General features: G+C 39.2%; 3 protein-coding genes and 1 long non-coding RNA gene across 6 annotated transcripts; 1 reads left to right on the top strand and 3 right to left on the bottom strand.

Moving 5' to 3' along the window:
* The first annotated feature begins 3,358 nt into the window (after positions 1–3,358).
* On the top strand, positions 3,359–4,039 carry LOC131244224 (serine/threonine-protein kinase BLUS1-like). The gene has a single exon (XM_058243867.1). It carries the CDS (start codon positions 3,359–3,361, stop codon positions 4,037–4,039), a length of 681 nt encoding a protein of 226 aa, XP_058099850.1.
* An 8,424-nt stretch (positions 4,040–12,463) lies between these two features.
* Positions 12,464–35,140, bottom strand: LOC131243436 (uncharacterized). 2 transcript variants are annotated; one of them, XM_058242805.1, is made up of 8 exons: positions 34,979–35,140; positions 34,755–34,841; positions 34,538–34,634; positions 22,372–22,496; positions 17,446–17,557; positions 15,286–15,470; positions 13,043–13,113; positions 12,464–13,012 (listed from the first exon to the last, which is right to left on the bottom strand). In XM_058242805.1, exons 1-7 carry the CDS (start codon positions 35,018–35,020, stop codon positions 13,051–13,053), a joined length of 711 nt encoding a protein of 236 aa, XP_058098788.1. In that variant the 5' UTR covers positions 35,021–35,140; the 3' UTR covers positions 12,464–13,012; positions 13,043–13,050. The 2 variants fall into 2 exon arrangements, with proteins under 2 accessions (XP_058098788.1, XP_058098789.1); XM_058242806.1 differs by having other exon boundaries at positions 22,408–22,496; positions 34,979–35,139.
* Positions 18,310–20,693, bottom strand: LOC131243437 (uncharacterized). Its single transcript, XR_009170065.1, has 2 exons — positions 20,454–20,693; positions 18,310–20,360 (listed from the first exon to the last, which is right to left on the bottom strand). It is a non-coding gene; the product is annotated as an uncharacterized LOC131243437 (long non-coding RNA).
* Positions 35,141–42,059: 6,919 nt separating the features above from the next.
* On the bottom strand, positions 42,060–66,827 carry LOC131243435 (protein IQ-DOMAIN 32). Of its 2 annotated transcripts, none has more exons than XM_058242803.1 (6): positions 66,545–66,827; positions 59,838–60,176; positions 59,521–59,748; positions 58,627–58,707; positions 56,772–58,500; positions 42,060–42,472 (listed from the first exon to the last, which is right to left on the bottom strand). In XM_058242803.1, the coding sequence occupies exons 1-6, from the start codon at positions 66,632–66,634 to the stop codon at positions 42,453–42,455; spliced, it is 2,487 nt and encodes an 828-aa protein (XP_058098786.1). In that variant the 5' UTR covers positions 66,635–66,827; the 3' UTR covers positions 42,060–42,452. The 2 variants fall into 2 exon arrangements, with proteins under 2 accessions (XP_058098786.1, XP_058098787.1); XM_058242804.1 differs by lacking the exon at positions 66,545–66,827 and adding an exon at positions 66,298–66,442.
* Positions 66,828–72,089: the final 5,262 nt, after the last annotated feature.

Raw genomic sequence — 72,089 nt, 5'->3', positions numbered from 1 at the left:
AGGTCACAGGCAATGGCAGATAATCAAAAGACGCAATGAATATGACCCTTTTTTTCTTCTTCAAAGTGTCTGTGTATCAACTGGCGATGGCAGCCCTATTTCAGCAAAGAAATGCCTATCATTTTTTATTTTTTTATTATAACCAAAACACCAAAAACTAATTCAACCCATGTTAGAAATAAACACCTGTGAGCAAATCCAACACAAATGCAACCATTTTACCATGTTTATTCCAAACAAAATCTAAGATAACCAACCATTCCAAACTAATTCAACCCCAATTACTCGAATGCAGCCAATGTCTTTCAACCTTCCGACAACTTTGAATGCATTAGCAAAATATACATCCACTTCCACCTCCAGCTGCCAAATAGACCTATATATGGAAGTGAAATTCTACATAAATTCCTCAATATATACTGATCATAGGAGGAACATTTTAAAACAAAAGAAGAAATGGTTCAGGTTTCTGTACATAATAATCTAAACCCTAGTTGTTGGGCCTATACATGCCTTTGTAATATTGATTTATATCACCCAACTGGTTAGACCAAAACTCCTACCTTAATAAGATAATATATTATTAGGCAAAAAATGAAAAGAAAAAAAGAGCTATGGAGCTCAGACATCAAAAATATAAAACTCACGTTCATTTACAACTAGGCATATTGTTTGGATGGTTTGAATTTGAATACATGTATGACACAATAACACGGTTACCATGCTTGATAAATGGAATCCATAGTGGGCCCTACACGTGAAACTGTTTGGATTAAATGGGGACTGTTTAGACTAGATGGGCCCCTACATGTTGCACTGTTGGAATTATTTGGACCAAGTTACACCGTTTAAATCAAGGGGTGGATATCTCTCTTCCAACATTTTTCTTTATTGGGGCCCACCAGAATCACAGGTCAGCCTTTTTATTTTTTATTTTTTTTAATTTTTAATCTAATGGCTGGAGTGAATGTTGCATGAATATCGCAGTGGGCCTCGTCAAAATCAACAGCAGCATCCCCTCCATTTTTTAAAACTACAAAACTATGTACAAGTGGAGAGCCGGAACTTGGCAGGGCCCACGATGATGTGCATGCAAATTTCACTGTGACAATTAGATGTGTAATTCCATTTCACGTGTAACAATTACTGTAGTCACCTGCCAACTTGCATGAGAAAAGTGATAAAAGGAATACACACACACACACACACACACACACACATCTAAACGTACCTAACCCAAAAGATCATCTTACCGTAAAATCACTATCTTCATCATCATCTTGTGATCTTAGTCAATTCGTTCGCTCTTGGTAGGCGGTGACGTCCTGTCATGTTTGTTATCTTGATGAGTGACGTTCTCATCATCACTATCAGTAGCGAAAATAAGTTCCAACAACAATAGATCTTCATTGAAATTCCACTCATTAATTCTCATAGTCTCGACATGCAGTGGTCCCGTCGTCATCTTCGTTTTCATCATCTCCTTCAATTGATGCTCCTGACTACTCGACCATTTTCTCAATATCTAGTACACGACTCAGAAGCATGTGCTGGATGAGAAAATCGGAAGGCTTAGAATTCTTGAAGGGATGAGTTTTTGACGACTCAACCATTTTCTCAATATCTAGCACACGACCTAGAAGCATGTGCTAGATGAGAAAATCGGAAGGCTTAGAATTCTTGAAGGGATGGTCGAGCAAGGCCTCAGTGGTCAGCCTCTTTAACGGATCTTGTGCTAGGCAAGAACCAATTAAATCTTTGAAAGCCTTGGAGATTTTTTTCGGTGCTTCCGTTGTCTTCGTGGTATGCAAGACTCAGATGGTTTGGGATTCTCATCCCTAATGCTTGAGAGGGCGGGCGGTTGGAGAGCGGCGGACAGCTATGTGTCAGCTTCAATGCAGTGATGTCGAAAATCCATATGTCTGACATGACGTCGTAAGACATGAACCTGTCTTCAATCGTTGATTGTATAACTTCTGGTGCCATCCAGTACGACATCCCATTGAGGTCGATGAATGATGAGAGAGACGATAAAGTGTAAGATGATATTTCTTAGTAGTGGGCTGCAGATTTACCAAAATAGGCAAGCTTGACAGAGCCATTGGAATCAAAGAAGATGTTACTTGCCTTGATATCACGGTGGATAACGTCCTTGTTGTGGAGGTAGGAGAAGGCACGTAGGGTTTCTTTTAAGATAATAGAAATGCATGTCTCAGGAAGGCTTTTAGGAAAAGAGGAGGAGATAGAGTGAAGTGAGCCATAGGATATGAATAACATAACCACCCGGATTTTGTTATCGACTCTGAAGGAGCAGTGGGGTTTTAAGAGGTTGGTGTGGGAGAGGTAGCCAATCGTCCAGGAACATAAATCGATATCTTTTTTCTTCTTGTCTGTGATTTCTCCATTGAAGGCCTTGATTGCGACCACTGATTTGAGATTCGAGCAGGTGGCCTTGTAGACGATGGTGCTGACACCAGTGCTGATTTGTTGGAGGATAAGATAACTGTTACGGTTGGAGAGGATAAGCCATGGAGGAGTTCTTGGTTCTTGTGTTGTTAGAGAGAGAGAGAGAGAGAGAGAGAGAGAGAGAGAGATTTAGTATCTTGTGTTCTTAATTCTTGATTTTTGGTTGTTTGATCTAGAAAGAGATTTGGTGAAGAGAAGAAGATACAGGAAGGGAAGACGTTTATATCGTGGTTTTTTTTTTTGGTTACATGGACATGCGGGCTTCTTTTTATATACGTGCGAGAGACAGTTAAACTGGTTAGTTTTGCGCTGTTAAATAGGTTATATCTGTGATAGCTAGTCCTTGCCGGTTATTTTTTGGCGACGGTCTGCCCGAATGTATGGTTTTATGATATTCTCTAAGAATAATTTTTCTTTAAAAAAATAAAAATAAATAAAAGGTTCGTTTTGCCTGTGTTGCGACATTGGATTGCCACCATTTGTTGCTGATTTTGGGCCTCTTGTTGAGATAGTCGAATAATTTTAACCATTGATATTCCATCTGTTTACACCCATTTTTAGCTAACCGACCTGTACCAATAAAAAGCTGCCATATGTCATCACTATGGGTTCAATGCTTTTGAAAATATCTTTTGTCACAATGCCTTTGGCGACTTTTGTTATTAACTTGTGGCACGTAATCATACATATGCATTTAGAGGAATGAGGATCGTAATGCTTATGTTTTTAATACATTTTATGACTAGGATGAGGATCTTAGTGCTTTAGATCCTCCTTTGGGCTTTGTTTCTAAAAGAAAAAAAAATGAAACCTCAGATGACACGTGACCTTAAATCCCTCTCTTTCTAACTCTCTCTCTCTCTCTAACAACACAAGAGCCGACAACTCCTTCATGGCCTATTCTCTCAACTGCAACGGTTATCTTATCTTCCAACAGATCAACACTGGCGTCAGCACCATCGTCTACAAGGCCACCTGCTTGAATCTCAAATCGGTGGTCGTGATCAAGGCCTTCAATGGAAAGATCACAGACAAGAAGGAAGATATCGATTTATGTTCCTGGACGATTGATTACCTCTCTTATACCAATTTCTTAAAACCCAACTGCTTCTTTAGAGTCGATAACAAAATTTGGGTGGTTATGCCATTCATGTCCTATCACTCACTTCGCTCCATCTCCTCTTCTTTTCCTAAGGGCATTTCTGAGACATACATCTCTATTATCTTAAAAGAAACCCTACGTGCGCTTTCCTACCTCCATAGCGAGGGCGTTGTCCACCGTGATATCAAGGCAGATAATATCTTCTTTGATTCCAATGGCTCTGTCAAGCTTGCCTATTTTGGCGAATCTGCAGCCCATTATCAAGAGATATCATCCTACTCCGTATCGTTTCTCTCGTCATTCAACGACCTCAATGGGATGCCGTACTGGATGACACCAGAAGTTATATACTCAACGGTTGAAGACAGGTTCATGTCTAACGACGTCATGTCAGACATATGGATTTTCAGCATCACTGCATTGGAGCTGGCACATGGCTGCCCGCTGCTCTCCCATCGCCCGTCCTCTTAAGCATTGGGGATGAGAATCCCAAACCATCTGAGTTTTGCATATTACGAGGATGACGGAAGCACCAGAAAAGATTTTTTCCAGGCTTTCAAAGATTTAGTTGGTTCTTGCCTAACACAAGATTCGTTGAAGAGGCTGACCACTGAGGCTTTGCTTGACCATCCCTTTAAGAATTCTAAGTCTTCCTATTTTCTTATCTAGCACATGCTTCTGGGTCGTGTGCTAGATATTGAGAAAATGGTCGAGTCATCAAGAACATCAATCGAAGGTGATGATGAAAACAAAGATGACGACGGGACAACGCTGCATGCCAAGACTAGGATGATTAATGTGTGAAATTTCAATGAAGATCTATTGCTGTTGGAACCTATTTTCGCTACTGATAGTGATGATGAGAACGCCACTCATTAAGATGAAGAACATGACAGGACGTCACCGTCTACCAAGAGCAGACGGATTGACTAAGATCACAAGATGATGATGAAGATGGTGATTTTACGGTAAGATGAACTTTTGGGTTGGGTACGTTTGGATGTAGATCGCAATACACACACACACACACACATCTTCTTTTATCACTTCTCTCATGCAAGTTGGCGGGTGACTACAGTACTTTTTCACGTGAAATGAAATTACCCATCTAATTGTCATAGTGAAATTTGCATGCACATCATCGTGGGCTCCGCCAAAAAATCAAGTTCCGGCTCTCCACTCGTACATAGTTCTGTAGTTGAAAAAAAAAGGAGGGGATGCTGCTGTTGATTTTGATGGGGCCCACTGCGATGTTCATGCAACATTCACTCCAGCCATTAGATAAAAAAAAATTAGGCTGACTTGTGATTCTAGTGGGCCACACTAAAGAAAACTGTTGGAAGAGAGATATCCACCCCTTGATTTTTACAGGCCCCTCATGATATTTAAACGCCGTAACTTGGTCCAATTAATTCCAACAGTGCAACATGTAGGGGCCCATCTAGTCTAAACGGTCCCTATTTAATTCAAACAGTTTCACAATGTGTAGGGCCCACTATGAATTCCTTTTATCAAGTATGGTAACCGTGTTATTGTGTCATACATGTATTCAAATTCAAACCGTCCCAACAACAGGCCTAGTTGTAAATGAAGGTGAGTTTTACATTTTTAATGTCTAAGCTCCATAGCTCTTTTTTCTTTTTCTTGTTTTGCCTAATAATATATTATCTTATTATGGTCTAACCAGTTGAGTGATATAAATCAATATTACAAAGGTATGCATAGGCCCAACAACTAGGGTTTAGATTATTATGTATAGGAACCTGAATCATTTCTTCTTTTGTTTTAAAGTGTTCTTCCTATGATTAATATATATTGAGGAATTTATGTAGATTTTCACTTCCATATATAGGTCTATTTGGCAGCTGGAGGTGGAAGTGGATGTATATTCTGCTGATGCATTCAAAGTTGCCGGAAGGTTGAAAGACATTGGCTGCATTCGAGTTGTTGGGGTTGAATTAGTTTGGAATGGTTGGTTATCTTAGGTTTTGTTTGGAATAAACGTGGTAAGATGGTTGCATTTGTGTTGGATTTGGTCACGGGTGTTTATTTCTAACATGGGTTGAATTAGTTTTTGGTGTTTTGGTTATAATAAAAAATAAAAAATGATAGGCATTTCTTTGCTGAAATAAGGCTGCCATCGCCAGTTGATACACAGACACTTGAAGAAGAAAAAAAGGGTCATACAATTTTGCCAATGGGACTATTTGATCAATACATATTTTTATGTAACGGTTACAAATTAAATGCATCACATGGTCATATAGCAACAAACAACTGTACACAAATTTGAGGCTAGGATCGATCAAACAATCTGATTTTATTTTAGGAACCTTACATAGTGACAACTGTTGGAAAAATCTGTTGAAAATACTGAAAAATAAAAAATAAAATAAAGTTAATTATTTTCATTTCATCGGGCTAAATCACGTAAAATTTACGCTGTTCTTAAAGCGTGATTCGCCCCCTTATCAATTACTGATGGATTACAGGCGAATTGCTTTCAGGATAAGACAAGCTTGTCTAGATCTTGTGTGCAACAATCATGAAAGGTCCACTTATGAATAATTCAATGCAGCAGATCTTTTGGCAGACTTAAACAGATGATGTATTTATATAGGCACCAGGGAGTGGATTGTTGCTAGGTGACCATAAATGGTTTAGAACGTTTGAAAAATGTTTCTAACCATTGATCATTAATTTGAGCCATTTCTGGTCATCGGATCGAAAGATCTGATCGTTGGATCATCATAGCCCGTCTGTTTGCAAAGTGCATCAACTAGTGCCACTGTAGCAACACTGCCCACGCCCGTGCCCGAGCGCGCACGTGTGCGTGCGTTTCAGTGCTACACATTGGAATACACAACCTGATCGTCTCAATCTCCAAAGCTCTAAGTAAGAATACTATACACACCTCCACACATAAACCACTATTTTTCTCTTTTCATTTTTGATGTGGGACAAAGGCATACACCACACTTTTCATTTGAAATTTCTAAAAAGCGTTTTGGTGGCAAAATGGAAATCCCAAATTTTTTGAATATTTTGATTTTTCAAAAAGCCACAAATTTCAACAACAACAGGTCCCAAATTTAGTTGATTTAATGTGAGTTTAAATTTTCCGCATGGTGAGATAAAGCCGATGTCTATCTTATCTTATGATCAAGAAGTGAGAAAATCAAAATGAAAAGGAAAGGAAATGTTAGGTTTTATTTTCTACTGCCTTGCCATAAAAAACACAAAAAGATCTTTTTTCTTTTTTTTTTCTTTATCTATGAAAATAGAGGAATCCCTTTATACTCACTGAATTAAGAGGACCTCACTACTCACATGTTGATTCCTCGATGCGCCTATATCAAGCATCGACTTTGCTCAAGTGTGGCATGTGCCTGACAACCGAGCCCAAGGGTTGAGTTTTGGATGCTTCTTCATGCTGGTGGGGCTCATCTAATAAATGGATTGGTTGGGATTATAAACATCCTGAGGACATGGGCGTGAAGATTACCTGTGATGAAAATCAGGACTATCCATTTATTAAATGGGCCATCAACTGAGCAGACCAATTGATGGTTTAACTTGAAGTACAAGTTTGACCGGGAACCAGCCTGATTTCATCGTAGCTGAGCCATTTTGCACGGCTGGGATGTTGGTCGTGCATGACACTGATAGTGAAAGTTAAACTTTTATAGCATAAGAAGTTTGTTTTTTTTTTTTTTATTTTTTTATTTTTTTTTTATTTTTTTTAGTGAGAGTACAATTACCTATATTTCTAATTGTGTGGTACACCTTAGATTCAGATCTACCTCTTTTTGTGCATGCCTTAAATTGAGTTGTAAAATTGGATGGACGGGATGGATAAAACACATATATCATGGTGGGCCACGTATATTTTTCTGAAACAGATTGCGTACTGAGTAAACTCTGTGAGGTTCACCATGATTTACGTATTTTATCCCTTCCCCTTCCGTTCATCCATTTTACCAGATAATTTTAGTATTTGATCTAAAAACAAAAAGCATATCCAAAGCTTAAATGGGCCACACCACAGGAAACAGTGTGAATTGAGCATCTACCGTCGAAAAATTCTTGGGGGCCATAGAAGTTTTGGATCAAGTTTATATTTGTGTTTTCCCTTCATCCATATCTTTATGATCTTATGAACAGTTTGGATGACAAATCAACATCACTTTGGGGCCTAGAATGGTTTCAACTGTGGAAATCATTATTCTCACTGTTTCTATGATCCACTTTAGCTTTGGATATTACTAAATTTTGGGCTCAACTCCGTAAATGATCAGAAAAAACGAATGGACGGAGTGGATAAAACACATACATTGATGGTGGGCCCAGCTGAGTTTACTCAGATAGATAAAAGCATACTGTGTAACTCAGCACACAATCCGATTTCGTTGAAGACAGAAAAATTCAGTGCCGTTGCTTCTCATTGTGCCACGCTAATAGCTGATGACTCTAGCTAACAAGATAAGCAGGAATTCTCTCTCAAATAGATTGTGTGTCACACAACGTTACTTTTTAATTTTAAACTTAAGAAACTTCTTTGGCCCCACAATCATTTATATTATAGATCCACACTGTCCATAAATATTCAAAGATCATTCTAAAGCATAAGACAAAAAATGAGGCACATCCAAAGCTCAAGTGGACTACGCCACAAAAGCAGCGGTGATTGAACAACCACCGATGGAACCTTCTCAGTGTTCACTAAGAGATCATTTATTTGCCATCTAACCTCTTCATAAGGTCACAAGGAACTGGATGGAAGGAAAACACAACTATCATCTTGATCCTTCTATAGTCTCAAAAAGTTTTCAACAACAAGGACATAATTTCTACTGTTTCGGTCGTGTGACCCACTTGAGCCTTGGATTTACTTGATTTTTGTTTCATTCCATAAGATCGTATGGAAACTAAAAATAAAAATGAATGGACATTGTAAGTATGATACATCAGTAATAATGAGTCTTAAGTAATTAGTTCCACAAGTCAACACTTTATGATACATTAGTAACGATGAGTCTCAAGTAAGTTTCATATGTCAACACCTTTGAGTTTCTTTTCCACCCGTGCATCAGTTTTTTCAGATAATTTCACGTTATTATCTGAAAATACCCGTGAAAGTTTTGGATCAAATTGGTATTTGTTTTTTTTACCTTTATTCAGAATTTTGTGAACTTACCAACAGATTGCATTGTAAATAAAAACTACCGAATCCGCTCCCTGCACCACACAGCAAGCAACTTAATTTCTTGAAGTGTGAAATTTCTCCGATGATGTATTTCTTAAATCCACACCGTCCATCTATTTTTCAAATCATTATAAGATACGAATCTAAAAAAATAATAATAATAAGAAGATCAAAAGCTAAAGTGGGCCACACCACCGAAGACAGTAGGAAATGATGTTACCCTTGAACAGGTTCTTAGGGCCACACAAGGCTTTGATCAAACTGATATTTGTATTTTAACTTCATTCAGGTACGTGTGATCTTATGAACAGGTAAGGTGAAAATAATCTTCACGGTGTTATAGTTTGGATATGCTCTAGAATTATATGGAAAAACTGATGGATCCATAAATGTTTCACACGTTAAAAGTTGTGTAGTGTAATTTCACTTTTGGGCTCATGCTCTAGAATTATATGGAAAAACTGATGGATGGCGTAGATCTAGCACAAAAAACATGTTAGGACCCATAAATGTTTAACAAGTTAAAAGTTATGTAGTGTAATCTCATTTTTGGGCTCATGCTCCAGAATTATATGGAAAAACTGATGGACGGTGTAGATCTAGCACAAAAAACATGGTAGGACCCATAAATGTTTCACACGGTAAAAGTTATGTAGTGCAATCTCATTTTTGGGCTCATGCTTTAGAATTATATGGAAAAACTGATGGACGGTGTAGATCTAGCACCAAAAACATGGTAGGACCCATAAATGTTTCACATGTTAAAAGTTGTGTAGTGTAATCTCATTTTTGGGCTCATGCTTTAGAATTATATGGAAAACTAATGGACGGTGTAGATTTAGCGCAAAAATCGTGATAGGACCCATAAATGTGTCACACGTTAAAAGTTGTGTAGTGTAATCTCATTTTTGGGCTCATGCTCTAGACTGATGAAGGGAGTAGATCTGGCACAAAAATCATGTTTGGCCCATAAATGTTTCACACGTTAAAAGTTGTGAAATGTAGTTTGCAATTTATTCAAGAGAGAAATCCGGCGTATCTGGTTAACTGGAAATTTATGGAAGAGAGAAATCCGGCGTATCTGGTTAACTGGAATAATTGGAAATTACGTGGATCAATAAGAAGCGAAGAAATTAGAATTTTCAGTTCCTTCAACACACACTATAGGACGCGGATTTCACCTGGTTGAGGGTTGAGTACCCAAAGGTGGTGAAATCCCACCATGGTGTGAGTGTGTGATGTTTGTGAGAAATCCTCCCCTTCCATCCATTTTTTGAGTTTATTTCATGACATGATGTCAAAAATGAACCGTATCCAAAGCTCAAGTGGGCCATACTGTTAAAATCTACCTGGGTTTGACAGTGATGTTTACAAGCCATCCATTCCGTTATTAACTTCATTCTTACTGGGATGAACTGAAATCACAAATATTAGCAAGATTCAAAACTTCTGTGGCCCACGAATATTTCAACTGTGGACGTTCAATTAACATGTTTTCGGCCCACTTGAGCTCTGGAAACAATTCATTTTTGGCTTCGTGTCCTGAATTGAACTCAAAAAACAGATGGATGGGTAGGATTTCTCACAAACATCACAGTGGGCCCCACCTGGGTTCCCAGCGCAGGAACTTCCTGCCAAAGTCTTTCGCAGGAAATCCGCGTCCCAAACTATGTATACTGATATACATACGTCTCTCTCTCTGAAAAAAAGAAAAAAAGAAAAAAAAAACTCTTCAATTTTCAAGAAAGAAAGTTATCTCATTTTCAATGGAGAAGCTACCAGACACTATCATGGTAAACATTCTCTCTAGACTCTCTCTTAAAGCTCTCTTTCAATGCATAGGTGTATGCACAACATGGCGCAACATAGTCCTCCACGATCCTTACTTTGCTAACTTGCACCTAACTCGAGCAAACCAAGTTGATCTCCCTTGCCTTGTCTTGGACCCAAGCTCCTTCTTAGATAAGCCATCCAAACTATGTCTCATCGATTTCAATTTCAACGACAGTCAAGATCACACTCTTGATATGATATCGACAGATCCAATCGGCATACACTTTAATTTAGGCTTCGACGTCGGTACCATATTATCTTGCAATGGCTTGTTATGTTTATGTGAGATTCGGACCAATAATCCCATATGTGTATGTAATCCGGTCACCGGAGATTATTTTACATTGCCAGAGTCAGCACAAGACATGAATGTTGCTCAATTTATATCTGGATTTAGTTTCGATGCAATAAATAATGAATACAAGGTGATACGAATGATATATAAAAGAGTAAAGAATTGCTTAAATATCCTACCCGAGGTTGAGGTCTACACACTCGGGTCGGATGTATGGAGAAGTATAGAAAGGGTCCCTTATCTATTAATCCCACATCATAAGATTCATTCAAGACCCGTAAATGTTAATGGTATTCTTCATTGGATGACTATGCGTTTATTCAGACAGGATTATCCAGAACTGATTGTAGCATGGGATGTGAGGGATGAGAAGTTTCATGTGGTCCCACAGCCGGTAGAATTCGGCCCAAGTATGGTTTGTTCTTGCATGCGTTTGATAGTTTATAATAAGTGTCTTACTATATTTAATTTTGATCGGTATGATTCCAAATGGAACGATATTTGGATAATGAATGATTATAATGTGAAGGAATCTTGGACTAAAAAAGTTGAGAATCAGTTTCTATTTGTGAATAAAGAAGTCAGAATCAGGAAGTGGTATGGGAGAAGGGATAGTTCAGATGGAGAGATGGTTTTAAAGGTGGTTTACAGTGATCAAGAAAGACGTTTTGTGAAAGTAGAATATGAAGGAAAAGTTGGGGATTCATATATCGTAAGTCTTTTAATGGATACTCATGTGGGGAGCTTCATTTCTGTTAAAAGGAGGAATTGATGGGCAGATGGCATGGGCCCAAAATAGTATGGATATTGATCATATATATTCCACTAGCAAAAAGAGAGAGTAGATGAAAAGTATTAGAGTAGGTACAAATGTATTAAGTAGCTTTTTAATTTTCATAAATAAGAAGAGAAGGGGGGAGATTAAACCCTAACCCCAATTTCTTTGTTAATCATGGTCATCTCGCTCTCTCTCTCTCTCTCTCTCTCTCTCTCTCTCTCTCTCTCTCTCTCTCTCTCTCCCTTATTCACCAATTTCAATCTCTTTAGTTTCTTCTAGAGCAGAACTGTAAATGCACAACTGCTCTGAAATCGGTTTGCAGTACGTACCATAAGGATTGTTCACATACACCTACATCCACCTTCTTCATTAGTTCCAATGTATCATGCATCACAGAATCCAACTGTCCTTTAAGTGGACCCTAGCTTGGAGATTTTCCCAGCTAACACATCAGGCCGATTTGATTATCAGGTGGGCCACACAGTACTGAAAAAAATGAAGGTCTAGATTTTTTTTCTCCAAGTGATCTACTAGCTGGGGCTAACCTTTCGGATGGATGACTTGGATGCATATGGAAGATGGTTTCCTGTCGATTTAGGTGCATTTGAACACTCCTTTGTAACACCATGGATGGGAGGCTGTGATTTTCTGCCAGAACACACATGTTGTTTGTGGGAAGGATCCCAACCATTCATGAAGTGAGATGTAGAGTAAACATATACATTTTCATGATCACTTGGTTTATATTAATTTCTTTAGCATTATTGTTACATGCCAGAATGATGAATGCGATTGAGCCATGAACATAAAATAAATAATGAAATTCATGGCTGTGATTTGTTTAAGTGTCTCTCTAAATACCCACAGAGATGTTAAATCACACTATCAAATCTCATCTTTCATTTGCTTTAATGTTCTTTACTAAATATCATCTTTCTACCCTTCAATTGAACTTTAAAAAAAAACATTTTTTTAAATATATAAGCTCATGTCTTGGTGGGCCCTATAACCGTTAAAGTAGCAGATTCAATACTTTGTGATGACAATGATATACTATTTCAGGATCATGGATGTTGATCAACGATTGAGATTAATCTAATGTTTGGCAACATTGAACATGAGTTGTGGATCATTTTTATGGAGAAATCAATAACAAAATACAATTCAATGCATCCACTAATCATTATACGTAATGACAAACAAGTGGGGCCCACAGGCGTTGCTCATTAATTCCATCCAATGGCTAGATTCAATTGGGTGTTATATGATCATAACATTGAATCTATAATGGCCCACTTAAATGAAATATTGCAAGCTTAGCTCCTCTAATCTCTATGATTGGAATATGAGCCAATAAACCACCTAAATTATCACGTGTGCCAAGCTGGTACACGCATGCGAGATCCCATCCATTCATTAGAAGGGTGGGTCCTACACGGAACCAAGACAAAATCAGTACAGTTTACTAGTCACGTGGGCAGCACATGAGCAAAAGAGTAAGATCGTTGGTAATTAATAACAGACGGTACTCATTCAATTTACACGTGCGGACCTCTGGTTACATTTCATACCCTCATGCAATATTTAGTTTAAATTTTAAATGATATATTTAAATTTTAAGTGTCTATTTCTATTGGTTGAGATTTGTTATGCGTTTGTTCTTATAGAGAAAAAGTAATGAAATTTCACAAAACAGTACCTCATTATTATGGTATTTACATCCCGGAGTTCTCTTTAAGCTCCTTGTAAACAAGGAACCTTCTGTTGGTGGATTGCATACGGTGGACTGTGGGCCAAACTATGATGTAGATGTAGATGTATGTGTTTAATCCACGCCGTCCATCCAATTTTGCCAAATCATCTTAGAGAATAACCCCAAAAATAAGGCAGATCCAAATCTCAGGTGGACCACACCGTAGGCAATGGTGGTGATGAATGCCCACCGTTAAAAACATCTTGTAGGCTTCAAGATCAGTTGGATGGCAAATAAACATCATGGTGGGCATTACGGTGGGCTCTAGGAAGTTTTTAATAATGAGTGTTCAATCAGCACAGTTTCTTCTGGTATGGTCCAATTTTGGTCCCGTGCCAATTCCACTTAATGTTCGGGAAGAATGAAGAACTTAGAATTAGATTAGATGGAATTGCATTGGGTCCCATGCCAATTCAACTCAATGTTAGCAAGTTGTGTAGGTCCCACCATGATGTGTGGGCAATATCCACTGTCCATCCATTTTTCGAGATCATTTTAGAGCATGGGTTAAAAAAATTCAGGTAGATCTAAAGCTCAAGTGGACCCCACCATAGAAAGCAGCGGGGATTGAATACCTACCGTTGAAAACTATTTTGGGGCCACATAAGTTTTGAATTTGCCTCATTTTTAGGCCCATACTATAAAATGAGGTTACAAAACAGATGAACCGTTTGGACATAACACGTGTTATTCTCAATAGTTTCATAAGATGGGGACAATCCCTGCCGTATGTAATAATTACGTTTTTTGAATCTCATCCCACCCAATCCTTCCCAATGCCATGCGCCAAACACCCCCTTAGGGTTCGTGGCCTCAAAGGTGTTGAAAAAATGGATAGACGATACATACATCAGGGTGGACCCTACGGTCAGGGCCGCGCCGGGTTGGGTGAAGCTGTGTGGAACCCACAGATTTCGTAACAAATCCACTCCCTTCATCAGTTTTTCAAGGCAACAAAAGGATAGGAATCTAAAATTCAGATAAATCCAAAACTCATGTTGGCCACATCACACGAAATAGAGGGGATTGGATATAACCCTATGAACGGTTTGGATAGCCTATAAACATCATGGTTCGCTCCAGGTGGGATGCCATACACATCACAGTGTGCCCCACGTGCGAAACTCATACAATGAGAAATATTCTATATGGACTTGGAAGATAGGAACTGGCACGAATGTTCACATCCATCTCGTTGGACCACTTAACTTAGTTAACGCAAAATCCATCGCGGAAGCGGATTGGCTGTTGTACCACACACCACTGACCTCAGTGGTGTGTTGACGTCACCAAGTTCTGTGGGTCCCTTCATGAGGTATGTGTTATATCCAAACCGTCCAGTCGATCAATTTGGCGACCCTCAACCTAAAATCCCAATCTGACCGGCCTAAGTTGTACAAGTGCCCTATGCGGAACCGTTCCATGACTAGAGATAGTATTGTGAATTCATGGTCCATATTTCAGTTAGTGGTCCCTTATAAATTCATATTGACCATCTATTTGTAGGCCACCCATCAACAGATTGAGATCTCTTGGGGCACACCCATCCAAAATGAGACCCATCAAATCAACAGGTGTGGTTAACAATGCAGCCCATTAGATCAACAGGTCTAGTTCACAAGCCATTGGCCCCACATAGACAGAAACAACAAATCTGTTGGGGCTCAAACCCCATCATTCCTTGAGAAAATTTTGGGGATGAAACTGTTTTTGTGCTTAATCACGCTATGTAGAAATAAATAAAATTAAAATGAAAGGATGCAGCTACAATAATATTTCAGCTCAAGCACAAAAATTATCGCAGAGATATTTACTAAAGACCAATCAAACCTTGATTGCATGTAGATTAGCTTCTTAAGATTCTCTGTAAATTTGTCAAGTGGGTGGGTCCCACATCACTGTCTGCAAATGGCTTCACTGATGATCGAAGTGACTCTGGCCCCTCTAATGTGATTCTCTTACATAATGTATCACAGTTGCTGATTACTTCTGTAAGCCTCCCTTTCAACTCCCCAACCTCCACCTCCAATGGGTGCACTGCATTTGTTGTCCCCCACAAAAGAACATGAAACGTTGAAAATAGAGAGAAAAAGAAAAAAAGCAAAAGCGCAAACATTGTTATCATATGAGGCCATCTCACGGAAGAAATACTGAAAAGAAGTGTTAGCCACCATCAACAACTCTTACCAAGTCCTGCAAAGGAGAAAGGTGCAAGTTCAAAACTCAAGGAAGAGTTTTGTCCAACCCAGGGAGTTTGATGTAGCTGGATCAAGCGGCAAGATCGTGTAAAGAGGGACCCACAGATGGACTAGCCGTGCATGAAGATTGGGCCCATTGGTGGGCCATACATGCTATTAGTAGCTACTTTTTAGTTACTATTGTTTATGTTTTGATGAATATTGTTAAGATCAGGGTTTATTATGGTTTGCATGGTAGTTAAGATGGGGTATGTTCAATAGTTAAGTTAGCTTAAGGATCAAGTAAGTTGTATACTTGAATTATGGTTTTTTCAATGTTGAGACTCTTGTCAAAGAAAAGTGGGAATAATCTTTTCATTAAGAAAGGAGACGTGAGATTTTTTTGCCCTTCTCTTTCCCTCACATCAAAATCCTAGATCCATGATCCATCTAGATCAGATAGGAATGAGTAGAGAAACAAGATTTGTAAAGCCAACCCCAAATTGCTGGGACATGGCCATGATGATGATGGACATCAACAAACGTGAATGGAAGCATTGTTTTCAAATCCCATCTTAAACTTCTAACCATAGCTTTAAGTAATACCAGCTGAGGGAAATGACTGTCAACCAAAGGACATGTAGTATGCTGTAGTTTTTAGTTTGCCAAAAAGTGGGATCAATTGTTTTGTGATCCAGACCATTGGTTTCTTGATCGCCCATTATAGACAGACCATGACCCAAAGAAATCACCATGACAATTCCAAACCTTTTAATACTTGTCACATGCAAATAGACAATTAAGAAGTGAACTACAGCATCCATCAAACTGAAAAAGAAAAATGCACAAGATTGGCCGCAATGGTCTTCCAATCTTTGAGAATTTTGGGGCAAGTTCCATCCATAAGGGGGCCCAAGAGATCCATGATCTGGATTAGAAATTTTAAAACCAAGTATTTTTAATACTTGTCACATTCAAATAGACAATTAAGAAGTGAACTACAGTATCCATCAAACTGAGATTTTATTTTATTTTATTTAAACACAAGACTGAGTTATTTATTTATTATTTACTTCTTTTTTTTTTTTTTGGCAAAACAAGATCCATAAAGCCAACCCCCAATCGGTGGGATGAGGCCATGATGATTTTGGTGGGCTATATGCTCAGCTTTGATTGCTCAATCTAGGAAGAAATTATTTGATAGAAGACTAAGAAAATGGACAAGCACAAGATATAGCACAATTGACAATTTGACATAGGTTTTTTTCAGAAAGGAAGACGCTACCTCCAGGTCTTTACTGATTAATAAAAAAAAGTATTGACATGGTAGACAGGATCTTGATTGACTTGAGAATTATAAAGAATTCAGATTGCATGAACAATGGTTTGTATGGTGCACTTGCTTTTTCTATGTATAGAAACTAACGACTAAAGGTGCAACGATCATTGATAATTATCAATAATAACAGATAATTACGCATGAGGACAAATTAGGTGTTTCAAGAGAAATGTACTGTGACCGCTCTCAATACAGAAATACTGAAACAACTTTAGCCGTTATGCATCAGGCAATTAAAACTACATATTTTATGGGTTCAAGTAGGGAAGCATGTGCTTCATGCGAAACAAGGTTGTCAACAGGCTTTGCCAGGATTGATTTGGGTCGATATCTTAAATTGGTCGGGCTAGGCCCACCCATCAACTGGGCCAACAAGATTCTGATTCTACTCAAGCAAAGCCCTGCCAATTGGCAAAGAATATGTGAAACATCTCACATGCCATGCGGTGGGCATTGGAATATTTCTTAGAGAAGATATCTGAGGTGGGTACACTACCGTCTGATAAATGATGTGCAGTCGTCCTCATAGCCGACAAAGAATAATTAAGACGCTGAAGAAGTTTCACAGCCAAAGCATCTGTTGTTTCAATCTTGATTTCTATCTCATCCTGCAACATTCCATGGTAAGGTAAAAGCCTAAAACACAAGCAAAATTATTCTGTCTACCTACTCCAAGTTCTTATAATGGGAAGCAATTCAATATTAAAAAAAACGCCAAAATTTACTCATGACGATGTAGTTCCTTGAAATATCAAACTGGCAAGAGTCAAAAGGTTTGAGAGAAAAAAGACTTCAAAAATTCAAATTTGTGTCCAAAGACTCCAAGGTCCAAACAACTCAAATGCTCTCAAGCATACAGTATCCAAACTTGCCCATGCTATAGACTGAAGGAGAGCAAAATATAACAGTTGCCATAAACCAGTTTCGTTTCTGAAGAACCTGATGTTCTTGATTTCCATGCTACATCAATAAAATATGCCATACCGGATGAAGATAAAATATGCCATACTGGATGAAGGTAAACGACACTCTATCCCCTTTCATTTATGACAATAGTTTTATCCACACAACAGCAATTCTTATGGAAGCCTTTCAATGATAATCAGATAAAGAACTTGACGGATTCATGAAGGGGAGATGGCATGAGTCCGGTAATCTCCGAAAAGGTAACCACTTCCAGTACTGGGAGTAGTTTGTGCCTCGGATGGTTTTTCATAGGAAACCCACTTTTAATTCAGTGTGCCCTATGTACCTCAGAGAATTTTTCTTCTTTCCTGTCTCCAATAAATTACCAGTAGTAATCAAACAGAAATATATATATATATATATATATATATATATATATATATATATATATATATAAAGGTCTAACTGAAGGGCTCTACTGTAAAGCTAGCTAAATACTGTCCCCTACTAACAAACATAGTTGGCAGGTTTGTTGTTTGATGATGTGTTTGTGGGGTTTGGTTTGCAATTCATGAATATTGGGGAACCTAAAGAATCTATCTTATCAAAGCTTGGTTCACCGCCAGTTCAATTCATGGCATCAATTTCCCCAAGGGTGCATAGAAAATAAATTCCTCCATGTATAAGTTTTTGTAGAAGTTGAATTCCAGTAAAAAGAATCTTCTAGATTGGATGTTAACAAAATAAAATAAAAAATAAAATCCAAATCTACTACAAATTCGAAGGAATTTCTTTATGGCTTTTAGGAAACAGCCCTCAAATTCAAAGGAAATTGTGATGTAAGGGCGATTCATCCAAATCTACCACACATATGCGCATGTCAGAGATCCATACAGGCCCTTTTATTCTTCCTTCCTCTTAACTCTTTTAATGGTGGCAGAAATCCACAGTTGCCATAGCTGGCTCTGCCATAGCAGTACAGTCAATGATGGAGGTCATCAGGCTACCCTGTGATGGATGATGTCCACCTCAAACTCCAACATGCCCCATTATCATATACACATAATATCATAATGTATTCATTCACAGATACATAAGGCTGGAGGCCCCACATGGTACATAGGTACCACACTAGATAAATGGATAATACCCAAAAGGGTTAGATTACTCATGGTGGGTCCAAGGTGATGAGGACATCAGACCCTTCAAAGTTTATCAAAGACGAAGGTGGCCGACGAATATCTTTATCGCTCAATAATGGCTCGTGGCACAACCGAGGAGGATTTTGAAGACCTTACACGTGCCCCTTGTCTAATTGAAGGCCCCACATTAGGAGGACACACGTGTAGGATGAGTTAGAAGACTAATCTGTTATGCAAGATTATTTTTTTAGAAAGCTTTGTTTTGTGCGTTTTTTTCTTTTGTTATAGGGGTAGTTTAGTCATTTTCTCTTAAATCTGAATTTTATAAATAGAGTGTTTTCTACCCTAAACCTAATAATTTTTTTTAAAAAAAAAAAAAATGAAAACTTGATGCCTCCTACCCATTTCTCTCTGTGGTAATTGCTTCTCTTCCCCTAATCTCTTCTCTTCTTCTAAATTCTATTTCTAGCCCTCCAACCTTCTTCTTCTCTTTCTCTGCCTAGTATTCTTTGATTGCTATTAACCCTGAAAATCTGAGAATTGATCCTAACCCTCTCTCAGATTTTTCAGCCTTCCCTATTCCAGAATTCCTTTGATTTCCTAGACTAGAGAAGGTGCATTGATTGTTGGATAGAAACCATGCAAGATCGGGAGGTCCCATCTCTCGTCGGATCCAATTCACGCATGATTTGAATACAATACTGCAGGATTGTGATGATGGTCTGCAACCATTGCATGTTTCCTTTGTTATTATCTTTACTATGATGTGGAATGTTGAATATTTCAATTGATTTGCTTAGTTTATTTCGCTGGATAATTTCTGTGCTCACACATGCATTCTAATTTAGACCGTCCTGCATCACGGGATTTATTACATGTTCACTAACAAATTGGATGGACTGAACTAGAATAAAGTGATCCCACTTCTCAAATGAACCCGTTTGTACCAAAATGGACCATAAGCGGGTCTCACATGAGGATGACCAAAACGGGGGACTTCCAAAAGGTTATCCATGGCCCACTTGAGTTGCAGCCACATTGCAACAGGCTTTATTAGGGAAATGAAAAGATTAGTTGCTCCCTCAAAACGTAGAAAGGTCAAGAAAAAGGAGGGTGAATCACACTGTAATATGGTGCACTCTCAAACATTCAAAAACAAAAGCACTTCTTCCTTCTTCACTCCTTTAATGGTGTAGGGAACCCATGGCTGAAATGGCCCACCCTACTAGAGCTCAGCTAAACGGGACTTTGGGAGTGAGGGAGAAACAGAAGAATTGATCGAGGGTTTGAGAAGAGGGGGGAAAAAAAGGAAAAAGGTTTCATGGAATTGTCCATCCCAATTTTGACAACAAATCATCATCATCTAAGCCTTATCCCAAGTAACTAGAGCATCCCCTGTTCCACGCTTCAAAGAAAGCTCAAATTGGAACGAAAGCCCGAATTCATCCTATTTGACACAAGTTGGGTCATGCCAAGAGACATTGGAGATTTTTCTCTTAGCCTGGAATTGAGGGCTCTTGGCAAACACAAGAAAATCCTTTGGAGGCTCTTTTTGTTGACTAGGTTGCTGTAGATTTGTAAGGATGCGATGATCATACATTTAACAATAGGTCTAACTCCATTGAGACCCTTTTGCCACGGGGCTAAGCGAATGGTATTTTTTGGGCACTAGGGTTTATTTCCTTTTTTAACCTTCAAGGAGGAGGTTGGGTTAATGTGATGTAATATTTTAGGGTTAGGGATGTTGGTTGGTTCCCTAGCCTTTTCAAAGAAGAAGAAGAAGAAGAGTAGAAGCAGGAGAAGGAGAAGGAGAAGAAGAAGAAGAAGAAGAAGAAAGCTCAAACTAAGCCTGGCATTAGTAAAGCTCAAACTAAGCCTGGCATTAGCCATTAGCCAAGCGAAACCAAAGAGAAGTTAAAGAACCGTTAAAGATCAAAAGTAAAGCTCAAACTAAGCCTGGCATTAGCCAAGCCAAACCAAAGAGAAGTTAAAGAACCTCCACTAGAATGATGATGAAAACCGGCAATGGATAAACAAGAGCTTCACTCGTTCAACATCAAAGACCAAGGATGCAAACATTATTGATAACAATTTTCGTACTCTTTAAATGATTGACTATAAGAACCAAATTCCAAAATCACCCTATGACAGCCATGACACAACCAAACCAATGCTTAGACCTCTCTAGAACCCTCAATATGGGCCGTCCATTTTCCAAACCTTAATCGGATGGTTAGGATCATCCAATCCAAGTGATTTGAGAGAGATGAGCCCCAAATGATGGAAGGTCCACATCAATGCTTAGACTTCTCTACCATACCCAATATGGACCATCCATTTCCCAAACCACTAAGTGGATGGTTAGGATTATCAAATGAAAGTGGTTCGAGAGGGAAGGGCCCTCAAAAGGTGGGTCCTCAAGATGGACGGTCAATATTTATTCTTAGACCTTTTCTAGTATAGTCAATATGGATTATCCATTTTCCCAACCACTAATCCAATGGTTAGGATGATCTGATTAAATTAATGTGAAAGGGGCTTGGGCAATTAAGGGTGGGCCCCACATGATGAAAGGTACTTATGAATGATTAGAACTTTTCCTAGTATAATCAATATGGATCAATCATTTCCAAAGCTGTTGATTGAATGGCTAGGACCATTTGATAAAAGTGATCCAAAAGGGGTGGGCCATCCAGGGTGGGCCACACATGATGGATGGTCCATATCAATGAGTAGACCTTTTTCTAGTATAATCAATGTGGATCACCCATTTCCATAGCGAGTGATTGGATGGTTATGCTCATCTGATCAAAGTTATTTGAGCAAGATGAACCACCAAGGGTAGGCCCACACAAGGGCGGTATGTATCAAAGATTGGATCTTTTCTAGTGGAAAAATAAAATAAAATTTAATTTTAAATTAGGAAGATCCTAATTTTTCCATTTTCATATTGGAAACTGTGTTCTTCACTGTTAATTCATGTGGAAATTTTATATATTAAAGAGTGTTGGCCAATCTATTGGTTGACTACAAATTTTGTATTACTGATTTTTTTTACAACACATGGTCAGGCCCCTATAAAATGGAAACTTATTATGTTTAGTTGTTTTTTACAATATTTTGATTCCTACATGTGTAAACATGTGTTACTTAACATCTCTTGAAGTTTCACTAAAAAAAACTCCCAATGTTTCCCTCAGCCAATGATATTTTTTCCAAGTGCTGGCGATACCGATACATGTTTCCATATCCCCGATCATTGATTAATATAATGATACTGATACTTTGAACACTGCATGTAAGTACTTTTCAGATGAGATATCTTTACTTTCTTGTTTCATATTCCTAAACATCTGAAAACTGTGGAGGGATACCTGTTTCTGGCTAATTAAAACTGTGTGGAGGGATACCTGTTTCTGGCTAATTCTTTTGGCTTTCTCTTCCTGCCAATCACGATACAAAGAGAAGAGCTCCAACAAAACATTGGGATTTAAAGTACCTATAACAACCACAAATAGAACAAATTAATTATAGACTTCTCCAAAGAAATGCTTTTCAAGGTAGTATTTAATTAAGGAGGTTGCAGATGGAAAGGAACAACATACATCCAAATAATCCATTGTCAGAAAGCCAAATAGGCAAGCAAAACCAAATCATCAAAATTCATAGTTCCTCAAATCTTGCTGGAAATGGGTAAACAGTTCTACATTGTAGAGTTAATGATTTTAGCATGGGAATGGAACACATGTAACTAAATGGTGGTTTAAAATTTAACTAAGGTGGAATAAGAAGGGCCTGCAGTTACAAATGGAGACAAACATGCCCCTGCAAAATAGCTCCAACAATAGAATCAACTGGTAAATATGTGACACCTGTTTTAGTTTTTCCATTGTTTAATGGTACTAGTAATTAAACAAACAAAGGGGAAAAAAATTACACCACAGGAGAGGAGCTGAGCCAAGTTAGACCCACTTGCAACTCCCTCTTTTACAAGAGCAGCAGCCATGTCCTTAGCATCCCTCAAAAAACATTTAGGACTTGGTTGGATTTGTGGGAAGTATGGAAGAGGAAACATTGTTTCTTGGGAAACCTCATGACTCGATTGCAGGCAGATGGAATCTTCCTTGGCATTTAGGAGGAGATTTCAATGGTGTGCGGGTATCCTTTGGAGCAGAGCAGTGCATCATCACTTATAAGTATGTTGGATTTCTTGGTATAGATCCAAAATCATGCACTTGCTGATCTCCACAAGGAGTTGCTTTCACCTGGTCCAACAATCAAGTCAATGAAGTCCTCTCCAAAGTCCAAACTTGAACGTTTCCTCATCTTGGAAGGTTAAGAGGAGAAATACCCAAGGGTCGGTCAAAGGGCCATCAAAAGACCCACTTCAGATCTTTTTCCGATTTTGTTGCCATTTAATCTTACCCCCCGTGGATCCTTTTTGTCATTGTCGTGACGGCACTACATAAAATTTTGAATAGAGTGAGAGAATAGGGACTTCTTGAAGGCCTTAAGGTCAGTAGAAACAGCATGGTAGTGTCGCATTTGCTGTTCACCAACAATATGCTGATTTTATGCGAAGCTAAGGCCAAGTACGTGCTCAACTTGCGGTGCATCCTCAAATGTTTTGAGGCCCCTTCAGGTCTCAAGGTGAATCTATCAAAAAGCCAATTGATTGCCATCAACATGAGAAGCCAGTGGTCAAAGAGCTTACGGCTATCTTGGGATGCAAGTCAGGATCCCTTCCATCTTCCGATATAGGGCTTCCGTTGTGTGTGGGTTCACTGTTCAAAACCCTTTGGGACCTAGTGATTACAAGATTGGAAAGGAGATTGCCTTGGTGGAAAGGAATGGATGATACCTATCTACGGGGAGAGATTGGCGCTAACTAAGGCAGCTTTGGCTGCCATGGCAGCGTATTTCATGTCTCTATTTCAATGCCCAACAAGTATGATCTCTAGAATTGAAAATAAAAAAATAAAAAAATCAGCAGGAGTCAAAACAGAAAATCCATCTCATCAATTGGAAGGAGGTATGCAAAACCTACCTCCCAAGGTAGAGTGGGTATGTATCCTATGAAAGTTATTGAGGCCTTGCTAGGTAAATGGGTATGGCATTTCTCAACCAAGCAATCAGCCTTTCGGAGGAGAGTGGTCGAGGCATGGATGTCGTGAGGATGGAAGAGGTATCCAGCAATCAGCTAGATAGGGAAGTTCTGGCTGTTGGAAGGGAATTATGGTGTCGAAATTGAATGTGCTCCAAGGAGGTCTTTGAAGTTGGAGACGGGATGATAACTAGATTTTGGGCGGACTGCTGGTGTGGGAATGCTCCACTGAGAAACTCCTCGCCTATTCACTACTGCCATTAGTAAGGATGCCGAAGTTATAGACTATGTTGAGATAGTGGGTGCCCATATTGTTTGGTCACCAGTTTTCAGAAGACATTTGTCTGAAGCAGAGGAAGAGTGACGCAGGACAGCCCTAATTATGATGCATGCTCATGGACATAATTAAACAGCGGAAATAAAAGGAATAAATGATCTAAAATTCTAACAGTAATCATCATAACTAAGAAAATCATAAAGGAAACATGCAATGGAGCGGGCCATCACTACAACCATGGGGTATGGAATTCAATTACTACTTAGGTTGGATCCGGCGAGGGATGAGACCTCCCGATCTTGCATGGTCACACCCAATCGATCAATGAAGATCACTAGTCCGAAGAACCAAAAAGTTTCTCGGATTAGGGATTTGAGAATTTGGGGATTTAGGGTTTAGATCGGTTCTCAAGATTTTGATCGAAGAAGAATTAGCCAAAACTGAAAAATAGAAAGAAGAAAGTTATTACCTTGAGGAAGTTGGAGGGGCACAAGAAGAAATTAGAAGAAGAAGATCAAGGGGAGAGAAGAAGCACCATTAGAGAGAAAAGAGGAAGGAGGCAACCAACGGGTTTGCTTTTCATTAATCAATAGTTGAAATTCGTGTTTAGGGCTTTAGCCCACTTAAATAAGCGAATAAAGACATAAAATTACTAAAATACCCCTAGAATAAGCAAATAAAGACATAAAATTACTAAAAGACCCCTAACTAAGTCAAAAACGCGCAAATAACATAAGTACGGGAAAGTTTGGGCGCTTTTGGGCACTCGGTCTTCTTTCTCCAATCTTCCTTCACATGTGTCTTCCCTGAGTGGGGTCTTCTATATGTCCAATGACATGTGAAAGGTCTTCAGCTCCTCAATAGTCGTCTATCCATAAGGACGGCACTTTTGGTTGGCGCTTTCTTCGTTGGTACACCTTGAATGCGCTTGTGTCCGCATCAATTCCCCTCGGGTGAGAAAAACTCGACTCCGAGGAGTTGAAACTTTTGTAGCGCTCGAGTAGATCTGGATCAATACCCTGCAATGCGTCGCCCGACAGCCACGTAGATTCAGACGATGGTTTGTTCTTCCACTTGACAAGTTACCTTTGGAAACCCCCATCTCTCGTGGATACTATCTCGTCATCCAAGATTTCTTCAATTGCTTCTTTATGGGTAATGGGTGGAGGAGGGGGTGGAAGGGGTTGGGTAGCAAATTCAGAAAAAGTCCATGAAAGGGACGATGTATCAACAATGGGAGTATGGGCACGGACTAGATCTTCCACATTAAAAGTTGGATTAATGCTCATTTCAGGTGGAAGGTCAACCCGATACGCGTTGGACCCAACCTTTTGTAAAATCTTGAATGGTCCAGCATTACGCGCTTGTAATTTCTTTGCAGATCCTTGAGAGAATCGCTCTGGCCTTATTCGCACCATTACATAGTCTCCTTCTCGAAATTCTTGCACTCTACGATGAGAATCAGCTGAAACTTTATAATCATCATTGCTCTTATTTAACCGCTGTCTAATATGTGTATGCAAATCATGAATATGGCGTGCGAATGCATCGGCTGACTCAGAAGACCTTTGGGTAACAGACATAGGTAAGAGATCTATGGGCATTCTAGGTTTATAACCACTTACAATTTCAAAAGGACTCAACCCTATAGATCTATTAACTGACCCATTATAAGCAAGTTCAGCAGTTGGTAAAATTAGGTCCCAAGTCTTAATATGTTCACCCACTAGACAACGTAGAAGATTTCCAAGGCTACGGTTTACCACTTCAGTTTGACCATCTGTTTGTGGGTGGTAAGCAGTAGAAAATTGCAAACGAGTTCCCATAATGTGCCACAGTGTCTTCCAAAAATAGCTAGTAAATCGAACATCACGATCAGACACTATGGTTTTAGGTAACCCATGAAGACGCACCACACCATCAAAAAAGAGACGAGCAACATGAGACGCATCTGACGTCTTCGAACATGGGAGGAAATGCGCCATTTTAGAAAAACGGTCCACAACGACAAAAATGGAATCGTGCTTTTTAATAGTCTTGGGAAGCCCGAGCACGAAGTCCATACTAATGTCCTGCCACGGAGCATGTGGCACTGCCAATGGCAGCCCGATATTTTGCTTTCTTTGCTTTGCCGGTTGATAAGTTCGACACTGCCCTAAAACTTTGGCTACGTCTCGCTTGAGACTTGGCCAATAGAAACGATCTTCCACGAGGGCAATGGTCTTATCACGACCAAAATGGCCAGCTATCCCTCCTGAATGAAGCTCCCAGATGAGGAATTCACGAAGGGACATACGGGGAATACAAAGTCTGTCTCCCTTGAAAAGAAAGCCATCTTTAAGAACATATTCACCCATAATATGCTGGTCACTAGAAAGCGATCCGTAAGTACCCCCAAAATTAGGACATATGGGGTATTCATCTTTCAGTTGCCCAAATCCGACTACCTCTACACTCAAGGAGTTGAGCAATGCCACTCTCCTACTAAGGGCATCCGCTGGTTTGTTTTCAACCCTGGCCTTGTGTTTCAAAACAAACGAATATTCCTGAAGAAACGCTACCCACTTGGCATGCCTTGGGTTGAGTTTCTTCTGAGAATGCAAATATCTCAAAGCCTCATGGTCAGAAAACAAAACGAATTCTTGCGGTAGGAGGTAGTGTCGCCAATGTCTCAGGGATTGCACTACTGCATAAAATTCTTTGTCGTAAGTGGAGTATTTTTGTTTTGCCTCATTCAGTTTTTCACTGAAATAGGCCACTGGGTGTTCTTCTTGACTTAACACTCCACCTATACCGACACCAGACGCATCGCACGCTACTACAAAGACTTTAGAAAAGTCAGGTAGGCGCATGACAGGAGCTTCCACCATCTTGCCCTTAATTTCTTTAAAAGCCTTGACAGCGGCTTTAGACCACACGAACTCTCCCTTTTTCATGCACTCAGTAATGGGAGCCATGATCATGCTAAAACCCCTAATGAAACGACGATAAAAAGTTGCTAGGCCGTGAAAACTTCGCACCTCATGAATGTTCCTTGGTTCTGGCCACTCAACTATGGCCCTGACTTTTTCAGGGTCTGCGCGCATCCCTTCAGATGACACTATAAATCCTAAGAACACAACTTGGCTAGACATGAATGCACATTTCTTAAGATTAGCGTACAACTTTTCCTTCCTAAGAACACAGACCTTCTTTAAATGTTCAAGGTGTGATTCCTTAGTGGTACTATAAATAAGAATATCGTCAAAGTACACCACTAGGAAATTTTCCATGAACGGCCTCAGAGCTTGTGTCATCACCCGCATGAAAGTACTGGGTGCGTTAGTCAAGCCGAAGGGCATGACCAACCACTCATACAGCCCATCTTTCGTTTTAAACGCCGTCTTCCACTCATCTCCTGGGCGTATACGGATTTGGTGATATCCACTCTTGAGGTCTATCTTAGAGAATATAGTGGACCTGGCCAACATGTCAAGCATATCATCAAGTCTAGGTATAGGGAACCTATACTTGATAATTTTGTTTATGGCACGGTACTGTCCACATACATGCGCCACGTGCCGTCTTTCTTTGGCGTCAACAATGCGAGCACGGCACACGGGCTCATACTCTTTTGGATGAAACCCTTTTGCGAAGCTCATCAACTTGCTTTTTCAACTCTGCATGCGCTGGGGGTTCATTCTGTAGTGAGGAAGGTTCGGTAGAGTAGACCACAGGACAAGATCAATGGCATTTGTATGTCCCTCATAGGTGGCAACTCATTCGGTAAGTCTTCGGAAATACATCACCGTATTCCTTCAGGACCGAGGTCACCTCACAAGGCAACTCTGATGGAACTTAGGTGTAATTTCTCTAGCCACAAGGGCATACACCATAGAATCCTCCTTAGCCTCTTTTTCAAACTCTCTTACGATTATATGTAAAGACTTAGGTTTGGATTTCTCCATTTCTCTAGGCTCACTTGCCTTCTCATCCTTCTTCTTCCCTAGTGTATTCTCAGGTGGCATGGGATTAAGTTTGATCTTTTTACCATTATACATAAAAGTACACGCATTCGAACGGCCAAAGATCGTGACATCATTATCGAATAGCCACGGTCTATCTAGGATAACATGTCCCACATCCATAAGTAAAACATCACACCACAGGGACTCTTTGTATGACCCAAACTCGATGGGGACTAGACATTGCTGGGTGACAGGTAGGGATGTCTTGTCAACCCAAGAAACTTTATACGGGTCTGGATGAGGTGTGGATTTCAGTTTTAAGCGATCTAAGGTGCTAGTGGAAATCACATTCTGACAACTTCCACTGTCCACTATCACCTTACAATTCTTTTCACCACACTTGGCAATAGTGTAGAAGATAGTGCTTCGACGCCAGTCAGCACTACTTCTAGACTGAGCTAACACACGCCTGACTACTGCAAGCGTTGCTTCTACATCCACTTCTTCATCAGTAAGTCCTCCTTCAGGGTGATACTCTTCAACTTCATAATCACCCTGGTCATCTCCACCCTCGTGAGACTCGCCTATAACTAAGGCTCTCCCACGGCTCTTCGTAGGACACTGATTAGACATGTGGCCAAGGTTGCCACACTCATAGCACCTCACTTGACTCATGTTACTAGGACCGGCACCAAGAACCCCTTTGCCCTTGTCCTCCCTAGGCCTAAGCGGAATGACCGCCTGTGCCCTAGGTTGACTACCAATATTAGGTCTAGTTCCTTGTGAACTAGATCTAGCACTAGAGTCTCGGGACTCAAAACGACGAACGACAGGAGCCTTCAGATATTGCTCTAACTCCTGCACGACTTGATATGCTTCATCTAAGTCTGTTAAGGGCCGAGTAATAAGCTCGCGCTGAAGATTCACACAAAGGCTCGTCTTGAAACGCGAGAGCGTTACTAGAGGGTCTTCTCGGATATCACATCGCATCACATATTCTTCAAATTTAGCGATGTAGTCAGCGGCAGGCATTGACCCTTGGCGTAAGGATTGCCATTGGTCAAGGAGCTTCTGACGGTATGAGAGAGGAATGTACTTCTCCTTTAACTTCTCTTTCATCTCATACCAATGTGTGATAGGGGCTCTACCAACTCTCTCTATCCTACGCTCGGTGTTAGTCCAGAAGAGCTTGGCTTGACCCACAAGCTTCATCTTAGCAAACCGCATTTGATGGTTTTCTGACATGCCATACCACTCAAAGTAGTGGTCCATGTCAGCAACCCAGTCAAGGAACGCCTTGGGATCCAAGCGTCCATCAAAACTCGGGGCCTCAACTCTCACACTCTTCATCGCACGCTCATCTGGATCATAAAGGTCTTGATGACCACATGTGGCTCGTGCCTCTCGCACCAAACCACGACCGTTACCACGATCTCTATCCTCACTACCACCACGTGTGACAGCACGTTCTTCAATGATTTCTTCCACTTGGGAGTGCGCATCTTCCCCTACAGCGGGGTTTTCCTTTTGGGACGCCTCTAGTTGCTCCACCTTAGTCATGGTAGTGGTAATTTGGTTCTCAAGGCGGGCAAACTCACGCCTTTGACCCGCTTCTAGGGCGGTTATCTTTTGTATCAATTGAGCAAGTTACTCAGATAACTGCTCGTTATTCATGGTAGGTTGAAGTCTGAATCCTCTACCTCTTCTCGTGGGCATACAATGAAGACTTGAACCAAACTCTACCTAACTAGACTACTAGGTGTTATGACTTTCAAGATGAATGCGATGAATGTAAAACTACTATGAATTGACACAATTAAGTTGAAACAGGAAACAACTCAAATATGAAAATTTTCCAGATTAGGAACTTTCTAAAATTGGAAAGTTTCTAAAATTGAAAACTTTCTAAACCTGGAACTTTCCTAAGTTAAACCTAAAAATCGAAACCCTAATTTGATAACTCGATCTAGACAAAAACCATGCAAGCCTAGGCTTTGATACCAAATTTAACGCAGGACAGCCCTAATTATGATGCATGCTCATGGACATAATTAAACAGCGGAAATAAAATGAATAAATGATCTAAAATTCTAACAGTAATCATCATAACTAAGAAAATCATAAAGGAAACATGCAATGGAGCGGGCCATCACTACAACCATGGAGTATGGAATTCAATTACTACTTAGGTTGGATCCGGCGAAGGATGAGACCTCCCGATCTTGCATGGTCACACCCAATCGATCAATAAAGATCACTAGTCCGAAGAACCAAAAAGTTTCTCGGATTAGGGATTTGAGAATTTGGGGATTTAGGGTTTAGATCGGTTCTCAAGATTTTGATCGAAGAAGAATTAGCCAAAACTGAAAAATAGAAAGAAGAAAGTTATTACCTTGAGGAAGTTGGAGGGGCATAAGAAGAAATTAGAAGAAGAAGATCAAGGGGAGAGAAGAAGCACCATTAGAGAGAAGAGAGGAAGGAGGCAACCAATGGGTTTGCTTTTCATTAATCAATAGTTGAAATTCGTGTTTAGGGCTTTAGCCCACTTAAATAAGCGAATAAAGACATAAAATTACTAAAATACCCCTAGAATAAGCAAATAAAGACATAAAATTACTAAAAGACCCCTAATTAAGTCAAAAACGCGCAAATAACATAAGTACGGGAAAGTTTGGGCGCTTTTGGGCGCTCGATCTTCTTTCTCCAATCTTCCTTCACATGTGTCTTCCCTGAGTGGGGTCTTCTATATGTCCAATGACATGTGAAAGGTCTTCAGCTCCTCAATAGTCGTTTATCCATAAGGACGGCACTTTTGGTTGGCGCTTTCTTCGTTGTTACACCTTGAATGTGCTTGTGTCCGCATCAAAGAGGAGTCCACAGATCTATCCCAGATTCTGTCCCAAGCAAACGTAGACCTCTCTAGGGAGGACAGGGTGGTATGACACTGGGATCCCTCTTCATTACTCAGAAAAGTCTATGGCTAGGATATTTTTGTATGATGGGAACCCAGAAACCCCTACTGCATGGCTATGAAAATCGGAAACTGCTCTTAGAGCCATTACATTTGCATGGTAAGCAGGTCGTGACTGTATTTTGACTGTTAATCGTCTTCGAAGGAATATGATTCTAGCTCATGGATGTTGCATGCAATGTTTGAAATATTGGTATCACGTTACTCATCGCATCCTTGGGATACAGATACATATCGGCTATCGCACGAGATATATCATTTGTATCCGGTAATTTATTGCACTTTTTGGAAAACATGGGGAAACATTGGGAAAATATTTGAACTTTTCAATGAAACTTCAGGGATTGTTAAAAAGACCTTCATACACACTTTTAAATCATAACATCTCAAAAAAGAAGTGCACATAATAGGTTTCCTTTGTGTAGGGTCCTAAGCTATGCACTGTTTGACTAAACTAATGCAACTATATTCAAATTGAATGCATAACATTTAGAGTGTATGTGATGATTATTTCATCAAACACTCCTAAATACTTTGAAATTAGTCTCAATTGACAGTTGATTGAAGGGAAATTTTGAAGAAAAAAATTAATATTTAATATTTTTATTTAAAAAATGATTTTTATTTTCCAAAGATTGACAAGGAAACAAATCAATAGATCAGCCCTCATATATGCTTAATTTCATGTTTTGAGTGCAACATTGCAAGCAATTTGGGAGAAATTGGGAAAACTTTGATTTTTTTTTTTTTCCCCCAATTTTCTCCAAATCGGACCACCTACACCCAAATATCGAAATTAGAGTGTATGTAATGACCATTTCATCGAATACTCCTAAATACTTTGAAATTAGTCTTAATTGACAGTTGGTTGAACGAAAATCCCAAAAAAGAAACGAAAAAAAAAAACAAAAAAAAAAACATGGAGAACATGAACAAATGGATATCGAAACCAAAGCTCGAACTCCATGATTTTTCATGCAAAACATGAAAAACTAATGGATTTGTAATCATTTGACATTGATTTAACATAATTTCAGGAAATTAAAAAAAAAATAAAAACGGGGGGATCAAAGTTTGAAAATGCTCACCAGATCGAACATGTGGGATATATCAGCACTACTTGTGCGTTTCGTATCGCACATGTGGGATATATACCGGCCGATATCGTTGATATTTAAAACATTGGTTGCATGTGCCCCAAGGACATAGAAGACTGCAACCACCTCTTCATTCACTACCCTTTTGGGGCCAACGTTTGGAGTTGGTGCTTAGATCAGTTCAAAATAGCATGGGCGATGCCAAAATCTATTGAGCAGCTCTAATGTAGGGGCATTTCCACACCGGGCTCGAGTGGGGTAGCCTGTGGGATGCAGGGATATACTCGGGGTAGGCGGCCCACGTGAGGCGGGTGGCTCTTGAGAGGCAGGCCCCACCCGTGTGAGGCGGTGGCTTGTGTGAGGCAGTACTTATGTGAGTTGGGGCCTACGAGAGGGGTTCGTCTGAAGTTTTAACCTATGAGATGTGGGGCTTGGGGCTATAAGATAAAGGGATTGATTCACTATGCTCTAACAATTCGAACTTTTAGAGCAATTAGTTAATCGTCCTGCATCAAAATTGGTATCAGAGCGAAAAGTCTCGGGTTTGAAACTCCTCACCGAGGGTGATTAATGCATAGGCATTTTCATGCTGGGCTCGAGTGGGGTAGCCTGTGGGATGCAAGGACACACTCGGGGTGGGTGGCCCGTGTGAGGCGGGTGGCTCGTGAGAAGTGAGCCCCACCCGTGTGAAGCGGGTGGCTCATGTGAAGCGGTACCCATGTGATTTGGAGCCCACGAGGGGTGTTCGCCGAGGTCCTAACCATGAGATGTGGGGCCTGGGCTATGAGATAAAGGGATTGATTCGCCATGCTTTGACAGTTTGAGCTTTTAGAGCAACTGGTTAATCGTCTTGCATCAAGCTCATGGAGGCATAAAGGTTGCACCCATCTGTTTGAGAACTCAGAATTGTGGGGAACCTTTGTTTTGTAGACATCCTTTGGGCTATTTGGAAAGAAAGGAATGACCGTACTTCTTTTTTGGGTAATTTTTGTAAGTGCTTCAGTGTCGTCCATCATTTCAAGAGTCAAACGTCTTCTTGGCTCTTGATTGGCGGCTTCAGGATCTTATGGTCCTTCCTAGTTGGTGCATCTCTCCTTTGGTCGGAGACTCTTGTAATATGCTAGTAGTGTAATGGCCTTTGGGTTCTTTCCATTCTAATAAAATTTATCTTGCTGATAAAAACAAATTAATGAAAAAAAATAAATAAATAAATAAGCATCTGCACAAATTGGAAGAGTTTTTTAAGTAGAAATTTTGGTTTTTGTGGAACAGTGATGTTGTACAAGCAAAAAACTGATAAACTAAGAGTAAAAACGAAAAACAAGTTCCCAAGAATCGAAAGTTGCTCAATACCAATTTGATGTAGGATTGATGACAAAGAAGAAAAAAAAAAAAAAAGAGATGAGGAAAAAATTTCACAAACCACATAATTCAAAGAGGTTGATTTTTAGGGGTTTCTCCCTCAACAACAGAGCATTTTCTCCATAAGCTCACACATTTCCCTTTTACTCCAACCTATCATTGTGATCTCCACCATGAGAAAATCTTTATAATCTCCATGCATAGTCCAAGGTTCTTCTAAATTGATCTCATTTTCAAGAGATGCAATGAATTCAGAATTTGTTATTTTAGGCCTAGAATAAATTCTAAGGGCCTCTTTGGTAGACACCTAAAAATGAGTTCATTTCATTTTAGTTAATTGTAATTATATATTAGAAACGATGGACAGTTGGAAGAACTGCTGGCTCTTTGATCAAGACTCTTTGATGGCCCGATATGTCATATGACGGGCTGATCTTTCAGTGATCAGCTTATGGGACCATGTAGACCAATTGGATGATAATGCAAAACACCGATGCATCAGATGGTTCACATACCAACATCTAAATGGACAGTTAAAATGACAAAAATAGTCAATGGTCCAAATGCAAGAACAAATGCCCATAAATCAGAGTTTACAATAGTCCAATTATTTTTTTTTTCATTGCGACCTATAAATAGTGGGCCCCACATCCAGACTGTTTTAATTTCGATTACATGCATGCTATGTGAACGCATATGAAAAATCACATTCTGCCATAGTATCAAATAAATCCTCCTTCAGCTATCATAACAGAAAAGGAGAAGATGTCAAAAGAGGGCACCTGAAACCGAAGAAGAAGAAAGCGGTTTCCTCACGAGAATATCAGTTAAGCTGCTATCCGTTGTCTGCGGTGGAGGAGATTTCAATATTGGAGTTGCCTGCGACATTAACAAGAAACCAGGAAATTGAAAAAAAAAAAAAAAAAAATTGAATTCTAGAGAGAAACGAAATTGATTTTGAAACGGGAAGAGGAATGGAAGGATGAGATGGGAACTCACGATTTTGAGCGATTTGAGGCGTTCTAAGATGGGATCGACGCCCTCCGTTCTCTCAGAGACGGTGGTGATTTCATCATCAGCCGTCGGCTGGCGACAGATAGTTATAGGATGAGAAATTGCCCGAATTTCGTTTACGAGATACGAGAAGAGAAATTGAAGAGAGAGAGAGAGAGAGAGAGAGAGAGAGAGAGAGAGAGAGAGAGAGAGAGAGAGAGAGAGAGAACCTGCTGCTGAGCGTTCGAGAGAATTGATTCTGCGGAACCCATACTGTGATTTGGATTGGGAGGCGTTACGAATGTCTCTAGCCTGGAGAGGGAGAAACAAAACGTCCGTCAAAACGGGTGTTATACTAGCTTCTGTGACGGCCTTTATGGACCTTTTGACGCCGGTATAACAGTGTCGTCGAACGTCTTAAGTGAGGGGAGCGCCACGAGTGGCGACGCGGATTGCTTACTAAGTAAAGCTTACTGGATTAGCTGTGTGGGCCCACTTTGGTTTACGTGTCTTATCCACGCCGTTCATCCTTTTTATCAAATCATTTTAGGGCATTAGACGAAAAATGAAGCATATACAAATCTCAGTCTGACCACACAGTGGGAAATGGATACTTACCGTTGAAAATTTCGTGGGGGCCAGAGAAATTTTGGACCAAGCTTATATTTGTGCTTTCCATCATCCATGTCTGTGTGACCTTATCAACAGGTTGGATGACAAATAAACATCATGGGCCATTATCCCCACTGTTTCTTTCAGTGGACTGTCCCACCATGGAACACCAATTTAGATTCGTGACCGCGGGACCAACATGATATATGCCGGTTCATTAGTTTTGCCCCTCATTTTAGGGTAAAATGAAGCAAATCCAAATCTCGTGTGGACTACACCACAAGAAAATAACAATAATTAAATGTCCACCATTAAAAAGTTTTGGATTAAGTTGATATTTGTGTTTTCCACTTGTGTGACCTTATCAACAGTTTGGATGGCAAATAAGCATTAAGGTGGGATCTATAAAGTTTTAATGATGTGTTTAATCAACGGATTTGTTATTTTCATGGTATGGTGCACTTAGTTTTGAATCTTCTTTATTTTGGGCTTTATAAAATGAGCTAGTAAAATGGATGGACAGCACATACATCGCATTTCATAGAATCATTGACCTTGATAATTTTTTGAATCCATAATCAATGTCCCCACAAGGGATGTTCCTGAGCTCATAGAATCCCTATTCTTAGTGGGACAACTCTATCGGATTCACCGTAATGTAAGTCTTTCTCTATGTAATCTTTATATTTTGCCAACTCAATTTAAGGCATGAGATAAAAAATGAGGTAGATCCAAAGCTCAAGGAGACCACCACAAAACAATGGATATTGAGCTCTTGCCTTTCATTGAAAACTTTTTTTTATGGTGAAGAAGTCTTGGATCAAGATGATATTTGTGTTTTCCCTTCATTGAGGATTGTGCCACTTTATGAATTAGTTGGCTGTCAAACAAATATCACAATAGGCCCTATGAAAGCTTCAACAATGATAGTTGTTCTCTTTGTAATCTCCTATGTTTGACCTAACTCTGGATGTCTATTTTTTGGGCTCATGCCTTGGAATAAGCTGGCAAAATAAATGAATAGAATGGATGAAAAAACAAACATTACGATGGGCCTCAAAGCATTGCGCCACCAAGGACATCCCTGGTAGCAGCTTCTGCAGGCTATATGCTTTCACGGCTAGCGCAGGTAGGTACACATACGGCTGGCAATGGCCCGGGTTTGGGCTGAGTCAAGGTCAGCCCAAGCCCAAACTATTTACTAAACGAGCCAACAATTCCACACCGAACCCAACCCAAGACTAGGACCACTTAAAATATATCAAGCCCAAACCTGGCTAAATAACATGAATAAATCATATATGGTTTCTTCTCTGTTATTTTTTATTTTGTTTATGAGGGGGATCCCAAAACATGGAAATCTGACATGATGAAAGAGATTCCCTACTCAAGTTGTATGTAAAATGCTTTCAAGGTTTTTTTGTTCCCAATGTTTGGGCTGTCGTTTTAAAAGGGAAAATATTCAGAAATTAGGGAAAAAAAATGCAATAATAACAACCTTTTATCCTTTTAAACATCACATCAAGGTTCAACTCCAACTCTTTTCCAGTCAATAGAGATGATTTGGGCCGTAGGATTAAATGGGATGGAATTGCATTAGATGGGATTAACACTATTATTACACAATGATTATATATTTAGAAATACTATGGCCATGGTATTTTGACTATCCAAACCCTACATTTGGGATCAAAGCTTTCCTATGTAAAAACACTATATTTGGCGAAACATATGTTTCATGAACTATGGAATTATAATCAATAGACCAGATTCACAAGCAATGTCAGTCACTTGCATACATATACAACTCGAATGTTATGTATAAAGAGTGCAAACAGATGGACAGCATGGATAAAACATGTTCATCAATATATGGCCCACGGATGCCGTGGATTTCAACCATACAAGACCAAATGCAATTCCATCCGGCCTAATCCTAACCCTTCCCATCACCTCAAAACTCAGTCCAGAATTTGCACAGGACCCAATGCAATTCCATCCCACCTAATCCCACTTCAGCCCACGCACCAAACAGGCCCTAAAATAGAAAACATTTGTAGCTGCATCCCAACGTTGTAGGCATTCATCTTGCCCAAACCCACCTTCAAAACAAGTCAGACCAATTGACCTCGAGCCGACCCAACCCATTCCACGCCTGATTAAGGGCGGCAATGTGCCAAGTTAGGCCTGAGCCAAGCTAAGCCCAGCCCAGGCTTCAGAAATTCAGTTGAGATTAGCCCCCTGCCTAACTAGAAGAAGTGATAAAATCTCTGTTTCTTTAAGGTGAATCTTCCTAATCCAGCCGTTGATAAAGTGGGTCGCACTTACATAAAGGAACCAACATTTAGAAATAAAATCAAACCCAGCACTTTTACATCAAAATCAATGTGTTGCCTAACCAATAATTGATACATGCCAGCGTGTGGGCCAAACTAATAGGTAGTATTTGTAGGGTAGAATACAAGCCACCACACGTGGGGCAAGGTCATTGGTGCTCAACTCCACTATGCCCAAGGCCACCAGCCAATATAAATTGTTGAAAGTGCAAAGAGGTGTAAAGGTTATTAGATGAGATTTTCGAATCAAGTCGTGTAGTTGTAGGAGATTATCGATGAGAAAAGAAAATATTTGTCTTAGACACCTTGTGATGTCCATGACGTAGACCTTTTGCTTAAAGAAATTGAGAAGATGGGAACAAATGGAAGAGCGGATCAATAAAGGCAGGAGTGTGATAAAGCATATTTATAATCATGATTGGTTATTGAAGGAAATTAGAAATCATAACATGGGAAAGGAGAGTTAGTATGGGATTAACTTGGTTTGCAATAAATTACATTAATTGCAAAAGTCTTGTGGAAAGGGTAATTCACCTTTGTGTAGTTGGATGTATCTCAGGAACTGCAGTGTATTTTACACTTTCTGCTACAAGAATTTGTGATGGAATGGATGTTGTATGACATTGACAGCAACAACTTTTAGGGACCAAAACCAGATGGACTTTGTGGGTCCCACCATGATGTATATGTTTTATCTAGATTGTTTGTTCATTTGGCCAGATTATTCTAGGGCATGCCTCCAAAAATGAGACAGATCCAAAGCTCACGTGGACCGCACTACGGGAAGAACATTTAAATAGTTAGCATTCAATCTCTAATATTTTATGCAGTGTGGTTCACTTGGTCTTTGAATCTGCCTCATTTTGGGGGCCATGCCCTAAAATGATTTGTATTAATGAATGGCTGGAGTGGGTATAACACAAATATCATGGTGGGGCCCACGAAGCTTTGGCTTCCAATTATCACGAAATTTGATGGGGTCAACTCCTGTTCACGTTCAAATGGGCGTGGTGTTGTTGATGAATGCATTTAATGTTGATTTGAGAGAAATTACATGAAAATATATGTAATTTCATCAAACCAAATAGGGCCTTAATATTATCTTTTAAAGGATTTTGTGTTATTTTATATTTTACATTGATCTTTTATTTCTTTCGTACCATTGTACAGTTTTCGCTAATAATTTTTTTTCAAAATAATGTTCATACGTTTTTTTTTTTTTTCCTGATTTCATTAGAAAGGCGTCTTAAAGAAATTGTTTATATACTAAGAATGAGTAAAGTTGAACAATTTAGACAAATGTTGTACTTCTGACAAATGGTTAAAGTTTATTCAAATTCTATACTTGAAATAAAATAAAATAAAAACCCACTATGGCTTATGTATATGCTACATTGATGAAGCCCAGGATTATGATTGTCAAAGCTTTGGGGAATGCTACATTGATGAAGCCCAGGATTCTTAAAGGGATTAGCATTGCAATAGGTAAGGGAGACAAAACTCGCTTATGGGAAGGACATCTCGGTGGGGGATTCTCTCCTGAAAGATGATTTTCCAAGTATATACCGTCTCGCGCTGATTCGATCCATACTGGTAGTTGATTGCTATTCAAGACTACCAAATAATGGCATTTGAAACATCAATTGTAGAAGAAATTTACAAGATTGGGAGTTCGAAGAATTTGTGGCTCTTCACAGTCGTATCTCCAGCTGTCATCTTGAAAATACGTTTGAGGACAAGCTTGTTTAGAGGTGTGACAGTTCTAAACTGTTTTTGTTCAAATCTGTTTATTCTTCCATAGCTTCAAACTCTTCAGGGGAGGACAATTATATGTTGGGAAATGTCTGGAAATTCAAAGTTCCTCCAAAGTTATCGGTTTCGGATGGTTAGTAGGGAAGAAGAAAGTTCTGGCTGTTAACAACTTAAGGAAGAGGGGCATGATAATAACCAACATTTGTCTCTGCTCTATGGCTGATGAGGAATCGGTGGATCACATTTTCGTTCATTGTCCATTTATTGTTCAAGTGTGGTCAGCTATTCTCAACTCTTTCAATATTTCATGGTGTCTTCCTTCCTCTTCTGATGGACTGATAAAAGCTTGGCTTGGGCCAAAATTAGGGAAACATAGAATGATGATGTGGAGAATGTGTCTGTTGGCAGTCTAGTGGTTGGTTGGAGAAGAAAGCAACGGGTGATGTTTTACAGGGATCTCTAAATCTTTGGGTTCAACAATTCACAGAGTCCAGCATTTCTTAGCTGAACGGGGACTCGTTTTTCCCCATCTATAGGCTGTATTTTGTTTTTGCTTTGGAGGTTGCTTCTCCGCTATATCAGCGGGAGTTCCCTCTTTCTCTTGTATTTTGATCTTATTAATATATCTTCCGTCACCTTGAACATATATATATATATATATACATACATATATATATATACATATATATATACATACATATATATATATACATACATATATATATATATATATATGCGCTTAGGGGAATGCCAGAAGGCCATTGATAGGAAGATGAAAGACCAAATTTCATCATTCCTTACAAGTGGCAGATTATTTTCATAATCCAAAAATAAGATACTGCCCTGATGTCAATAAAGATGTAAGCATTGGAATGAACTGGCAAACTGTCATTAGCGTTCTTGAGATCAGTGTAGAGAAACAAATTGATGTGATGTATAAACATACAATAATAAAGACCAATTTTATTTTGAATATAGTAGAGCTTCAAAGTTTCTCCTACTATATAACATTTTTAATTAATTTAAAATTTTGAATGGTAATTTTCATAGTAGGGTTTTGTGGATGCGGTCGGTTGTTTTGACAAAATTTGATGTTTTAAGTTAACTAGCTTTTTCATTAATTTTTATTTGTTATTTTTCATGTTTTAGTTTCTTGGTGGGGAGTCTTATTGAAATTCACATTTTAAGGCAGAATTGTTTCTTCTTCTCCTTGTAAAGGAATTGGAGAACATTCAATCAGATATATACAAAGAAAAGAAATCATCTAAAGCAAGAGAAGCTGGAAAAACTGTTTATTCTCCACTACAATCAAAGGTTTAAGGGAAGAAATCAATGAGGAATCGTTCAACTTATAATTCTACTAAACTTAATCAAATTGAAGAAAGTAATTGGTCAGTGATGATCGTGATCCTGATGTGCCGGAAGAAGATTGGGTGGTGACAGTTGATGAAGTAGACAGGGATGGTTCAAGCCTATAAGGCTTTTTACAATCATCCTTTTAAAGTGGTGGATTGATTACAATCATGGGATGGGGAGGGAAGTCTCACTTCTCTCCTTGGGAAACAAGAGTCCTTAAGCAGGGGTTGTTTATGATTTTAATTTAATTTTCTGAACATTTTACTAGTAGGTTTATGGGTATAGTCTTTAATACTAAGATTATATATTGTGTTTTATATTATTGTGGCACTAAGTTTTGTTCAAGTGATAATTTTAAGGAGAAATATATTTGTTGTACTTATATATCATTTTCTGAATCTTACTAAATTTCTTACTTTTTCTATTTTTACCTCTTTTTCCTATTTCTAAATTTATTTATTTATTTTTTTAATTAAATTATCCACCTGAGTCAACTGACCCAAGTTGCTGATCCATTGGACTTGCCGAGATTTCTGACTTTTTAAACAATAGGCTAAAAGGGAGAACATGAAATGCAACTGACTAAAAGAGAACCTGGAATGCAAAGTTAGTAACAGTCGGAATAGAAATTAGGAATTGGTCCAAGAACCCCAAAATCACCATTTTCCATGTCATGGGTGAATCATAGAGTTGAAGCTAAGTGAAAGAAGTGGAGATATACCTTTAATATTTTATGTAATCGTGGTGTACCATTCCAATCAAATTGAAGAGAAAAAAAAATAAGGGGATATTTTCTCCTGCTTTATTGTGCAGTGAAGGAATAACATGTTCCTCACCCAAAAGTCTCCCATGTCAGATAATCATAACCATCAAACTGGTGGCCCCATAATGGATGGTACAGATATTGAGTCAATGGTCGGCTTTAATGAGAAAGTCCAATCCAGACTCTTCTTTTGGAAGCCACATCATGAGTGTCGACACCCAAGTCCTCCCCTGTAAGACAGTCGTAACCATCAAACTGCTGGCTCGACAATGGTTGGTAGAGCCAATGATCAGTTTCAATGGGAATGACCAAGCAACTGGTAAAAATCACAACTACAACAGGATGCCCCTCTAGATAAACAATCCAGATCATCGAAACATGGCCCCACCAGTAGAATGGCTGGGACATGCCGCAAGCAAAGTTTCACAGCTTTTGGCAGGCTGAGAATTGTAAGATTCTTCCCAACTCAAAATCATCCTCACATCGCACAGATGGCAAAAAAGTTCCAGGTTTCCAATTTATTACAATCATAACAACTTTCTCAGCTTCTGAATCATCTGTAGATAGGAAGTCCAAAGAACCTTAGATAAATGTCATACAACTCCAATCAAACAAATATCACACACCAATGAACATAGAAAAGCGGCATACAAACACACAGGGCAGAACCTTCCATACACTATTAATGTACATAAAATCACCATTCTCTTCTGTATTCCTTTCTTCTGCCCCCTCTTTCAAAAACGCCATACATTATAATCACATAACAAGAACGGGAAAATCCCCGAAATTTTTAATGCAGCTACCTGTAACTGAAGCCCGACATCAGTGTTCTCCGGCGTAGTGAAAAGTCAGTCCCAAGCCTGGCCAGATAAATAGCATCTATCACCTTTGCCATTTTCTCTCTGAAAACAAGCACCGAGTATTAGATCAAGATGCAACAGATGCTGTGAAAGAATCATGAAAAAACATTTTACAAGGATGTGAAGAGTTGTAGAATATATGTTTCATTAATGCAGAAAATTATCTAATTGGTTCCGAGTGAGGAGAGTGTTTGATGACAGATGGAAATTATCATCAATCCAGACGGGAGATGGACAACTGCTTAAGAAATGCTCTGGATTCCTGAGCGAGGAGAGTGTTTGATGACAGAAATAACCCAACACATTTTCCAAAGATGTGAAGAGTTATACAATGTATGTTTCATAAATGCAAAAAATTATCTAATTGGTTCTGAGCAATGCTTCTATGATTTGTGCATTGAGGAAGTTCTATGCAGTTCCCACCTTGTTGTACATGTCAAAGTCTACTGTGATCAGGACTGTCCATCTAGTGGACCAGCACGTGCATGGCTAGGGCAAAAAAATCACACTGATTATATAAATTATCATCATCATCATCTAAGCATTATCCCAGATACTTGGGATTGACCTCTCAAAAAAAAAAAGAAAAAAGAAAAAACTAAAACTTGGGGTGGCTACACAAATCTTGTCCCATATTAACCTATCAAGGACCATGCCCAAAGTTAAACCATAGGTCTTTTCTTACTACCTACAGCCACGTCCTTCTGGCCTTTCTCTTTTGAAGCCTTCAACTTGAACCAACTCACTCCTTGGAAGGCTAAAAAAAAATCACACTTATTGTATAAATTAACATTATCATCTAAGCATTATCCCAACTAATTGGGTTTGGCTACACAAATCCCATTCCACGATTCCACTATCAAGGACCACGCCCAAAGTTAAACCATAGGTCTTTTCTTACTACCTAACCCACGTCCTTCTGGCCTCTCTCTTTTGAAGCCTTCAACTTGAACCAACTCACTCCTTGGAAGGCTAAAAAAATATCACACTTATTGTATAAATTAACATTATCATCTAAGCATTATCGCAACTAATTGGGTTTGGCTACACAAATCCCATTCCATGATTCCACTATCAAGGACCACGTCCTAATTTAAGCCATAGTGAGCCTTTTCTTACTACCTCTACCCACATCCTTCTAGGCCTTCTCTTTTGGAGCCTTCAACAGTTCAACTTGAACCAACTCACTCCTTCGAAGGCCGTTTAAAAGGCTATCAATCCAAACCCCTCATATTTTGGACTGTGTTATGGCCTAAATGCATCCCAAAGTGTAGATCATGCAGTACCCATACTCAGAACCCTTTCATGGACTAAGTCAGCCAACCACCCAAGTGTTAGCCTCGCTAACTTGGACGGAGAGAGAGAGAGAGCACATGAATGACTGAAGGCAAAGAGATTTGTGTTGCTCACTAAGAGGAGCCCTCCTTGTATAGGCATAATAAATAACACGCTAGGGCTTTTTCCCTCCTTTTACATCAATGGCTATGATGAAGCTATGTGGTGACCGTTCAACAGCCAAAAATACTCTAGAACTCTTTTGGACAATTTTAAACGACTCTAGCTACAATAAACCACCCGATAACTCTACAATATTCTAGAGATCTCTACACTTCAACAAGGCTCAGTGTTGTCATGTGCAATCGCATAAGCGATGATGCAATCGCGCAATCACACAATCAGGGCCACGTGGCATATCCCATGTGGCCCATATGCGGCCGCATATGGCATAATGCGATGCATTTGCGATCGCATAATCACATATGCATTGCATATTGACATATGATGGTCAGAAATCTGACCTTTGGACATTACTTTTGCATATTGACATATGATGGTCAGAAATCTGACCTTTGGACATTACTTTTTTCTAATCCATGCATTTGCTTATAAAAAAGCCCCTTCCTAATACCCTCCAATACTCTCCCTCTCTCATTCTAAGGCCTAAACTCTCTCTCTCTCTCTCTCTCTCTCTCTCCAGTCTCACTCACTTCATCTACTTGAAGCAGAGAAACAACAACCAATCCTCAATTCCTCATTCAAGAAGCAAAGTTTCAAGCTTTCAAAATTCATGACTCATTCTAATCTCCTATTCTCTCTCTCTAAAATATATCTCTCATTCTCTCCACTTCTTTTACTCTCTCTCAATCTCATTCTCTCATCTCCTATCTCTATCTTCTTTCACATTCTCTCTCATAGTCTCATTCTCATTCTCTAATCTCTACCTTATTACCTTTTCTTTTATTCTCTTTCATTAGCATTCCAAGTTTCTAAGTTCTAACATTCCTTTTTTTTTTTTTCCATTTCAATAGTCAAGACTCGAAGACTCAAGACTCAAGTCAAGATATTGCTATTGGTTTGTTTAATCAAGAAAGATTAAAGAGAATCAAGACATTTCAATGGTCAAGAGTCAAGACCCAACATTAGATTTGCTATTCATTTGTTTTATTTGTATAATTGTATTGTGTATTGTAAACTTCTATTATTGTTATTTATTTCTTTTATCAAGACAAGTTCAACACTAGAGTTCAAGACTTCAAGATTTAAAAACCCAACCCTCAAGAGAGGTTCAACACTAGACTTCAAGGAATCAATTTAAGACTCTTCTCACATTCAACACCAAGTCCCAAGTCTCAACTCTCAAGACCCAAGAGTCAAGTCTTAATTTTTTTCTCATATTCTACTCTCCTCTCTCTCTCATATAGTAATAGCCATGGTAGATTAATAGTACATTAGTATTTAGTACTTAACTACTAGCTATAGCCGATAGTTATTTCTCAAATTCTTATTTGTTTGTCTAACACTCTAATTGTCCTACTCATACACTCCTTAGTAGTTAATTCTTATTAGTTACTACCAGTACATAGTTTCTTTGATCTCTACTTTAGTGACTACTTGAGCCAACTTACCTCATCAAGTGCCATCATCATGTCTTCTTCCCAATCTTCTTCTTTGAAACCCAAGTCAAACGACCTGGGTTGGAAGTATGGGTATTATTGTAGTACCAACAAAAAGTCATTAATAGTATGTAATTTGTGCAGGTTTGTAAGTCCTGGTGGTATTAGCCAGCACAAACAACACATTATGCATACACTAGGATTAAATTCAAGAGCATGTCCCAATGTTACCTCAAAGATATGTAAGGAAATCATGGAGTACATGGACAAGCACGCTAAAAAAAGACAACACTGTGGTTATTCAATAAAAGTTTTTGAAAAAAAGAAGCATATGAGGGCATTGATGTCGTTGATTAAGATGCTTAGACACTACCTAAATCCACGGGGCAAGCTAGACCAGTGCCTAAAAGAGCCCGTGGGTATGAGGCTTATGGATAGGTGGTGTAAACCACATTCCGAAGATGTGGTTGATCAAAGGGATCAAGGCAAAGGACTTGCCTAAACCACTTTGAAAAACCGTTATAAGTAAAATGATAGGAAAATCACAATTTGGTACATTGCAAAGTGATTGTACCAAGCTGATGTAGCTTTCAACACTATGAAGTTGTAAAGCTTCAAGATAATAGTTAAAGTTATAAGTCAATTTGGACCTAGATTGAAATCTCCTTCCTATCATGAAGTGACAGAGAGTTGCCTAAAAAAGGAAGTTAAGCTTTCTAGAAATTTTTTCTCTGAAAACAAAGAGAGTTAGAAAATCTATAGTTATATGTTAATGGTCGATGGATGGACCGATAAATCCAATCGGACATTAATAAACTTTCTTGTAAATTGTCCAACCAAGACGATGTTTTTAAGGTCCATGGATGCATCAGCCCATTCCCACACAGTCAATTATTTATTAAAATTGTTAGATAGTATCGTTGAAGAGGTAGGAGAGGAATATGTTGTCCAAGTTATCACGGACAACACATCCTCTTATGTAGCCTTCGGTCGCCTTCTTACGGAGAAAAGTCGACGTTTATTTTGGACCCCATGCGCAGCACATTGTATTGATCTAATGTTAAAAGATGTAGGTAGATTATATATTAAGATAATTGCAAGAGCTAGAAGAATCAAGGCCTTTATGTATAAACATGTCCTTCTTCTCAATCACATGGGAAAACACCAGTGTTGACATGTGCAACTGCATATGCACATATCCATATGCAGATCACATATGCAATCATGGCACATGTGATCGCATATGTGGCATATGCGATGTATGCGATTGCACACAACATATGCGATCACATGTTGGTCATGGCACACAAAAAAATAAATTTTTTATTTTTATTTTTTGCAATAAATAAATAACTTTTGCCTATAAAAAGGCTTCCAAACCTCCATCTGCAATATTCTCACCCCAAAACTCTCTTACTCTCCTCTTACATTTCTTAATTCCAAGTGGTCTCTCTCTCTCTCTCTCTCTCTCTCTTGTGGAAGTTGGAAGATCAAGATTCAAGCACTTTCAAGTTTAAAGGAATATAGCTTGTTGATTTTCTACAATAATAAATAAATAGCTTGTTGATTTTGTTGTTACTCCTTACTCGTTAATTATGTTGTTGGATGTTGATGGCTTGATGTTTAATTCATTGTTTAATTGATTTTATTTATCTCAAATGTATTTTAAATATGTAATATTAGTTATCTATTAACTTAGGAAAGTTCCCTTTAGTTTCTTATATATATATATATATATATATATATATATATTCCCTATTTTTCAATTTAAAAAAAAAAAAAAATTCCAAAAAAAAAAAATATGCAATCGCATATGTGCATGGGCATATGCGATTCAACAACATTGAAAAACACATTGGGTGTAATTTGCTTCATCCAGCTCTTACCCAATTTGTAATAGCCTTCATACACTTTACATTCAAAGAAACATAAACTTAGAACCTTAGTCGCGTTGACCAATTGGAATAATGACCCTGGTCAAAAAATGCCGAAGGAAAGTTAATCCAACAAACCATTCTTTCCCAATCATTTTGGAATTAAGTGCTAAAAGCCTTAAAAATCATTGGAAGCCTTATTGTGTTGCAATTGATAGACGAAGATGAAAAACCACCCATGGCTATATCTACAACGCGATGGAGATGGCCAGAAACAAAATCATGGACCATTTCAACTATAAAAGAGCATGATTACAAGCCCATTCTAGATATTAATAGTAGATGGGGCATCCAAATGTCATCCCTATTGTATTTGGCTACCTACATCCTTAATCCGGCCGTATTCTTTGCATTCGTTGATCAATTGTGGCAATGGCAACGCATATGTTCGGATTGCTGGAAGTTTTGGAAAGAATGATTTCAAATTAAGAAGAGCAGGATAGGATTTCTCAAGAACTAGACTTCTACATGAAGGGTGCAAGGTTTTTCTCGAGAGACATAATTATCAAGCATTAAAGTATGAAATTTCTTAGTAAGCATGCACTTCTACGAAGTATAAATACAATTGTTCTTACTTCTTACAAGTTACAACTTACAATTTAAGAAGTCTAAAAATGCCTCATTTAAACTTATTTACACAGCTGACTGGTTGTCAATATATGGAGTTGAACCAAACAGGTGGGATTCGACACGACAGAAGTCGGTCATAAGAATTCTTAGCCTTACATGTTCTACAAGTGGTTGCAAGCGTAACTAGAATACATTAGAATCAGTAAGTGAAAGTTTTATAATTCGCTTTCAGTTCACTAACCGTAAAAGTAAACAACCATCATCAATTCATCTCAATGCTAATTCAATTTTAATTGAAAATTCCAAATGTTATGCACATTCATATGAAAAGAAATTGTCTTAAACAAAAGAAACTCAAAGACATAGCCTTTGTCCAATATAAACCAAATGTTGCAGGAACGATTCTATGCTAGGCGAGAAAAGCTTGATTTCTATGATCCTATCTAAGAAGATGATTTAGAGGCAGACTGTGAGTGGCTTGTGAAGACAGAGAATCCAATCTTTGCATGGAAGTCCCTGACATAACCCCAAGTCAAAGACATTGCTTATAAATTAACACCTAGCAAAAGTTTTCAAAGGTGAATACGAAGGGCAAGCATGAGGCCTAGTAGCAGTCAATGCCAAGAAGATGAGATTGAGATTGAGATTGAAGAACCTTGATTTCTATGATCCTATCTTACAAGATGATTTAGAGGCAGAGTGTGAGTGGTTTGTGAAGACAGAGGATCCAATCTGATGGGGACATCACGTGCACGCACACCGCCCCCTACGTATGTACACATGAAGGAGGGCCCCACCGTCGATCTGGATCGATGACGACGTCCAGGGAGGGACCCCAAGCTAGAAGACGGAGTTTTTGTTCAAAAAAGGGCCCGATAATCAAGAAAAGTCCATCATTGGATCTCATGATCATGGCCCGCTAGTCGGATTGATTTCATATTTTAGGTTTTGCTTATTGTTATTATTTAGAACATCGTGAACACTTTAGATTTCTTTGTTTGGTTTTTATTTTAGTTTACTTCATCGCCAAGTAATAGGTTGCGCACATGGTGCGAGTTTTTGGGGTATAGGGTTTTCCTATAAATAGGCACCCCTTGTAGTTCTTTTCATTCATTGAAGATTAATAAAAATTCTGCGTTTTCCTACTCTCTGAGTTGTGAAGCCTAATTGGGTGCGAAGCCCTCCCTCCATCGAAGGGTTAACTACCATGGTGCAAAACCACATCTATCCCAATTCACCCTCAACCATCGCCATCTCTACTACCCATCTTCTACCATCCCTTCTTCTTATCTCACGCCATCATTTACACCTCGAATCAATCATCTATTGCAGCAATTCTCCTCTCCACATCAGAATTTCAGAATCTGACCCTAAAGGAGGGTTGAAACTCGACGGAGCACCACGCATAAACCGTATATCGGATCGAGCTGAGATATGGGGGTTTTGGAGTCCATCCCTGGCCGACCAGGGCCAAGGTAGTCTTTTTCTGAATAGTGGGCCCCACACACGTGCGGCCGAGATCACACGCAAGTGCGTCTGGGCCATTGTTGTTGTCCACGCATGCGATACTTCTCTGGTTCATCTCTCTCCTCTCTTTCACTCCGTTTTCACCCAAAATCCCTAAACCTAACCCTAAATTACTCAAATCCCCAATTTTATGCCTCTTTTCTTATCCTAGGGTTCCTTGATTTGAAATTAGTGAATCCCTTGGATTAGGGACTGATTACTATGCATGTGTGGATGATTATTTCTTATCTTTGAGTATCGTTTGGTTCATAAATTTTATTGATCCAGCCCTATCATGCGTAGGCTTGGACCCGCATAGATTCCCCTTAATTGAATGTTTGGACTTTCATGTGGGATACGGAATTTGTGTAATTGTTTCTGAACTAACGTGATCTTAAGCTTGAAATCTCGCATATCATATTTAATTTCCATGTCCTGTATCAAATTTGGTATCGGAGCTTAGGGTTCTTATAGGGGAATGCATTACATGTGTAGGGTTTAGTTGTTTATGTCCATTACGCATCAATTCTCATCATATATGGTTGTTTAAAGGTCCATAAACCTTGACATAAATTGTTGAAATTTTCTGTTATACCCTAATTTAAATTATTTTAGAAATTAACTTAGCTTTCTATTTTTAGGTTTAGAAACTTTCCTTTTCTGTTTTTTTTTTTTTTTAGAAACTAATTTTTTAGAAACTTTCTTAATCTGTTTTTAAAAACTAATTTCCTTTCCTTTTTCTTTTTAGAAACTAACTAAATTTCTATTTTTAGAAACTTTCCTTTTTCTTTTTTTTAGAAACTAGATTATTTTTTAAGAAACTTTTCTAATTTGTTTTTTTAGAAGCTTTCCTAATTTGTTTCTTTAGAAACTTTCCTAATTTGTTTTTAGAAACTTTCCTTTTTCATTTTTAGAAACTAAGTTGCTTTTCTTTAGAAACTTTCCTAATTTGTCTTTTTAGAAACTTTCCCTTTTTTTTTTTAGAAACTTTCCTAATTTGTTTTTCTTAGAAACTTTCCTTTTTCGTTTTTTGAAACTAGGTTGTTTCTTAAAAAAATAAAAAAATAAAAAAAATAAAAATCTTATATTTTGACAACTATATTGCTGAATTTTGGTTGGCACCCTACACTAAACATGAAACAATTGCAAGAGTCACTAAACAAGATATCTCAGACGTTGGAGTCTATGATTAAGCGCTTGGAAATGGACCAATGCTGTGAACAGCTTGATGTACGCATTACCCGACTAAAGACCATCGCCAGAACAAACCCCACCATTGGGGTAGATGTCCAATCTCAAGCAGGTGGCCTGGAGGATAGACCAATGAATGAAGTTGGTCAAGGAATCAATTATGGGTTTGCACTTGTGCACCCACCCTATGAGAGACATCAAGACCACTATTTTGAGGACTACAACATGTGCGGCCTTGTGGCTGGAGAGTGCACCAGCGGCTAGTGTAGAGTTACCCACTGAGGCCATTCTGGTAATGGATGAGTTACGTGATATCTTTCCTGATGATCTACCGGATGAGTCTCCCCCTAGGAGGGATATAGAGCACACCAGAACATGGGACACCGTAATACCTACAGCTGAGTTTACGTTGAATAGTTCTGTCGATAGGTCCACAAGTCTAAGTCCTCGTAAAGTCGTTACTGGTTATAAACCTAGGAAACCTATTGATCTTGTCCCTATGTCACTGTCCCATAGGCTGTCAGAGTTTGCAGAGTCTTTTGCGCATCACATTCATTCATGGCATCAAGAAATCAGGCAGAAGATCATGACTAGTAATGAACATTGCACATTTTCTGCAGACCAGCATAAACGTTTCAAAGGATTCAATATTGGGGACTCCGTGATGGTCCGCATCAACCCCGAGCGGTACCCTCCGAGGGCCGTTCGTAAGTTACACGCGCGTAGCGCTGGACCCTTCAAAATTATAAAACGAAACGGTCTCAATGTGTATGAGATAGATCTTCCACCTTCCATGGGAATTAGTTTCACATTCGATGTGGAGGATCTAGTTACTTTTTAGGAGACCACTGATAATTTGTTCAATCCTTCGCCCACCTATCCTGATTTCACATATTTATCCCTTGAACCATGGCCCCTTCCTGACCCATTTTCCCAACCTCTACCTCCCATACCCACTCTTCCTGACCTTTCTTCTCAGCCTCTACCTCCCATACCTCCCATTCCCGACCTGTTTTTTCAGCCTCTACATCCTATACCTACCCGTCCTGACCCATTTTCCCAGCCTCTACCTCTCATACCTACCCGTCCTAACCCATTTTCCCAGCCTCTGCCTCCCATACCTATTCTTCCTGACATTTCTTCTCAGCCTCTCCCTCCCATACCTAACCTTCACACACCTAGAGAAGAAATAGAGAATATCCTGGACCATCAGATAGTTTCAACGTCGGACGGTAGGTTTCAGAAGTACCTGGTTAAATGGAAGTTACGCCTAGCTTTAGATAGCACGTGGCTCACTGAGGAGGAGCTTCAGAGACTTGATCCTGATATCCTGAAGCGGTTTAGGAGTTTTATTTCGCTAGTGGTGAAATCTTCGCAGCCGGGGAGAATTGATGGGGACATCACGTGCACGCACGCCGCACCCTACGTATGTACACATGGAGGGCCCCACCGTCGATCTGGATCGATGACGACGTCCAGGGAGGGACCCCATGCTAGAAGACGGAGTTTTTGTTCAAAAAATGGGCCCGATAATCAAGAAAAGTCCATCATGGGATCTCATGATCATGGCCCGCTAGTCGGATTGATTTCATATTTTAGGTTTTGCTTATTGTTATTATTTAGAACATCGTGAACGCTTTAAATTTTTTTGTTTGGTTTTTATTTTAGTTTACTTCATCGCCAAGTAATAGGTTGCGCACATGGTGCGAGTTTTTGGGGTATAGGGTTTTCCTATAAATAGGCATCCCTTGTAGTTCTTTTCATTCATTGAAGATTAATAAAAATTTTGCATTTTCCTACTCTCTGAATTATAAAGCCTAATTGGGTGCAAAGCCCTCCCTTCATCGAAAGGTTAACTACAGTGGTGCGAAACCACATCTATCTCGATTCACCCCCAACCATTGCTATCTCTAATACTCATCTTCTACCATCTCTTCTTCTCATCTCACCCCATCATCAACACTTCGAATCAATCATCTATTGCAATAATTCTCCTCTCCACATCAGAATTTCAGAATTTGGCTCTACAGGAGAACTGAAACTTTGACGGAGCACCACGCACAAACCGTACATCGGATCGAGCTGAGATATGGGGGTTTTGGAGTCCATCCCTGGCCGACCAGGGCCAAGGTAACGTTTTTCTGAATAGTGGGCCCCACACACGTGCGGCCGAGATCACACGCACGTGCGTATGGGCCATTGTTGTTGTCCACGCGTGCGATACTTCTCTAGTTCGTCTCTCTTCTCTCTTTTACTCCATTTTCACCCAAAATCCCTAAACCTAACCCTAAATTACTCCAATCCCCAATTTTATGCCCCTTTTCTTACCCTAGGGTTCCTTGATTTGAAATTGGTGAATCCCCTGGATTAGGGACTGATTACTATGCATGTGTGGATGATTATTTTTTATCTTTGAGTATCGTTTGGTTCATAAATTTTATTGATCCAGCCCTATCATGCGTAGGCCTGGACCCGCATAGATTCCCCTTTTGAATGTTTGGACTTTCATATGGGATATGGAATTTGTGTAATTGTTTCTGAACTAACGTGATCTTAAGCCTAGAATCTTGCATATCATATTTAATTTCCATGTCCTGCATCACAATCTTCGCATGCAAGTCCCTGACATAAGCCCAAGTTGAAGACATTGCTTATAAATCGACACCTAGCAAAAGTTCTCAAAGGTGAATACGAAGGGCAAGCATGAGGCCTAGTAGCAGTCAATGCCAAGAAGATGAGATTGAGATTGAAGAAGTATAAGAAAAAGATGCTCGACAATTGGACATGGATGAGCAATTTGTGCAAACAGGTCATGAAAAAACAGAAGAAGAAGTGTACATTGAAGAAGGGGTTGACTTTGACAATGATGATGACGATGATGATGGTGGTGTATGCCACAACAAAAGAGGGATCAATGTATAAAGTAGTTTGTATATTTCGTAAATTGTAAGTTGTATACTTGCAACGTAAAATTTTAATTTCTAAGTTGTAAATTGTAAGTAATGTATACTTGCATCGTAATTTTGTAATTTCTAAGTTGTAAATTGTAAGTGATGTATATGTAGTCTTCATTCTTCAAGATTTCACTTACCAATAAAAATTTTAACTTTTTAATAAGTTGTTGCCTTGTTATTTTTTATATATTGGTTATTAACTTATCATAGCTTAGGCAATGTTTTCAGTATCAACAATATCGGTTGATACATCCTACGATAAATCATATGTATCCCACCGATTCGGAGCATTTTCGATTTTCAATCCTTTTTCTGTAAAACATGTTAAATCGATGCCAAATTGTTACAAATCTATGATTCTTCATATTTTGCACGAAAAATCATACAACTTTGATTTTGAGATTTGGGGAGAGAGCAAGTTGCGAAAAATTGGGAAAAATCTTGCAAATAGGTTGCAATCTTTGTGCCCAAACACAAAATCAAACATGTAACCAAATCAAGTGATTCTTGGTAATTTGGGAATTTTTCAAAAAATTTTTTAAAAAAAAATGTAAAAAAATAAAATAAAATCAAAATTCCACTTCGATCAGCGGTCAATTGGCCCCCATTTCAAAGTATTCAGGAGTGTTTTATGAAATCATCATCACATATATTCTAATTTTGGTATTAAGGAGAAGATGGGCCAATTTTTGGAAAATTCAAAATTTTCTCAAATCGGAGAGGATGGGTACCAATGTTATGTTAGAGAGTATCTCCATTGGTATCATTCTACTATGACCTAGTATTGTTGGTTTGTTAGATGGAAATGATGACTTTGAGCCACCGCGCAACTACATGTGGGTCAAAGCCACAACCACACGTTATTCACAGGTATATTTATAATTTTCTACTTGTTCTTTTAATTTTATATGTATTACTTGTGTTTCCATAAATGTCTTCTTACATTTATAAATTATATAAATAGATTTTGAATATACTTACATCAGTTCAGTTATGTAGTGAATAGATTAGGACCCCATACAAAGGAAACCTCTTATGTGTACTTGTTTTTTGTAATGTTTTGATTTCCAAGTGTATTGATGCATTTTTTTAACAATCCCAGAAGTTTCATTTAAAAAATCGACCAATTTCCCAATGTTTCCCAACAACAGCAATACATTACGCGATACAAACGATATATCCCATACGATAACTGATATGTAACCATATCCCAAGGGTGCAATACATTACATGATAACAATATGGAAAACATTGCTTAGGTAGTACCGTAGTTGGTAAGGTACTAAGTTCCAAGTACCAACTACTAATTACACAAATTACAATAAAATAGATAAGAAAAACCAAATTGGATTAGTTCTAGTATTTTTTTTCAAAAATTTTCTCTTTTTTTTTTTTTGTAAACATTAAAAAATATATCCCCGTGCGATTGCATAAGCAATCACACAAGGTGGTTCACATACAATAGCTTAGGCGATTTGACAACATTGACAAGGCTCTAGCCTATTGTAGAAGTCTCTTCCAACCATGTAGAAGCCTTGTACAGGACATGCCAAAAACAGCAAGATGCAATGAGTGGGCCTCCATGCCCGTGACATTTGGTCCTTCCACTTGGTGTGCAAAAAAATCCATGGACTGGATAAAATACCCTCGTTTCACATCTGCTATGGAGATGTCTGACATGTCACACTGAATTCCATGATGCCGAATGCACATTAGCAATCTAAATGGTGAAACATTATGTCCAAACCTTGGAACTATTGACGGCCAAATGAGCTTAGAACTAGAAGGCAGTCTAGTTTTCTGATAGATGTAATGGGCGTGGAGGCCCACCCATTTCATGATGCCGAATGCACATTAGCAATCTAAATGGTGAAACATGATGTCCAAACCTTGGAACTATTGACGGCCAGATGAGCTTAGAACTAGAAGGCAGTCTAGTTTTCTGATGGATGTAAGCACAAAATGGTACAATTATGAAAATAAAATAAAATAAAAAATTGCATAATAATTCAAGCAGCAGCCATCAATGTACATTACCATTTCATGTAAATACAAACTATCTGTGAACTGAACACATTTGTACATTTAAATTTAGAATAATTAATTCATGATTATATAACAAAAGCACATTAAGAGTAAACATTAAGGAAACTTTAGCAGTAATCAGAATAATAATGAAACCTTTTTTCTAGCATCAGTATAATAAGGAAACTTTAAGAAGGGTAAACAGTAATTAGAATAAAATCTGTGTAAACACTAACAGAACAAAAAAGTAAACATTGAGAATAAAATAAGAGGTTTGCTAAACCATATATTGTATGGGGCCTTGTCCATCCACAGGCAACCACATGCCAGTGAGATCCAAGCTGTGCATCAGGTGGGCCAAACTGTTCAGGTGATTTCACTCCTCAGGTGGGCCACACCATACACAAGAAGATGGCTAAAACATTTATCTATAGCCATCTGTTTGTTTTGTACAATGTGGCCCACTTGAGGAGTGAAACAGACTGATTGTTAGGGCAGAACACCTAAACAGTGTGACCCAACTGATGGACTTCGATCTTATGCAAGTCACATGTTGCAATGTATGCTTCAGTGTGTGAATGGACAGGGCTCCATGCATGTGTGGGCTTAGCAAACTTCTAAAATGAAAACCATACAAGGGTTTATTTACCGACCACTTAAAAGATGTATGACAAATGAGTATTATCAAATTGGGTTGAATGTACCCATAAAGCATGTTCTATGCAACCCTCTACACTCCAGTTCTCTAAGCAGCAGACATGCATAAAGGGGCAAGACTCAAGAAGCTCTTCATTTTATGGTTTTCACGTACGGAAAAAAGGAGAAAAAGGAGAACAGTAAAGTGTATGCCTCCTGAGGACAATCATGACGTACATCACACACCGCATATGCCTCCCAAATGCCTGACAACCCCCAACCCACCAGAGGCAAAAGCTTGAGTGCATCATGCCACAAAGCATATATGCTTTAGGAGCATTTTTGAGAGAGCCTCGCCCTTGAAGTGCCCACACCTTCTCAAACATTGACTATGTTTTGATTTTCAACAGCACCACTGGCACTGATAACAATGTCAGTATTCTACAACTTTAAGCAGACAAATAAGGTAAAGTGGAGGACTTTGCAGAGAGAGAGAGAGAGAGAAATAGAAGGACATCCACCGTGCGAAAACAAGTCGTGCCAGTCATTTCAAAGGATAAGAGTCATAAGACTTTCCAAGAATTTCTTGTTATCACGTTGGAAGATGTAGGAAATAAGATCTCCAAGTTACCTGCAGAATTCTGAGGAGAATGTGTGCCATTCCTCTTCACATTCTGTTGTGCCTGTGACATTGACCGCTGCATCCGAGGAGAGCCCTCCTTTCCATTTGTGACTGGCAGGGAATGTCTCTTCTTCATGTAAACGTCCTTGTCTAGCACATCTGGGCTCGATTTGGGAGAATTGTTCGCATGGGCCTTGGCCCTCGCAGACTCTGTGGCTTGCATATAACTGGGAAGGGAGTTGCTACTACTGACCCTCGGCTCATGGTCAAATGAGTTGCGCCTCTTCCCATTCTTTGAGTCCTTTGGCAAATGCTCTGTGCTACTTCTCACAGCAGAATCATTGTTCTGATTTGACAGGGATCTTTTGCCTACTGACTTGGACCTCTTTTGGCCATATTTGCTGGTATCAGACTTATCCCTTTTAGCACTCACTGAGACCTGACTCGATGGGGTTCCATGTGATTCAGGAGCAGTCATATGGCTTCTCGGAGATCCTTCTGGAGATAAATTGTCTGCAGGTTGTTCTGTTACAGTTTCCAGCTGGACATGCATATCAGATGCAATCTGCTCTGAAGGCTCCTGCTTTACCTGTTTAAAGTTCACAACTGCAACTGAATCAATAGGGTCTTGGTTAACCTCTTCTAGCTTAGTTGGCTGAACGATGCCTGAGCTGGATGTATTCGGCAGGGTCTCCAAAGTGTAAGAAATGTTCTTGGCTTCAGCATCCGAATTTCCACGATTAAATTCACCATCAGCAGTGCCATTCAGATCAGAGTTACATTTTTCTACAGCTCCACGTTCATGTGCTAATTCCCCACCTTCAGCTTCAGATCTATCTGGTGAGTCAAGCGTAGAAGAAATAGAAAGTTCAGTGCCACATTCTGAACCCCCGATTTGAATTTTTGGATCATGAGATATTGAATCTTCTGTCATGCTAATGTCCATTTTCTTTGTGACAGAATCCACCTGAGATGGTGGAGACGATAATCTCGATTCTACTGCAGCTTCATCATATGTCGATCCAATTGGCTTGCTTGAAGTGGCCGTTGAGCTAAGCTCTTCAAATTTTGATTGGACAGCAGCGAATGCTGGATTAGATGACTTTCTAGTCACAAATGCAAACTTCTTGCCTTCAGTCTCTAGTTGCTCAGAGGCCCCCCTTTTCAAAGCACGCTTTGGGTTCTCACTGTCGGCCTCAGGCTCATCGGAAACAGTGTGAAGCGCTGTTTGCGAAGTTGCATCAGATTCTGCTACTTGAGTCAAGGAAGATTCAGGGGTTTCTTTGAGAACCTCCCTGACCTTTGTAAAGCTCTCTTGTGTTACACCCAATCTTCCATCCTCAACCTGATGCTGCTCCATATCTTCTTCCATTGCTGAACCTGAGCTTTTATCTAAAATGGATGTTGGCTTATAAGCCTGGAATTCAAAGTCATCTGCATTGTAAGTGATCAAATTCTCTTCGCCCTCTAGAGGCATTTCTGTTTCTTTCATATCAGATTTCACATCAGCAGAACCGGAGATAATTTCGGCCTGAACCACAGCTCTAACCTCAGAAGCATCCAGCTTCTTGTTTTCTCCTTGTTCCTGACTATCTGGACTTAATTGTGGTTGCTGTGGCTGCAAGACATCAGAAGAAGATGCAGACATCCACCTCTCCAACCAGTTCCATGCCGAATCATGTCTTGAAGGATCACACTTGATACGGATCGGTTTCTTCTTTGGTGTTGATTCCAAAAGCTTACAGTGTACACAACATATCAGTTCTCAACATAAGAAAACCAGGTGCGATATAAGAAAATCAAATTAGGTATATACTATCTGCAGAGATACTGCAGCACAGATAAAAAGATCAAATGATCACACCTGACGAGCAAATCCATTGGTAAGCATCTTCTTGGTTGAATAATATGCTTGGTTTGTTTCGGTGCCAGAATTTTCCCTCAACTGAAACCATAAAGATCGTTCAGATGGCGCTAGGACTCAATAAATCTATGTTGTCCATAGAGTACAGAGCAATTCTATTATTTGTAAATAATTAAGGAAACAGTTACCTCATCTCTATTTCATGAGATAATCTAAAAGATAAGAAAAGAAAAGGAACCTAAAGATTTGACACAAATTGCAAAAGCTTAGGGATGTTTTGGCATCCGAAACCTTTAGTGCAGTTAATTTTCTCCACCCACCCCAAAACACAACTAGTTGCCTTCCATTTGCCCCAAAAACGTGGATCTAGGCAGCTTGGAGCTTATGTACTTGATTTTGGCTTAGAACTTGCCAAGAGGATGAGTCCAATTGACTCACCAAGTGAGGAAAGGGAAACACAGAAAGGGAAGGAAAGAACGGCCTTTCCAATCACAGCTACATTGCCTGACTTGTAGCGGAGTGCCCAAGCTGCAACCAAGTCAGCCATGACTTGAGAGATCTTGTGCCAATTGTTTGGACTTGATAAAGCCACTAATATACCCAACAAGTGCCACGTTTTAAAAAAAGAAAAAGAAAAGAAAAAAAAACAAGTGCCCAATACACATTCTGCTGTATCAGCTTGGAAATTTAGGACAACTCCAGTTTACACCATCTCCAGCTAATGAATCACCAAATCTTTTTTCCTACCATGAATTTCATTAACAAATACAAAGGTCAACTTCCAAGAATGGGAAAGATAAAAAATGCCTAAGCAATCATATTCTCGGAGTCCCTCCGACACTTGAAATTTTGAAATAAAATGCACGCAAAAGGTTATGATAAAACAATTATTACCAAGGGTTTCACTCTCTGATCATCTGTCTCCAGCTTTCCATCAGGCTTGTCCTGTATAGCTAACCCTTCGATCGACAGACGAACACGGCGGGCACGCACAAGGGCCTGCATTTTTGCAATGGCTTGAACACAACGCAGAGTTCCCACAGCCTGTCGCCTGACCAAAAGCCCACGTACAGCAGCTTGCAACTTAACAACATTCTTAAGCTTGCAGAGTGCTCTCTGAGCCTGGGAAAGTCAAAAGGAAAATAAGAAAATTCAACATATATCACCTGAAAAACTCTTCAGAAGTTGGAAATCTCAGTTGCAGGAAATACCAAATATCCCCTGATAGCAGTCTGGATCACAATGACAATAGATTCCTGCAGGGTAAAATCCTTATCACTGGCATTTTCAATGGCAAGTGGGGCATCAGCTGCTTTCAAGTTCACTTCAGCTGACGTAAATGGATGTGGGGTCTCATCAGTTTGCTGCGATGCAGAGATTTTTCCAGGAACAGTGGAATTGGTCTGCGCATGGCACTCATTGGTGAAAGTTGGTGGGCTCTCTTTATTGCTGGTAGATAGGGGTTCTGATATCACAGTGTTGCTTAGCACTCGATGCCTTGCAGATCTTTTTCTGAAACTCCACCCGCGCTTATCTGTTGACGATTTGCTCTGGAATGAGATCAAATAAATTAATCAGAAAAGAAATAAAAAGAACTGGATGACAGAAAAGCACTGATTTGCATAATTCTGAGCTATTCATGTAACACTCAAAACTGTTTCTTTTGAACTGGTAGTGCCCAATAATCAGAATATATCCAGTTGCCATGGTGCCCAATAATCAGAATATATCCAGTAGCCATAGTGCCCAATAATCAGAATAGTAGAACAAGCAAGGAAAATGTTGCTAAAGTGTCAGGATCCACAAAACACAAGTCTGTGAACCAGAAATCAATCATGGGCCTCTTGACATAAGCTGTCTTCACTACGTCAATTAAGACCTTTCTTCCCTCTGACTTGGTTTTGTAAATTGATTCTATTGGCAATGATCTCTCTGCAGCCATGCTACGAACAATTCCTGCAATTTAGCTCTTTTTTTTCCTTTTCATATTAATTAAATTTGTCTTTTTCCCAGTCTTGACCAACTCGAACTATACATTGAAAATTCTAAGCTCTAGACGCTTCTCAAGCAAAGGGAGAAGTGAGTGAGCCCCATTCCAAAACCAAAACCTTACAGGCCCAATGTGCAAGGCAGGAATGTCACATCTAACCAAGCTCAGCAGTCACAAAAAAGCACCAAAACATGATGCACAGAGTCACAGACTTGTCTAATGGACAAGATTTTCTACTTATATTTTCCTTAGACAAGAATTTTGATTGAAAACACAAACACACAGCACAACTGAAGTGAAATGGAAATATCAAAAGAGAATATCAAATTTTGACTTAAACATGTGATCGCTATAGAATATGGAAATAGATCAACATATACTGTCAACAATAACAATGAATTCCTTGATAAGTTCTCTTCATAAGAGGTTGCCTGATTGAGGTTTCCTTTTGATGGGTATTCAACTAGAAGTCTCCCCCGATGCAGCCCCAAATTTTGACGGGTATTCAACTAGAAGACTCCCCTGATGTAGCCCCAAAATTTCTGTAATGCCAAATCTGGAAAAATGGGCATTAATGCGGTAACTGTAAGATGCCAACAAAATATCTGCAGATCGTGACTCTGGTCCATCCCACCCAGTGAGGAACACAGAGTCAAATTATCTAGACCATGGTTCTGAATGATGGTATCAGCCCCATGGAAAAATGATACGATACGGCGTCGCGTATCAGAATCAGGGTCGTATCGGCCCATATCGGTCAGAATTTTTTTTAAGCAATATATATATATATATATATATAAAAGAAAATTAGGGAAAATGAGATATTCACAAATCTATCATTTTTGGTGTTTTGACCATGCATTCACTGGTGTATCGGACCATTCTTTGATAAGAATGTTGTCTATCGATTTGACTTGTCGAAGGTAAACTAAATGGGCCCACATTGAACACAAATTAAACATGATTTGGTGAACAATGACCCATTACATTGGAAATACAACAAAAGAAGATGAAAATATAAAAAAGAAAGTGAAGGTTTACCCTTCTTTCCAATTTTTCCCATAATAGTCCACTTTGCTTCGATTTGTCGAATCCCATTCAAGTCATTTGTTTTGACCCCAAAATAGGTCTACATCTAGCTTAAAATGAGTTTTTCAGGTTCTTCCATGATTTAAATGAAAAGAAGAATAGGAGACATGAGTGAATTTTTGAAGAAAATAAATAAATAAATCAAATTTCGAGTTTTATGGGCGAATCGGCTGTATCGGCACCTATGCAAGCTATATCAGCTGATACGTTCCAACTGATTCCGATACGGCCCCATATCGCTTATCGTATCGAGCCGATACGAATACGATACGCCTGTATCGGTCGATACAATCGATCTAGACAATTTGTCAGTGGATGTAGCAAAAAGGAAAAGGATGAAGAGATCTAGAGGAAATATGAAACAACAAGGTTCCTTGCCACGATCCCCTTTTCAGTAAATATGCTCTAGAAACAACAACAACAACAACAACAACAAAACCGCATGCAAGTCTCACACAACAATATGGTGTTTTCCACAGATACCAAAGCTTTTAACTTGAAGAGCTTTGCTAAGCCCACACCAGTGTGCAATAAAGCTAATGCACTTGCGAGTTGCGACACATGTGCCAGAATCATGATAGATCCGAGATCCAATCCATCCATCAAAACGGCACCACTATATTGATGCCCTGGCCCAAGAATCAGGTTGATCTACTGTTCAGGTGCATTGCAGCTAGCAAAACAAATGTACGGCTCTCAAAAACTTGGTTGAAGTTCTCTAACCCATCCATTTGTTTCCAATATTGGTCCTAGGTGCTAAGTGGACCACATTTATTTTTGGGAAAACATGTAGAAAGGCCAGACCAACTTGGATCTCTCAACCATGTGCCATGTAAGCTTTACTGTGCATGTGTGTGCGCTTAGCAAAGCTCCTTATTCACATTTGGAAAGACTTTTTCAGTCGAAACGCATATCATATGCTCAGCATCTTGTTCCCCACAAAATGACTATATGGTAAATACCCTATGATCTATGCCACCATTTTGAATGCCTAGTAGAAAGCATTAAGAGTTCCTCACAGCCCAAGCAACTTCATGCCTTCCACCAAAAAAGAGTTCCTTAGTTTTTCTACTAATGAGGCCTCCTGCTTATTTCTTTTCAGCATTTTATTGCCTCCTCAAATGTATGAAACGTATTCTTTTCATCAAAATTGAAAGCCTTCACCAATAGAAATTCATACATGTCCCAAAGAGAACTGCAACGCTCAAGCACCCCAATAGCTTAAAGAGTGGCTGTGAATCCAAAGTTATCAGCTGAGGAAATAGACGCCACAAGTTTGCAAAGATTGTTAACAATTCCATTTATCCTGTGAATGTGAGTGAGCTGGGAAACACCATTTTCATAGCGTTTAAATTGCTTGAAAGAAATCCAGTATCACCTCATCAGTTTGTCAAGAAATCCCACCAAACAAGTTCCCTTTAGACCAGCATCTGATTCAGTGTGAGAAAATCAGAACACAATGGACCCTGGCCGGAAGCCTATGCTTCCAAAGGCTAATATCTACACCAAAAGGACAAACCAAAAAGGTTAAAGTTTTCCTGTGTTAACAGAGACACCCTTGATTGCAGTTCTGTTGCAACCATTGGAATTAACCTTAATGGCATGGAAGGTTGTGAACTTTACATACACACCCAAATAAGTCCAGAAACTAATGATGCAAGTGGGTAATCAAATTATTCATCGACCTAATTAATATAGAGAAAATTGCACAACGCACAATGAAATGGCAGAATCCTTCTCATCGAGGCAAAAGGAACCCCTGCAGCATGTAGAACCTTATATAAGCATCAGAACAAATAGCAACATGAATTCCTCCATAGTCCGTATGATAATAACCTTCATGGAATGTGAGATAGACACCGATGCACATATAATGGATTCTGCACCTGCTGCCAACAGGAATTTTTTTAATGGAATGTGCACCTTCTGCATATCGCAGTTACTACTAAGTGCTTCAGCAGCTAGCCAGGTGCCAAATCCTACTGATGATTATCCAAGTGATACATATTCCAACAAAAAAGAATGTAGGGAAAAAAATGTCTTGATGGATATCTGTTTTATCTATTCGCTTTGGTTTTGAATATAACAGTGTTGTTGAGAAAAAGAACACAAGCTATCAGTCACTGAGTGCTTCATCCATGGCCCTAAAAACCACAGCCGAAGATTTCATTTAGCTATAGATATAACCCACTACCTTGGCCTTTTTATCGAAAGACAATCAGGAGTCAGGACAAGCACATATAGCAACACATCATGTGGGCTGCAAACACAAATAGAATCCAAAGCAACGATCCATGTGGTTACTAACTACAGACTGCAAGGGCACACCATGAGTACACACCATAATCTCCTTAACTCCAACCTCTCCAACAACCACATATATTATCCTGCTTCCTCTCTCCAATCATAAAATATAACTGCTCTATTCATACTTGGCTTCTAAAATGGACACTAAAAAATCATTCTGACTTTTAGCAATCCCCATCAGCACCTCCTTAGCAGCATTTTACCAAACCCATTCAAAGTTCTCATACCCACCCCATGGAAAATCACATTCCTTGATGTTAGAATTTTGGATCAAAGAATAATTACCCTAAACTATCTCTCGGAAAAAAAAATTTACCCTAAACTGAAATTTTTTTTAAAAAAATCCCCCACTCCTTTTACGGAATTTGTAGGTTTCCATCAACCTCGTCAATAGAATTCTCCAAATACCTAAAACTTCATAAAAGCAGCCCATCACCATACCACCCAAATATATGTAACTAACCATGACCCAGTGAGAACACCACACTACTATCATCTAACCCCTTGGTGTTAGAGTTTTAGATCAAAGAATGCTCCCTTCTCTCAAAAAAAAAATTAAAAAAAAATCCCTCCTATTAAGGAATTTGTAGGTTTCCACCAAATCTTGTAAAGGGAATTCTCCAAATGTGAACATTGCAACAGCTCCAAAAGCTCTGCAAATGTAACCAACCATGACACAGTGAGATGCAACCTAGTACTATCATCGTCAAACCTTTCCTGCCATTGTGTTAAAACACTTAAAGCAGCGGCAGAGAAATTACATTGATTATGTCCAAAACATATCCATACAGATGTGTATCGACTAACATGGGGAAAAGAATCGATGTGATAATTTGCATCAAGCTATACCAGTATACACTCTGCTTCATCTGTTTCTTTCCCTTTCAAGTGTACATGCTCATGTGCATTTGCAGACTACTTCTGACACAGACCGTTACGTCTTTTCTCTTTTGTAGGGAAATTCAGTGAATCAGTACCATTCCTTAGAAGAGATCTTTTACCAGCTGTAGTAATTTGACAATTAGAGGTCATACACAAAACAAGCAACCACATTCAGATCATGTACCAAAATGTAAATCACTGTATCTTGAGTTACACATGAATTTCAGAATTGATTGGACAAAGTTCTGCTAGATCAGAAATAGAAAGGAAAGATTAAAAGAAAAAAAAAAACATAAAATATATGAAGATCCACTGCTGAGAAGCTACAGTACTTAAGATAAAAAGGCATCACATAAAACTTGGTCAGAAGGCCCAGATCTACTGGCATTTTTATTGGACCATCATTCAGATAGGGCCATCATTCATCTGGGAAGACATTGCGGAAGGGTGATACCAAAGATCTCCCTCAACATTCCCAGCCAATCAGTGCATTGGGAAATGACCCTTTGGCATTCTAACCATCCAACTGTACTTGAACAATTGGACATCTATGATTGCCAGTGATGGGATTTTTTATTTTTCCTTTTAAAACCAGCATATCCTCTGGGGTTTACTGGATGATTGGTCTGGATCACCAAAAGGTAGCCCCCTCCTGTTAAATTACTGAATGCTGTCACCAACATGAATTCTTGTAGTTCACGACAAGCATTGTATGTTTTCGTCTAAGACAAAACAAATTCACACTCCATTCAGTCAACAAAACTTTTAATCAAGAATAGATCGGACAAATGAAGCTATAACAAGGCTACTTATACGAGCAGGACTAGAACTCTAGCCCCCAGCATACTTGTCACAAGATCCAGACTGCTCATCGGATAGGCACCACATCATGTATGTGCACCAACCCAAATATGCGGCAGGTCCAGTCATCAAATGGACCATACATGTGGCAAAAAAAATAGTAAAATAATTTTGAAGAATGGGCCACATTCAACATACATGTGTGGGGCCAGCCTGATGAAAGGCTCGGATCTTTCACATGTGCACTCGTGAATAGGATGCCTAAGCCACTTGGGCCGAGCATCCTTTAACTTTATCTTCCTTCGATTACAGAATTATGCAACAGAAGTTAGATATTAAAAGAATCGAACGCAGAAGATAATTGCAGCATGCAATGTAGAAGAAATGCAATGTGAAACCCCACAGAAACATGCTGATGCAATTGGCAGGCGCCAGGAGAGATAGAAGTGGCAATTCGCCGCACACGCCACATGAGCGAGATCTGGGCAATTCACAAAAAAGTCCCACTATGAACATGTAAAGCTCCAAAAACTCAGGTACACCACATATGATTGGAGGAAAGATTACCAACGATCCACATTCAACGTAAACCAGTGGCCCACCTGAAGGGTGTGGACGGGATTAATTTTTGGGAAACCACACATTGACGATGATGCCAACTCTGATAAGCGTCCCGGATCCCTCTCACGTGTGCCAAGTCGGCACGTGTGGCTCGAATCGCATCTTTAATCTCCCAAACCGTATGAAAAACCTAATTTCCGAGCAGAATCGGAGCCCAAAGACGACGATCCGAAACCCTAGAAATGCGTTAGGACGAGAAAGAAGAACGAGAAAACAAAGCAAGAGTACCTCAGTCCTTGGGAGATCGTTGTTATCGGCAGCAGAATCGCTGCCGCAGGCGAGGAGCTTAAAGCAAGTGCTTGTACTCGATCGCACCATTTCCTCTCTCTCTCTCTCTCTGAAAGAAGGGGAGAAATCTCGCGGTTTCTTCTAGCACTCCAAGGAGCGGACCTCAAAACCTTCCCAAATTCCAACCCAATCTTCGCTTGGCGTCCGCCATTTATCAAAGCGTTGCCTCACTCTCTCTCCCTCTCTCTCTCTCTCTCCCTATTTGATGAAAAGAGAGGAAAGCTGTCAGATCTGCTCCCGTTTTTTTTAACATTAAAAAGGTTTTATTTTAGACAAATACTGGCCGTTGGTCACGAGACACGCGAGAGGTGGGAGATGATATTGAGGATCCATCTCTCCCTTGTACAGTTACAGCCCGTCTTCTCATTATTGACCGTCCATCTACTTCTCCCTACATTGAATGGAACATTCCATGGACCAGATGATCCCAACCGTCAATTTATTGGCCTTAAGAAATAACAACAACAAAAAACTGTTCAACGGTCAGAAATCAGCAGAAACAGTAAAGAAAACGACCATATGCAATTATCTGGTACATAATATTTTTGAAAAATGGAAAATCCATAATATCAACCACCAGATGAACAGTCTCGATTGACTGAGAACCCTTCGTAGAGATGAATGTACCGTATTTTTCAGTTCTACATGATCTACCGTATCATTTACATGCGAGAAATCTCCTTCTGTCTCGCGATACCATTTTCCATTTTGCGATATTTTGGCGATGAAAGGACATTGTGTGGCCGTTACTCACGAGATTTTACTGGAGACCGGGTTTTGTTGCCGGGATGATAATTCGCCACACCATTTCAGCTGTGGTGTCTTATCCACCGCTTAAATCGTGGGCCCTAACGTAGATGGATCATGGTTCAAATCTCAGAAAAATCTGATTTGTGTTCGTAGAATATGGACCGTTTTGATTTTATGATTTGGAAGGTGAGGATTACGCGACGAATGTAAAACGCGATAGTCACGTCCTGATTTTACTAGGTGATGGACCGGCGGATCTATCTAGAAAGCATCATCCATTAAAGACACGCATGATATGCGCAGCCGTGCATCTTCACGCACCCTATTAAAGAGCCGCACGTGCACCAACTTGGCACACGCGTGAGAGATCCAACTGTATCAACCGTTCATGTGGCTGGGTGCATTGTCCTACCCTAAAATTCAGACAATTAGATGAATGGTAGTCGTTAAACACTGGTCGTTCAATCCCCATTGTTTCGTGTAGTGGGGTCCAGTTGAGCTTTATCTCTGCCTCCTGCTTTGATTCATGCTTTAAAATGATCGGTTCAATGGATGGATGGCGTGGATAAAAAACATGCATCGTGGTGGGCGCCAAAACCTTATAACCTAGACCGTTCTATAGTCGCCATGGCCCGGAATCTTATGCTAAGGTGAGTTACTGGCTGCTTTTATGATGATAAAATCAGTGGCAGAGGCGTGTGATATTTCTAATGATGACACGTGTATGGTAATAAGATTTTTGTTAATAAATTGGTAGCTTAATTTTCCAATATTGGATGCCATTTAGGGCTACGTTGATGTTTGTGAAAAATTCACCCCGTTTATCTGCATTGCAAGCTCATTTCAAAACATGCGGTTGAAAAAAAGGTAGATCCAAAATTAGGTGGACTATACCAAATAAATGACACAGATCCAAAGCTAGATAAGCCATACGAGATAAAAAACTGAGGATTTAGTGACCACGGTTAAAACATTTTATATGACAACAAAAGTTACCCATCCATCCAAACGAAGTAAGATCAAAAAGGTTCCAAAAGTTGAAAACTCTTTCCTTGGTTTTTTCTCTGGCTTCTTGGGTCATGTATCCCACTCATTTTCAGTCCATGTCTTAAAGTGATCTTGAAAAATAGATATATATAGTGGATTTCTTACAAACATCAAGTGGCCCCACCTAGCATTCCCGCACTGCCAAAGGCTTTAGCGGGAAATCCACTCTCAATTTCCAGGTACATGTTTCATCATTGGATAAAGATGCTCCAACTCTCCCACACCACTGTAAGTGATAGTGCTCTTACCTGTAATTTAGACATTAACACAACCCAATTCATTAATCTAAATTGTTCATCACATCCAACGAACTATTTACGAGTTACCATGTAAACATCATACAATTATACAAATATTAACCATTTGATCAATCGCCTTAACATGAACGGTCAAGATCATTTACACAAAAATAAAGCCCAATCAACAATTCAATCCAGCTTTTTACCATTGATTGCAAATAAAGGCTCCCGTTCTTTCAATTGCGTGCAGTGTCCAGAGCGTTCATCAGAAATACATGTAAATAGATAGAAAGTCTAATAATTGATTTTCTTTTAACCGTCTGCAACGGCCACAAGTAATTAAATATATGTTCCTCGATGAAGATCAACATGGTATGCTTAGATTGTTAATATGTACAATTGGACCTTATGATTTTCTAATATGAACCATTGGTCTATTCAAACACATCATAGATGTATCATGAATGAAATATGTCCTTATAAAATGATCTTGTCCTTTCAATCTTAGGGCCTTGTGTGGATGGATGATAAAGTGTTATAGGAAAGGCCTTCAAAAAATTGAGGGCGGAGCTCTCTTTTAAAAGGCCTGTGAAGATTACAAGCATGCATTTAATTACCATCATTTATATGGATTTCCCTCATTTTATGTGGGCCTTAGAGTGCATCCATCCCTTCCTAAAAAAGTCATCTGAGCCGAGTAACCATTTGAGCATGGATGCAAGCGAATGTAGACCGTTGATCACCAATTTTTTGTCTCTCCATTTGTTCATAAATAGAACGCGGATTGCATCATACCCTGCCAGTCTCTAGCTACAAATGGGGAATTATGTGGGCGGGCCCACTGTGTTGCACCCATTTATCTATGCTGATCATCCATTTTCTCATATCATTCTAAGGTTGGGGTAGAAAAATGGGGCAGTGCTCAAGTGGACCACACCGATATAATAAGCTAAATAATAAGTCTAATTGCATTAAATGCTTAGAGCATTAAACACTGAGTTGACTTAAATGCAAGTTGTCTGTGGTATGGTCCACTTCACCGTTGGATCTTCCTCATTTTTGTATTTATGTCTTAAAATGATATGGAAAAAAAAAAAAAAAAAACAAACAAACAAACAAAGGACAGACAAGACAGATAAAACAGATATATCAAAATGAGCCCACCCACATATGTGCCCAATCATGTCTACATCCTTGTAAATATGGGACGTCCGACAATGTCAATAGCAAATTCACTACTCTCTAAGTTGGCCCCACCATGATATATGTGTTGTATCCATATTGTCCGCCATTTGAAGAGATCATTTTATGGCATGTTTTGAGGTACATCTAAAGCCCAAGTAGACTCCACCACGTAAAACAGTGGAGGCAGTGACACACACAGATGAAACATTTTTTAGGGCCCCACCATGATATATTTTTGAGATCCAACCTCTTCGTAAGCTAACATAAAGATAGACGAAGTGAGAACACAAATATCATCTTGATGGAAAACTTCTATATCCCCTAAGAAGTTTTGAATGGTAGGTGTGTAACTGTCCCCACTATTTTCTATTGTGGGATATAATTGAGCTCTGGATCTGCTTTATTATTTGGCTCATTCTCTAAAGTAATCTCTTCAAATAGATGAACGGTACACATATAGTGCATGCATCATGGTAGGGCCTACAAACAGTACACATATAACGCACACATCATGGTAGAGCCTATAAACCTTGGTGACATTAATTACTTCAGCACCCAATCTTGCAACTGACATTGTCAATGTCTAATCTGCTTCTGTAAATATGTGGGCAACTAAAAAAGTATATCAGCTCCATCTTTGGGAAATGAAATTTCAACTTGGTGGTAATGAAATTCAGGTCTCCCATCTGAGGCCCAGTTTCCGTAAAAACAATACCAAAGGCCTCACAAAATGCATTAAATCATATTAATACTATTCTGTATTGTATTTGGGCTTATAACGGTTTTGACATAAAAGTATTATGTGCATCTCCACCAGGGGTGGGACCCATTAAATCAATGATATTAAGACCGTTGATTTATTGGATTATCAAGTCGATAATTAACAACCTAAACAATTATATAACAATCTTAGCCCTCTAATAGTCACAAAAATCCTAAATAATGTGGACCGTTCGTGGAATTATTCTTTTCCTGTCCATTACGTACAACTGATACGTCATTCATTGATTTATTATTTTTAGACCATAACCATCTATGAATTGGCCAACTAGTTCTACGGTTCCAAAAATCTTTGATAGTATCCACATGTACAATGTTTGGTGGAAATGCCAGAGATGGGTAAACTCACATTGTTTTTAAAAAACGGGGAAAACATTTAAAAGAGCAGTGCGTTCCATTGGGACACTTAAACAACTCTATCATAAGATCTGGACCATCCAATAGATACACCATACTTTTCCATGTCTTACCCAGAAAACACATACTTATCGACTGGTGAAATACATCAATGAGATGGCCTTCTTTTTTTATAGCCATCCTTTCTTCCCAAACAATGGATGGGTGATTAGGATGACCCGACAAAAGGTACCTTTAGAACCATAGCCGTCCATGATGGGGCCTATTGAATAGAAACATTTGCTGATTTGTCCTATTTTTATACAAATGATCTTGATAATCAATTATGAGAATAACCTAATAGGTGTGATTTTTTCATGGTAGCTCATGAAATGTCTCGTAGATGAAATGGATGGTCTGGATCATATGATGGGGTGTCCTAGGATCTCAATATAACTTGACTGCACGGCATAATTATTTCTCCTTTATTTTTAAAATGCTTAAGTAGTTCTTTAATATTAAATAACTTATATTATAATTAAGTTGCTTTGTAGCAAAGGTTCCTTTGTCTCATGTCAGTGATTGACAACAATAGGCAACGACTTGATACGGGTTTTAAAAAAGAGAGAGAGAGAGAGACCACATGAAGATGAATTTCTACGGATAATATTATTCCACCAAAAAAAAAGTTATAAAGGACGGTTTGGATCATTCACACGTGCCATGTATTAGCCTTTGGTGAGAGCTAGTGTATGTGGATGGGATACTTCCAAAAAAATTTGGGAAATCAGGAGCCAGCTATTTTATCTTCAGCTGCCGGAATAATGGGACCACGTGACCTGGAAATAAAATAAAGAAAACATGCGGCGCCCGAACGGCAGTAAATTTCATTTTTATTTTGATGATCTTGCAAGAGCGTGCGTTCCAGTGGTACCCTAAGCTAAGGTGGCACGTAGCAGAAGTGAGGTCAATGTAACACATGCGTGACATTTGATCCATCGTATGCGTCCCGAAGTCCAAAAATCTGCTCAAGAGAAACTTAGATGTAGGTTCAAGACAAAGCTGCAAGGCCGACATGTTGTGTACTGAAGTCACCATTCAAACCTTGACTATGTAACTAGGTGTACAGCTGCACGCGAGTCGATCTA

This window comes from Magnolia sinica, chromosome 4, assembly GCF_029962835.1.
Source record: "Magnolia sinica isolate HGM2019 chromosome 4, MsV1, whole genome shotgun sequence".
In the NCBI taxonomy this organism is placed as follows: Eukaryota; Viridiplantae; Streptophyta; class Magnoliopsida; order Magnoliales; family Magnoliaceae; genus Magnolia; species Magnolia sinica.
This window is presented reverse-complemented; position numbering and strand designations above follow the sequence as displayed.

Bases quoted from the DNA above. Each gene is read 5' to 3' on its own strand.
- LOC131243436 (XM_058242805.1), bottom strand. From the start codon at position 35,020: ATGGGTTCCGCAGAATCAATTCTCTCGAACGCTCAGCAGCAG. The intron at 34,635-34,754 runs GTGAGTTCCCAT...TTAATGTCGCAG, and splicing joins GCCTCAAATCGCTCAAAATC to GCAACTCCAATATTGAAATC. The intron at 13,114-15,285 runs AGCTAATCTACA...TTGGTTCCGTGT, and splicing joins ATTTACAGAGAATCTTAAGA to AGGACCCACCCTTCTAATGA.
- LOC131244224 (XM_058243867.1), top strand. From the start codon at position 3,359: ATGGCCTATTCTCTCAACTGCAACGGTTATCTTATCTTCCAACAGATC.
- LOC131243435 (XM_058242803.1), bottom strand. From the start codon at position 66,634: ATGGTGCGATCGAGTACAAGCACTTGCTTTAAGCTCCTCGCCTGCGGC. The intron at 60,177-66,544 runs GTACTCTTGCTT...ATCTCATTCCAG, and splicing joins ACGATCTCCCAAGGACTGAG to AGCAAATCGTCAACAGATAA. The intron at 58,708-59,520 runs GTAATAATTGTT...TTATGGTTTCAG, and splicing joins ATCAGAGAGTGAAACCCTTG to TTGAGGGAAAATTCTGGCAC.